This window comes from Ruditapes philippinarum, unplaced genomic scaffold (genome assembly GCF_026571515.1).
Source record: "Ruditapes philippinarum isolate M1 unplaced genomic scaffold, ASM2657151v2 ctg4898_1_1_1_1, whole genome shotgun sequence".
NCBI classification, from domain to species: domain Eukaryota; kingdom Metazoa; phylum Mollusca; class Bivalvia; order Venerida; family Veneridae; genus Ruditapes; species Ruditapes philippinarum.
Window position 1 is genome coordinate 1 of NW_026861846.1, and position 65,173 is coordinate 65,173.

Genomic DNA, 65,173 nt, shown 5'->3' on the forward strand with positions numbered 1-65,173 from the left:
AAAAAACACAGTGCCAAGAATAAAAACTTGCTTGCTTGATAACACTTATCCATAATGCCCCGTTCTCCATCTAAAGCTTTTTCGTAAACGGGCGTATTTTGTGACTATGGCACCCTTGTTATTGTCCTGTTATACCAGTAGTTTCCAAAAGTTACTCATTAGCTAACTACTTGAATCATCTTTTGCTTCTGTTGCCTTTTAGCAATTAATTAAGTTATGTAAATTTTGTAAATATTAATGGAGGTCAAAATAATACTTTGTTTACATTTTGTTACTTTAACGACAAAAATCATTTATATCTGGCACTTCTTTCTTCAGGTGATAATTATGTAACATGCCTTAAAATCATCATTTTAACATTATAATTTTCATATTTGCCCTTTATAAAAAAAATATTTGTTTCAGAGGCATAATGTGCCTTTAACTATCAACCCTTAAAGCTCAGGTGAGCATAGTCAACAAAATTTAGCATTTATAATAAAGGTATGGTGATGATATGATAACAAATACTTGAGATGATTATTTAATTAAAATATGCAATAATAATATGTTCAAAAAGTGTACACACACACAACAGACTTCAAAATAAATATTAAAGGTTTTAAAGTTATATTTAATGTTCATTAAACATACATCAAATATATGAGACCAAATGAAATATTCATTGAACTCGCATCAAAAGTATAAGAAAACCATACAAAATATTCCCTTACAAAATATTTCACAGTCATTTTTAGTTCATTTAACAATGATTCTGCGCATGTGCCATTTGCTTTCTCAGAAATTTACAAACATCAGTCTTCCATTTCAGGTACATGGCAAGATTATTTTTTTTGGATTAAGATACAAACACTCTTATCAATTACATATAGTCAAATTTAAGGGGTGTCACAATCAATAACAAGAGGGCCATGATGGCCCTGGGGTCGCTCACCTGAACATAGGCCCCCAGGGCCGGGCCAGTTTAAACCAAAGGGCTTTTATTTGAACAAACTTGGAAGACACCCATTAGAAGATATTTCATGATGTTAAGTTTTTACTATACACAAATAATGAATAACAATGACTTTTGCCCCCCCCCCCCCCCCCCCCCCCTGGCAGGGCCAATTTTAACCCAAGGGCTTTTATTTTAATAAACTTGGTAGACACCCATTAGAACATGTTTCATGCTAAATATCTTAGCTCTAGCTCTTTGGGTTCTTTAAAAGAAGATTTTTAAGTATTTAATTACTATATGCAATAAAGGGAAAATCAATGACCCCGAGGGAGGGGCCAATTTTGACCCAAGGGCTTTTATTTGAACAAACTTGGTAAACATCCATTAGAACATGTTTCATAATAAATATCTTAGCTCTAGCTCTTTGGGTTCTTTAATAGAAGATTTTGAACTTTTTACTCTATGTATATAGGGAAAATCAATGACCCCCTGGGGCGGGGCCAATTTTGACCCCAGGGCTTTTATTTGAACAAACTTGGTAGACACTGATAAGAAGATGTTTCATGCTTAATATCTTAGCTCTAGCTCTTTGGGTTCTTTAAGAGAAGACTTTTTTAAGTTTTTACTATATGCATATAGGGAAAATCAATGACCCCCTGGGGCTGGGCCAATTTTGACCCCAGGGCTTTTATTTGAATAAACTTGGTATACATCCATTAGAACATGTTTCATGCCAAATATCTAAGCTCTAGCTCTTTGGGTTTTTTAGAAGAAGATTTTTTTCAGTTTTGACTATATGCATATAAGGAAAATCAATGACCCCCTGAGGCGGGGCCAATTTTGACCCCAGGGCTTTTATTTGAACAATCTTGGTACACACTTATTAGAAGATGTTCCATGCTTAATATCTTAGGTCTAGCTCTTTGGGTTCTTTTAAAGAAGATTTTTTAAAGTTTTTACTATATGCATATAGGAAAAATCGATGACCCCCTGGGCGGGGCCAATTTTGACCCCAGGGCTTTTATTTGAACAATCTTGGTAGACACCTATTAGAAGATGTTTCATGCTTAATATCTTAGGTCTAGCTCTTTGGGTTCTTTAAAAGAAGATTTTTTTAAGTTTATACTATATGCATATAGGGAAAATCAATGACCCCCTGGGGCGTGGCCAATTTTGACCCCAGGGCATTTATTTGAACAATCTTGGTAGACACTCACTAGAAGATGTTTCATGCCAAATATCTAAGCTCTAGCTCTTTGGGTTTTCTAGAAGAAGATGTTTAAAGTTTTTTCTTTTGGTTGCCATGGCAACCAGAGTTCTGCATGGAATGGAATTCTTTGAACAACTATGTTAAGGCACCACACAAGGACTATCCCTGTGAAGTTTCAATATGATCTGCCTTATGGTTTCAGAGGAGATGTCGTTTGAAAAGTGTGAACGGACAACGGACGATGTATGACGGACGACGGACGAAGAGTGACCCTAATAGCTCACCCTGAGCATATGCTCAGGTGAGCTAAAAAGCTAACTATTTAAACGGCAACTTAATATCCGTGTTTACACAACCAATTACGAACGAAGAGTGACCCTAATAGCTCACCCTGAGCATATGCTCAGGTGAGCTTAAAAGCTAACTATTTAAACGGCAACTTAATATCCGTGTTTACACAACCAATTACCAAAATTATTCTTAGATTGTAATTGTTTTTTGTTATAAGACAGCACATTTTGTTTGTATTTTGTTATACTAGACAACAATTACAAAACATATCTGATTATGGAGAAACTGTTGTCATTTAGGATTTTTCTGTACAATAAACGATAAGATAGCATGCAATCGGAAAAAATACATTTGAAATTCAACAAAATGTTATATCTTGTCATAAAGAAACAAAAGTAATGTTAAAACCTAATCTAAAGGTGCTTCAGCTATTGGTCATATACTAAAATCTGTTTCCGATTATTTAATTTTCTAATTGGTCTTTGATAAAAAACTGACCAAACCCATTTAAATGGATAAACTTGACACCCCTAAGTTCAATAAAGCCGTATAAGTTATGCATTAAGTAACTCCACATCAAGCTGTGGACTAGTATAATACTGATATCTCCTCCGAATTATGAGATCTTTATATCAATCACTACCAGTTACAAGCATGATTATTTGTATTTGTGAACCAATTACCTTCTGGAACCACAAATGATCAGCCTTTGCCACCAGTATAGAGCCAGGGCAGCCTGTACTTCCGTGCAGCCTGACAAGGCTCTACAATGTTACAAACCCAATTTTTCGTATTTTGATACTGACTTCCCTTAATCTTAAAATGGACTGTTCCAAACTGGAATCTTGGCAAAACTCACTAAAGCAAGAGTCAAATGCTACCAGTATGTGGCAATATTAAAAAGTAACTAAGTACCTAATCTCTTTACCATTGTATTTTTTCTGGTCCTTCAGGATCACTGATTCTAAAATCAGAATTGAAAATTGCGTACTGCATAAAAAGTCATTTCTAAGAGACGTAGGTGATGTTAGAATTTTTATTGTCCGTAACGAACAAGCACAGTCAGACAGAGTCTGTGATTTTCAATTATTATGTAGCTGTCACATATTTTAAGGATGTTTCAAGTAAGATCACAGATTTCTGGACAATCACTCGGAGAGGTGGTCATGCTAGAGGTTTTCATTACTTAACTGACAAACTTCAATAAATCAGACAATACAAAAACAGGAAAAAGGAACAAAAACAATTATTAAGCTTAATAGACAAGTTAATACATAAAAATTAGTCTTATATAAACCCTTAACCTGCCAGAACCAAAATGAAACAAGCAATTATCATAGTATTGCAAGCAATCCGTAAGTCCCCTACTGGTTAGAACCCAAGCAACATTCTGATGGGCCATTGGCCATTCAATTTTACCAGTGAATGAATGGCATGAATGAACATAAATCTTTTGAGTTCTAAGTTTGTCTATATCACAGTAATGTGTTAAGTTTCCCTGCCTAGTAAGGAAATACAACCTTGCCATATTATTACAATGTGGGATTTTTAAGTAAATCCTTTAAGGAATAAAGAAGTTGGAGTGAAAAATACCAATTTCTCGAAAAAAATGTAAGTTCAAGGGGGACATAATCCTGGAAATAGTCTTGCTAGAGTATTTAACCTCCTCAAAAATGTTGAGTGATAATAAGAAACATATATATGAAGTTTGAAGTAGATACATTAGGAAATAAAGAAGTTATTTAAAAATGACAACATTTTTTTTCATAAAAATTCTAAGTTCAAGGGAGGTAATACTGAAAATTTTTGTGCTAGAGTTGTAAACCTTGTCACATATGATGTGGTTGATGACCAGAAACTTATATTTAATGTTTGAAGTAAACACCTTAAGAAACTAGAAATGTGTCATCATGCCACGGATGCCCCCGCATGCAGCCAAAATTTCAGATGTTATAATATTTAGTTCCAAATTTGTTTGCACAAATTATTTTTTTCATTTTAAGTTCAAAGCCCTTAAAACTTTTCAATGTTAACACAAACCATTTTCATACAATGTTCAAGGCACTGAAATTATTCTGTCTAAACCTTTTGAAAATAGCATATTTCATATTTGTAGCCAAAATAATGGCTACATTCATTTCAGTGCTGAAACTGAAAGTTCAAAATTTTTCCAACATTCAAGAAAGATAAGTTTGTCCAAAATCATTGAACCACGACCAAATTCAAACTTAAACTGCTTATTCCTAAGATGTATCTATATTATTTTCAAAGTGAAAGGGACATAACTCTGCCAAAAAGTCATCGAACCATGACCAAATTCAAACTTGACCTGCCCATTCCTTTGACATATCCATATGTCAAATTTGAGTAGTTGTGTAGATAATGAACAGAAACTGTAAATTTCATATTATTTTCAAAGTAAAAGGGGCATTACTCTGCCAAAAATCATTGAACCATGACCAAATTCCAACTTGGCCTGGACATTTCAAAAATATATCCATATATGTCAAATTTGAGTTGAATGTGTTTGTACCGTTGGGGAGATAATAAACAGAAACTGAAAATTTCATATTATTTTCAAAGTGAAAGGGGCATAACTCTGCCAAAAATCATTGAACCATGACCAAATTTGAACTTGACCTGCGCATTCCTGTGACGTATCCATATGTCAAGTTTGAGTTAAAAGTGTTGTACCATTGGGGAGATAATGACCGGAAACTGAAATTTCATATTATTTTTCAAAGTGAAAGGGGCATAACTCTGACAAAAAATCATTGAACCATGACCAAATTCGAACTTGAACCTGTATTTTCTCACGATATATCCATATGTCAAATTTGAGTTGAATGTGTTGTACTGTTGGGAGATAATGAACGGAAACTGAAAATTTCAATATTATTTTCAAAGTAAAAGGGGCATAACTCTGCCAAAAATCATCGAACCATGACCAAATTCGAACTTGACCTGTATTTTCTCATGACATATCCATATGTCAAGTTTGAGTTGAATGTGTTGTACCATTGGCGAGATAATGAACGGAAACTGAAAATTTCATATTATTATAAAGTAAAAGGGGCATAACTCTGCCAAAAATCATCGAACCATGACCAAATTCGAACTTGACCTGTATTTTCTCACGACATATCCATATGTCAAATTTGAGTTGAATGTGTGCAACCGTTACTAAGATAATGAACGGAAATTGATGATGACGGAATGACAGAATGACGGAAGGACGGAAGGACGGAATGACGGAAGGACGGAACAGGGTAACACTATATGCCCCAGCCATTACATGGCGGGGGCATAATAATAAAGAACTTTTAGTGAAAAAGCTGAAAAATTTAAATCAGAAATCTTGAAATTCAGGCTATTTGTTGCCATAGCAACCAGAATTTTTAACATAGGAAGAAAATAAAAGATGTGCATAATCTCCAGACTGCCATCTACCCATATTTCAAGTTTCATAAAAATATTTTTAGTACTTTTTGAGTTATCACTGGATCCAGTTTATGTGTTAAATTTGCCATATTTTCAGACTATTTGTTGCCATAGCAACCAGAATTTTCAACATAGGAAGAAAAGAAAAAGACTTGCATAATCTTCATACTGCCATCTATCCATATATCAAGTTTCATAAAAATATTTTCAGTACTTTTTGCGTTATCGTGGGATCCAGTTTTGTGAACGGACGGACTGACAGACAGACAGATGGACAGACAGACAGACGGAGGGTAAACCTAAAGTCCCCTCCGGTTAAACCGGTAGGGGACTAATAAGCCTTTGCAAGCAGTATAAAGCCAAGTCGGCCAGCACTTCTGTGTAGTCTGACAAGGTTCTTCACTGTTGACTGACCAATCGCATATTATTTATCTTGATATCTTCAAAATTGATTAGCATTCTGACATGGCTCTATATTGTTGACTATTTTCATATTTCAATCCTGACATCACCAAAACTGATAATGGACTATTCCAAATATTGGAAGCTGGATGAGTCCATTTAAGAAATTCGGCAGGTTAAGGGTTAAAACAAAATAAGCACAGCATACAAATGATTATCACATGTTCTTGAACTAAAATCTTACACTAGAATCAGTGATTTTTGTTCTTTTCATTTTTTTGCAACAAACAATACATATTTTTTCATGATAAAAGATACAAGAAAAATTTAACAACTTTTTAAAACACACACTTTTTTTCATATGATGATACACACTTTCATATAAAACCACACATGAGCATACTAGGAAAAATCTTTAGGAATTTTTGGGTAATAATCAGGTTAAAATTGGGAAATTCAAACAATACTGTCAATTAGGAAAAGGCTGAAACTCAACCCTAATTTTATGCAAAAAGAAAGTTCAAAATATCACTGACTAGAATGGCACGGAATAGCAAATAAATATGAGTAATTATTCTATAAGAATGAAGACATGATATGAATGAAAGGCTGAGGTCAGCTAAAATCTTTGGAAACAATCGCGTCAATTACACAAGAAACATACTTCGTACATTGTTCTACACTAAATCTCATTGGCCATAGTTAAATCACAGTTGACAGTATTTTTCACTATAACAGTTGACAAGTTTTTCCGTATGAAATTTGACAAATTTTCACTATAATAATAACACTATCTTGATCTAGCACCTCGGTTTTCCACTGATCTTTGCATAACTTTTATAACCCTATACGGGTCAGTGTTCGCATTGGATGCCTGAAATAAAACAATAAACAGTACATGTACAGTACCCCCTCTGCAAAGCAACAGCATCTGTGAAACAAATATTTTTGTTATTGCTCTAGGGAGGTGAAATTTCATGTGAATTGTCACTTTGGAAGGAAGAAATGATTTTTTGAAAGGTTATGGATCTACAGAATGATGATTGTTCTGCAAAGGTTGCATTGCTCATTGAAATTTCAAAACTGATCAATGGCAGAATATGTTCAGCAACAACCATCAAAATATGCATTAAATTCTACACTAGCCTACTTAGAAAGGATTTTTAAAATATGAAATAATGCTTTAATTCTATATCCAAGCAACAATATTAACTATTATTTCATTTACATTTTTAAAATAATAGGGTATAAAGCAAAAAAAAATACAGGATTGAACCCATGGCTTCCAAAATTTATGTATTTCTGAAACTTTACAGACTGTGCTTTCAGTTGTTAGCACATTTGTTTTTCCACCAATTTATCACTGAAGAGTTCTTTACATGGACAATTATAAAACAGAAAACCTTTGTCACTTTGAATTTCACCCATCATTTTATCTATTTAACAAAGCCAATGAACAAAATATATGATATTGGCACTTAAAATCCAATCGAATTAACACAGAGGTACATGCAAGATACAAAAGAGATAAAAACATGACCCATATTTCATACAACTCATGATTTGTAGTCACAAATTTTAAGTGTATTATATAACATTAAAAAATGTTAAACTTACCGCAAATAATTCTAAGGAGCTGACGTCAGCACGTATATCAGCTACTGGCCCTCGTGTAAGTATACGTACATAAGCAGGAAGTGAATTACTACCAGTCACACCAGTCTACAAATATCATCAAAAAATCATCATTTTAATATATACAAACACCACTTAAAACAATAACGCTTATAACTATATATATCTCTTATAACGATACGGTTACAAGACAATATCTCAGTATTTAATGTAACTTTTTTATGCTTTGTTGTATGCTTTTTCATAAATACATGTAGTACATTGGCGAGTTTAACTGAAAAATGTTGAAAAAATTTTTCTTAAAAAAATCTAGAATTTCAACTTAAATTCATACACATCTTTTGCAACAGTGTGTTTTCTGGTTGTTGTCATAATCATTTGTTTAGTACAGTACTCAATCCTGACATTCCTTTATTTGTACAATAGACTTGCCCAGCATTTAATCTGGAACAGTTCATTGGTAATTTTAAAGGGACACACATGCTGAAACTCAGCTGTGTGACTAGGCTCATTACTGTTGGCTGACTAACCTTGACATCGCCAAAGTTGCTAATGGACACTTCCAAAAATGGAAGATGGACAATTCCATTTATGAAATTTAACATGTTGAGGGCTAATATGCAACCATAAATACTTTAATCATAATTTGAGGGTTGATAGCAAAACTGTTGCAAGTCCTTTATTTCACATAAGTTACTGTAATTTTGCAGTCATGCCTCAATAAAATATTTGTATATCTGTTATAAGGGGAGAGCTGTGTAATATATAAATGTTTCATATTACTATTTACACTGCTTTACAATACTGATGACTATCATAATTACAATCTCTGTTGTCAGGTATTTAACATGTGATAATAATAAAATACTGATAAATGTCAAATATAAATGATTGAATATGGTGATAACGGTACAAAATATGCAGATTAAAAGATTTTGTAAACAGTTTTTTTTAAATGTTATTAAGTTATGATAAAGACTGTTGTTTTTAGAGTATAATTTGCTTAACTTTTCATTTTAAAACGAAATTTTCCCCATAATCAAGATAAATAAAGGGTGTCTGTCAATCGGCTGGTACCCTACAAGAAGCTGAGGTACCTGGTCTGGTACCAGACTGTATAGCAATGGCTATTAAAACCACTCTCAATAGGTTATGGGCGATTTTTCAATTGTGGGGTTAGTTTTTTTTACTTCTGATTTTTAAACCTACTGAAAGTAGTTTTATGCTGGGTTTTCTTGGGTTGCATAGATATTCTGCATTTTGTTATAATGTACTGTAATGTTGAAATGTAGTACACGTATATCAAAAGCTTGAAGTGACTTAGTGACCATATTGATAAAGGTCAAAGGTAAAAAACATAAAACATTTGTGAGCAAGTTATGATTTATGAGTTTATTTATGAATGAACTTATCCATGTTTTAGCAAAACTATACTGTTGGCTAATGTACTTCCAAATTCTCATCTTTATACCCTTAAAATTGATAATGGACTATTTTTTGAAAATGGGCATTGGTCAATATAATTCAGGAAATTTTAAAGGGTTTAATGAAAAGTTTTTATACAAAATTTATCAATAGTAAAATTATTTTGTACCAAAATCTTCTGGTATATACTGAAAAGAGTTGTAACATAGAATGTCCCTGTTTATTTAACACATGAATATTGTACCTAAACAGAATAAAACATTCTAGAACAAAATATTATTCTACTATTTCAAGTACGGTTAACCGCTTTAACCATTTAGCAATGATTTTGCACATGAACCATTCACTTTCAATGTAATTCACTTTCTTATATATTTCATATTTTTTGAAAGTATTTTGTTTTTAAATTGAAACAATAATTTTTGCAGCAGATATAAAGTTTTATTCACTTTAACATTTAACATATTGTACATCCCAAAAATTGAAAGAATGGTATTAAAATAAGTCCATTCAAGAGTTTACCATCAGAACACAAAATTCATTTCATCATACATCCCTAAAATTGATGATAAACTGTTTTAAAAATGGAAATTGGCCAACACCATTCAGAAAACTTCACCTGCATTTTCCGATGATATATATCTTGATTTGAATGTGTGCAACCATTACCAAGATAATGAATGGAAACTGATGATGACGGAATGAGGGAAGGACAGCATGACAGAACAGGGTAACACTATATGCCCAGGCCATTTTATGGCAGAGGCATAATTAAGAGTTAACAATCACAATGAAAATATCAACTTACCATACTTGGAAGAGCTATGCCAGAACTAAAACATAAACTACCTTCACCCATGTCATCCAAGAAACCTGAAATTAAAGGAATACATGTCTGAATATTAAAAGACAACAGTAGGGATAAACATTTGTAATATGGTTAACTTCTGTTCTATTCTTATAATGCACTGCCAGTTTTTAATTTGGAACAGTAAATTCAAAGTTTTAAGGGGTTTAAACATTTTGTTCAGAAAATAGCAAATAATCATTTTAACATCATGTATTAATATTTACCACTCCCCTTTCTTATGGTGAAAAAATGCACACGAGTATTAATTTTTTAAATGAATATAAAAATTTACCTCTCATCACATAATACCAGAGTAGGTAAAAATCTCTGTCGGCCTTCTCACTGACTATAACAATCTCATTATCACGCTTTGGTACCTGGAAAAGAAGGGAGAAAATAAACAAGAGCTGTCACAGGAGACAGCGAAGCTCGACTAATAAAATACTGGACGCAGTAAGGAGGACAAAACTATGAAAGAAAAATCAATTATGTATTAAGTTATAGTAAAAAAACATTTGTTAACATAAATTCCATGATCAAAGGGAATTATTCTAGAAATAGTCACACTAGAGTTATGACCATTGTCACACAACATGTGTGTAATGATAAGAAATTTATATTTGAAGGTTGAAGTAGATACCTTAAAAAGTAAAGAAGTTATAATATTTCTTAGAGAAAATCCTCAGTTCAAATATTGCTTCAAGAGTTGAACATTGTCACATAAAATGTAATTGATGATAAGAAATAAGCATTTGAAGTTTGAGGTAGATACCTTTAAATCTAAAAAGGTTGTAGTAAAAAATAATACTTTTTAAGGAAAATTCTAAGTTCAAGGGAGATAAATCTGAAAATATTGGTGCTAGAGTTATGAACCTTGTCACATAAGATGGGGATAATGATATGGTACATATATTTGAAGTATGAGGTTGATCCCTTAACAAATAAAGAAGAGAACAGTAAGAAATAGTATTTTTTGAGGAAAATTCTAAGTTCAAGGGGAGATAAATCTGAAAATATTAATGCTAGAGTTATGAACCTTGTCACATAAGATGGGGATGATGATAAGGTACATATATTTGAAGTATGAGGTTGATCCCTTATCAAAAAAGAAGTAACAGTAAAAAATAGAATTTTTTGAGGAAAATTCTAAGTTCAAGGGGTGATAAATCTGAAAATATTGGTGCTAGAGTTATGAACCATGTCACATAAGATGGGGATGATGATAAGGTACATATATTTGAAATATGAGGTTGATACCTTAACAAATAAAGAAGTAACAGTAAAAAATAGTTGTTTTTTTGGAAAATTCTAAGTTCAAGGGGAGATAAATCTGAAAATATTGGTGCTAGAGTTATGAACCTTGTCACATAAGATGTGGTTGATGATAAGGAACATATATTTGAAGTTTGAAGTTGATACCTTAAGAAATGACAAAGTTATAGTTACTGCACCAAAACTTTAATCTGAAATCTTGACGCGGACGCCGGGGCGAGTATGACAGCTCTCCATATAATTCGTATAGTCAAGCTAAAAATTGCTGTTTGAAACACTGGACAAAATAAAAAATGTTCAAGTAATTTCAGGTATACTGTATCCATCTTAACACCCACCTGACTTTTTTAACATTTAGCATTTAATGAAAACTGAAAATGTAAAACTTCATCGGCAACTTGAACCCACCACCACAATTACACTGCTCTGTGCGTTATTTCCGGCACAAACAGGCACCTGAGAAAAACTGCTGACATACTGTAAGCTAGCAGGATAGCTTTCTCACATGAAATAATCTCAGCGGTGAGAGGCAAGTGGTTTGAAGACAACGACCATAACCACTTAGCAATGGAAGCCCCAATTAATATATTCCATTGATTTTTGTTTGTTTGTTTTAAATGTCATACTGCTTTGAAGGTATGTTGAGTCTTGCCAGGTGACCAATTCTAGGGTATCCCTAGAATCGTAACCATTTATCATGTAACATTTATCACACAGATATAATTTGATTTTCTGGTTTTTAAGTCGAATTCAACACATTTTAAGTCATATTTCTGCAGTGCATTCCCCTAATTTGCTTACACTGATAACTAACCAGTAATTACCAATTTCTCCGCAACTGACACACTAATAATCCCACAGTTGATAAAATAAACCGTCAAAAACAAATCTATAATGTAAACTACAGTCACTTACCAAGTTAGCGAAGGCAACAGCTTTGCCATAGTTTACAGTAAGACCTAATATAGAATGCATCTCTATGATATCTGTGAAGTAATTATGATCTGGAACTTCAGTATTGTAATCTAATGCAGCCTTCTTCCATAACTCCATTGCACCTTAAATAACAAGAAAATTTTATTTACAAGTACTACATTAAAATCAACAAAATGGTTAACAGAAATCACCAAAAATGTTGCAGTGAAAACATCAAAATTATTTTTAAAGATTACAGTGAAATCACCTAAATGGTACGGTGAAGTTATCAAAATGGTACAGTGAAATCACCTAAATGGTACATTGAAATCATCCAAAAAGTACAGTGAAATCACCTAAATGGTACAGTGTAATCACCTAAATGGAACAGTGAAATCACCTAAATGGTACAGTGAAATTACATATATGGTACAGTGAAATCAACTAAATGGTACATTGAAATCATCCAAAAAGTACAGTGAAATCACCTTAATGGTACAGTAAAATAACATATATGGTACAGTGAAATCACCTAAATGATACATTGAAATCATCCAAAAAGTACAGTGAAATCACCTAAATGGTACAGTAAAATTACATAAATGGTACAGTGAAATCATCTAAATGGTACATTGAAATCATCAAAAAAGTACAGTGAAATCACCTGAATGGTACAGTGATATCACCTAAATGGTACAGTGAAATCACCTAAATGGTACAGTGAAATTTTCTACAATGTTCAGAGAGATAACCTAAATATAGTCCTATTAAATCAAATGATTTACCACTTAAAGCATTCAAAATAAAATTATAAAACCACATTACAATAGAAAATTAACAAATATTTATTTTGTAAGCTCTGTTTAAAAGAGTTAAAGAGGCCTTCAGCTTTTTTAAAGGTTAACTATGTTATTTTTAGACAGATCGTTTCATATAATTGTCAAATCAAAAGAATTAAGGTGTAAAATTAAATTTGTCCTCAATAAATTAAACAAACAGTGCGGAAACTCATACCTCTAATCTACCCTGTGCTCTCTCTATATGTAAAGTAAAGCAGACTATTCGTTTACCAATCTTCTATTTTTAGAAATGAACATCACTGCGTGCTTTAAATAACTCTTGAGGTGTGTTTTGAAGAAGGCTTAACAGTGATATGATGCACTTTTCCTAGGTATTATTACTAAAATACTTAGTTTGAAACAACACAGAACTGATTTTTCAACGAAAAATAAATGCTGAAGGCCGCTTTAAAACTATAAAATAGTCATCATCTTAGAATACTGACCTTGGTATGCATCTTTATCAAGGAAACCATGAATATGAGGATGAACTTGACTAGCCCCTGCATGAGGTAGAAGGTCCCATATCAATGATGGGTATTTATAGGAACTGTCTATTTTATACACTTTGTCAAACCTGAAATTTCCATGCAATTATAGTGTATCTTAGTCATAGAGCTCAATTTATTGTAATAGCGGTATCAGTGATAGATTAAGATGTATAATATAGATAGGAAAAAATCTGTTCCAGCAGTCAGGTAGGTTTTTCTGGCGTTATTTTTTTTCTTTCTTATATGAATCACTTTTATCTTTAGTTTATACATTGTTTGACACAATTTCATATAATAAACCAGTAAATCAGCAACTAAAGGCATGAAAACCCAATTTATCAATTATTCACACTGAACATATTTAAAAGTTGTATTTTTTTGTTAGTTCATGACTAACTGCATCATTAATTAACAATTACAGGCTGTCAACCAGGTCTTATCCAAAATATAGGAGGAATATAGGAATATTTTAGCAGGAAATATAGGAGTTTTTGGACCATTTTAAGGCAAAAAAATAGGAGTTTTCAACTTAAATTGTTTAACTTACCAATGCTTGTATAAATTTAAATTATTCTTACTTTTCCACATGCTGTTTCTACAATAAAATGTCTACCATATAAGTGAAGGAAACCATTAGCAGGCTGTCCAGCACCTTCCAACATAAAATTAGGGCGAATTTTTACAGTAATATTTCAGAAATTTTAGGGCTAAAATTAGGAATTTTAGGGTACATAATAGAAATTTTAGGGCTAAAATTTGCAATTTTATGACTAAATAAACTAAGGTCCCATAAGAACACGATGTGGGCTAACGTTTGCATATTTGACACAAAAGTAACTCACAAATAATGCTCTAGTTTAGTAATAGAGCAAAGGTGCTACCAGTGTGGACTCACTGGTTAACTGCCTCCCCTGCAGAAATGGTCATAGTCAAATCATGCTCAAACCATTTTTTTTAAAATGGCTGAACATGTCAAAAAGAACATGTTCTACCTATGTTTTGGGAATGTTATAACCACAAGTGTCTAAAAGGAATTCTTATACAGTGAAATTCTTGCACAATGCAGCTTTTGAATCATAATTATGGACAAATGAAATTTTTTGTAGAAGTAGGTTAAAAGTAAAAAGGCATTTGCCTTAGTACAGTCATTTGAAATAAAATGGGAAACATCTATATTCAACACAAAGAATTGCACATCAAAAAAGTTCATCACACAGACCATTCAATTGCACTTTATCTAGATCACATAATTGCAAAATGTGTGTACATTGTAATTGGAAATAAGCTTTATATTACTGAACTGCCAAATTATTTTGAGTGTGATTAATTATATGAGTCTGCCTTTCCTAAATTGCACCATATGAATGAAAGAACAAGAACTGAATGAAATTGATAACTTTGTGGCAAAATAAGCAATTTCTCCTACAAAGATACGAAAAGAATAAATAAGTATGAGGGAAAGAATTAATTTTTCAAAGTCTATGTTAAACCATGCAGTACTTTACAATGTTGTTTTGATATTATGCAGATTTAAATAAAAGAGTTGTGAGTAAACAAATTGTGCATTAATTTTTGACAACTATTTATACATGTTTTAATTAAGATTTTGTTACAACAGCTTCATAATGATCATTTTTAAATATGATATGATTCAAATGGACCACTTCAGAAATTTGGATAAAATGAACAAACATAAAATTCAAGATATCTGGCGTTGGCAAAGCAGTGTCAAAATATTCCAGAATAAGTGGACTCTTATGGTTATGATTTAAGTTTCAGGACAATGATATGGTAGTGTTTTTGCTGTTAACTGTCAACATGATTATCAACAACTGCTTTGATTATGAAATAGCAATGTTACTGACATAGTCAAAGTAACTTTTAGTTTAAACGAAACCATTTCAATGTCATCAATTTTGAGTTGGCAAATCATGGCCAAATCATTTTTGACAATGTTCAAAACATGGTCGACTTTGAGTTATGTTTATAGGGTTACAAGTTATAAGTATATTTAGTACAAAAGATAGAAATAATTAGGAATTTCAGTGAAAAAAATAGGGCATTTTTAGGAATTCCCTTCGAATTTTTCACTTTTTTAGGAATTTTAGGGATGCTGGACAGCCTGCATTAGCTTTAAACCACAGCATCAGCAGAAAGTTACAGCAATGCATGACCATCATCTGAATGGTCACCTGAAATAAATGTGACAAACTGATGCACTGCTTTTCATGGTGACCATGCAGATGGCTATGTAGAGCACTGAAGTGAGCAGCCTTGAGCATAGCAATGTGATGCTGATGCAGGCATTCACATTCTCTTACCTGTAAAATACAAAAGGCCAAAAGCAGTACCAAAATTTAAATCTCTTTGAATTCCTCGGCAATATACTTTTAAAAAAATATAGGAAAAATATTCAAAATATAGGAGAATATAGGAAAAATAGGAGGTTTTTTAAAATATAGGATTCAGACCCAAAATATAGGAGTTTTATAGGAATATAGGAATTGGTTGACAGCCTGCAATTAATTATATATATACAACTATTAAAGCCTGCTACAAACTATTAGATAACCATATATTCTATAAATCAGCTACTTAAAGCTAAAAATTAGCTACTTCAATCCTTGCATTTAAGCTAATCTTAAGCATAAAGAACTGTAAAGTACATGTATGTACTTATACCATAAAGAAACATTATTTTAGCTATGTATTGCCAGCAATAATTTAGCATTATTTAGCATTAACACAACAAAAACAAGCATTTTTTTTAATATAGACAATTACAAAATTAGCCATTCATAGCATTATGAACAAAAAAATAAAATAAAACAATAATTACCATTGCTGACTGGTAAGCATTAGATCTAAGAATTGTTCTTGTGTCCAGTTATGTGGATGATGGGATTTTAACATAAACAGTGCATGCCATCGGTCAAGCTTAAACGTGTTCGAGGCACTGTAAGAATATTTATTGTCAATACGGCCAAACACATCCTGGGCAGTGGAGTCTTTATATTTACAGAAATCACAGCTGTCTTGTGTCTCTCTAGCAATCTGGTCAATGCTGGAACACAATTTTTTTTTAAAAAAAAATATAAATTTACAAAGATACATAGATTGAGGGATTTGAATTTAAAAAAAAAACAACAAGAGCTCTCTGAGAGGCGGCAGCCGCTTGTAACAATGTGAACTCATCAAGGTGGAGCCTTCTAAATAGGTTTTCAATGTGATAACGTTTGAAGTACCGAAGGTCATGACTATAAATGAAAACTTATCCAAAAATGTTAACTAAAGAGTAATGATGATATCTCTGCCTTTTCGTAAAAATTTTTTCGAACTAAAAAGTTGAGCTGTCAACGGTTATAGAGCCCAGTTAAAATAGTCAGGCTGGCCTGGCTCTATACTGGTGGCAATGGCTAATTAATCACTTTCAGTTTCAGCAGGTCATTGGATGGTTAATAGCTTTATTTAAGATAACACAGGTTTATCAACTTGGTAAATTTCAAGGAATATCTTGATGCAAAGTATTAATTGGTACCTTAATTGATAAACAATCATAATATTTTATAAGTTTTTCAGAAAAATTACTTTTTATATAAATTATAGTGATTATAAGTTAAATTTTATGAAAATACCAACTTGACAATTTTCAAACAGCAAATAATTTTCATTGCTTAAATTATGATGTCATATCAATGACATCAACAGTGACATCACTTTAAATTCCACATGGACCAAAACCACTAGACGAGGGGTAATTTGTTCAAAGATCCTGTATGTTTTGTGATTGATATTGTTACTGTGTGTATACCACACTTGCAAAAAATTATAAATGTATATAATTATGCAAATAAAACAATTTTCAAACATCAAAGAATATGTAAAATGTGTACTGCAAATACTTTTGCACATTACATTTAATCAATAAATTACATGCATTCATTTCTTATTGGAAAATTTGACTAAGAATTTATAGAAAATAAATTTCTAATTACCTCCCTTTACTTACATGAAATGTTAAATTCAGTAATATTTTTTATAAAAAATGCTTATTGGAACTTACAATATTGACAAATCTTAATTTGAGAATCATATTTATGAAATAAAACCATGAAAAAATTGTGTTACCGGACCTTTAAATAATGAACTTACTATTGTCGTTCAGGTATTTTAGGTATAGACATCGGACGTTTACTTCTGATAGGGTTATACACATTCTGTTCACGTGTATATCTGTTATACACTGATATTATTGTCTGAAAATATAAATACAATCATTCAACTGTTCAAATAATGTCAGTGCTTTTCTCTCATGTTTATTTTGGTAGGTTATCACGGAACTATTCTCTTTTTAGAAGGTTTTTTTTTAATATACTTTTAAAATAGCGTTTTCATTGATAGAAAAGTTTGTATTGATACATTAAAGTGACATTTTAAGCCCATCCAAGTGAAAATTGTCAGTGAACAGGTAAAATAAAAATAGCCTGACGTTTTGTTATATTTGTGTACAATTTTATATTTTACTCTGAAAAATAATCAATTATCTGCGTGGCCAAAAGAAACTCCGATAATCATTGTTCAGAAGGTATCAGTAACGGTCAGAGTGGGGTAGTCATTTAATAGTTTAGGTAGTAATTATATTGTAACAAACATTTTTCATTATCAATTATTGGTCAATCACCATTATCATAGGCAATCTTTTGAATTATATGACTAATTCAACTCCATTTGAAAGCAAAAAAAAAATGAGCATAATTTCACTTTGAAAAGCCAATAAATGACAATATAGGGATATATCAAATTGAATATAATCAGTTAGTACAGTGGAGACCACAGGGAGAAATTGTTTTTAAATTGTATCAATATTGTAATTTGTGAATCGATTTTTGCTCAATTGTTGAAAATTGATGATACATTGTACATTGAAATTTAAGGGCCATAATACTACAGACCTTACATTGCTTAAGCATTTAGGGTTAACAGTATACCTGCTTTTTCGCCTCAGCAAATAATTCTTCTTTATTTCCAAGCCATTTTCTAACTTTTGAAGAGAAAGCATCTGGGATAACTATTTCTGCCTCCTGGAATGTTAGCCTGAATAACTTCAGAAATGTGAAAAACAGCTTCCTGGAATTGTAAAAAAAGGCCAATTTTATTTTTATGGTTGGATCACACCAATACTATATAGGTCATATTGGCGACTTTCCAGCTTTACTGGTGAAAGAAGGTCTCAGATGTGTATCAGTGCATTATTTCAGGCACAAACAAGAAAAAGGGCTGATAAAATTTGCTTCCAACATATTTCAGGTTATGTTATTATAGTAATTTTCAAACTTAACCATAGAAGTAAGATCCCTAATGTCTGACCCAAACTGCAATACCTTGCTTAAAATCAGAATGCCTTCAGATTCATGCTAATTTTCATGAAAATTTGAGCAATGTAATTAAAAGTAAATCATTCTGAAGGGAACAAAGAAAGTGATTAACACATTGTAAACTAGAACTATCACTAAATGTGATTAATACCCCCACAAGTCTGCTTCGGAAATGAGGATGTTACTAGTAACAGAATACCTTGTAAAAGAATTGAAACATAGAGTTATGGTTGTGGGCAATTAAAGATAATTGTGGTTAATGTATGTTGCATTTCCTTTCAATGTGGTTGGCCATTGATGAAATTTAATTGAATTACTCTGTAATAAGTCCAGAAAGACAAAGAAAAAGAACAAAGGGCAATAACTCTATTAATACTGAAGATAGAGTTATAGTTTTTGTGCACTGCACTTCCTCTTATTGTGCTTGACCATTGTATGAAATTGTTTTGAATTCCAACCAGTACGTTTTAAGTTATGCTCGGGACATGGAAAAGTATCAAAGGGCAGTAACTGTATTTTGTCAAAATGGAGTTATGGCTCTTGTGCACTGCACTTCCTCTTAATGTCCTTGACAACTGTATGAAGTTGTACTGAATTCCAAACAGTAGTTTTCAAGTTATGCTCTGGACAAGGAAAAGTAACAAAGTGCAATAACTCTGTAATTAGTCAAGATGGAGTTATGGTCTTGTGCACTGCACTTCCCCTTATTGTGCTTGACCATTGTATGAAGTTGTTTTGAATTCCAACCAGTAGTTTTCAAGTCATGCTCTGGACAAGGAAAAGTATCAAAGGGCAGTAACTCTGTTATTAGTCAAGATGGAGTTATGGATCTTATGAACTGCACTTCCTCTCAATGAGCTTGATGATTGTATGAAATTATAATGAATTCCAACAATCAGTCTTCAAGTTACGGTCCGGACAAAAGAAAGCAATGGAAAAGTAACAAATGGCAATAACTCTGTAATTAGTCAAGATGGAGTTATAATTCTTGTGCACTGCACTTCCCCTTATTGTGCTTGACCATTGTATGAAGTTGTTTTGAATTCCAACCAGTCGTTTTAAAGTCATGCTCTGGACAAGGAAAAGAAACAAAGGGCAGTACCTCTGTAATAAGTCAAGATGGAGTTTTGGTTCTTGTGCACTGCACTTCCTCTCAATGTGCTGGACCATTGTATGAAGTTATAATGAATTCCAACAATTAGTCTTCAATTATGGTCTGGACAAAAGAAAGCAATGGAAAAGTAATAAAGGGCAATAACTCTGTAAATACTTAAGATAGAGTTATGGTTCTTATGCACTGCACTTCCTCTCAATGTGCTTGACCATTGTATGTAGTTATATTGAATTCCAACAATTAGTCTTCAAGTTATGGTCCGGACAAAAAAAAGAAGGCAATGTAAAAGCAACAAAGGGCAATAACTCTGTAATTACTTTAGATAGAGTTATTGTTCTTGTGCACTGCACTTCCCCTTATTGTGTTTGACAATTGTATGAAGTTATAATGAATTCCAACAATTAGTCTTCAATTATGGTCTGGACAAAAGAAAGCAATGGAAAAGTAATAAAGGGCAATAACTCTGTAAATACTTAAGATAGAGTTATGGTTCTTATGCACTGCACTTCCTCTCAATGTGCTTGACCATTGTATGTAGTTATATTGAATTCCAACAATTAGTCTTCAAGTTATGGTCCGGACAAAAAAAAGAAGGCAATGTAAAAGCAACAAAGGGCAATAACTCTGTAATTACTTTAGATAGAGTTATTGTTCTTGTGCACTGCACTTCCCCTTATTGTGTTTGACAATTGTATGAAGTTGTTTTGAATTCCAACTAGAAATTTTTAAGTTATGCCACGGACAAGGAAAAGTAACAAAGGGCAATAACTCTGTAATTAGTCAAGATAGAGTTATATTTCTTACGCACTGCACTTCCTCTCAATGTGCTTGACCATTGTATGTAGTTATATTGAATTCCAACCATTAGTCTTCAAGTTGTGCTCCGGACAAGGAAAATGCAACAGACAAAAAAAAGCAATGGAAAAGCAACAAAGGGCAATAACTCTGTAATTACTTTAGATAGAGTTATGGTTCTTGTGCATTGCACTTCCCCTTATTGTGTTTGACAATTGTATGAAGTTGTTTTGAATTCCAACCAGTAGTTTTCAAGTAATGCCCCAGACAAGGAAAAGTAACAAAGGGCAATAACTCTGTAATTAGTCAAGATAGAGTTATGGTTCTTGTGCACTGCACTTCCTCTCAATGTGCTTGACCATTGTATGTAGTTATATTGAATTCCAACCATTAGTTTTCAAGATATGCTCCGGACAAGGAAAATGCAACGGACGTCTGGACCGACCGACCGCCCGCCCAACCAACCGACCGCCGCCTGACCACCGGGTGACTCCTATATACCCCCCCCCAAACTTCGTTTTTGGGGGTATAATGACACTTAAAATCCACTAAAACTACCAACAAGAGGGCCATGATGGCCCTGAGGTCGCTCACCTGTATATAGCCCCCCCCCCCCCCCCCCCCCCCCCCCCCGGCCCAATTTTTACCCAAGGGCTTTTATTTGTTTATTTGAACAGACTTCAGGTAGACACCCATAAGAAGATGTTTCATGCAAAACATCTAAGTTCTAGCTCATTGGGTTTTTTAAAAGAAGATTTTTTAAGTTTTTACTAACTTTGTAGGTATTTACTTAAAGATGTTTCATGCTTAATATCTAAACTCTAGTTATTTGGGTTTTTTCAAAGAAGATTTTTAAGTTTTTGCTATGTATATAAGGAAAATCAATGACCCCCCGGGGCGGGGCCAGTTTTGACCCCAGGGCTTTTATTTGAACATATTTGGTAGACACCCATTAGAACATGTCTCATGCTAAATATCTTAGCTCTAGCTCTTTGGGTTCTTTAAAAGAAGATTTAATAAGTTTTTTACTATATGCATATAAGGAAAATCAATGACCCCCTGGGGTGGGGCTAATTTTGACGCCAGGGCTTTTTATTTGAACAAACTTGGTAGACATTCACTAGAAGATGTTTCATGCCAAATATCTAAGCTCTAGCTCTTACGATTCTTTAAAAAGAAGAATTTTTTTAAGTTTTTACTATATGCATATAGGGAAAATCAATGACCCCGGGGCAGGGCCAATTTTGACCCCAGGGCTTTTATTTGAACAAACTTGGTAGACATTCACTAGAAAGATATTTCATGCCAAATATCTTAGCTCTAGCTCTTTGGGTTCTTTAAAAGAAGATTTTTTATGTTTTTACTTTATGCATATAGGGAAAATCAATGACCCCCTGGGGCGGGGCCAATTTGGACCCCAGGGCTTTTATTTGAACAAACTTGGTAGACATTCACTAGAAGATGTTTCATGCCAAATATCTAAGCTCTAGCTCTTACAGTTCTTTAAAAGAAGATTTTTTAAGTTTTTACTATATGCATATAGGGAAAATCAATGACCCCCTGGGGCGGGGCCAATTTTGACCCCAGGGCTTTTATTTGAATAAACTTGGTAGACATTTACTAGAAGATGTTTTATGCCAAATATCTAAGCTCTAGCTCTTACGGTTCTTTAAAAGAAGATTTTTTAAGTTTTTACTATATGCATATAGGGAAAATCAATGACCCCCTGGGGCGGGGCCAATTTTGACCCCAGGGCTTTTATTTGAACAAACTTGGTAGACATTCACTAGAAGATGTTTCATGCCAAATATCTAAGCTCTAGCTCTTACAGTTCTTTAAAAGAAGATTTTTTAAGTGTTTACTATATGCATATAGGGAAAATCAATGACCCCCCGGGGCGGGGCCAATTTTGACCCCATGGCTTTTATTTGAACAAACTTGGTAGACACTCACTAGAAGATGTTCCATGCCAAATATCTTAGCTCTAGCTCTTATAGTTCTTTAAAAGAAGATTTTTTAAGTTTTTACTATATGCATATAGGGAAAATCAATGACCCCCTGGGGTGGGGCCAATTTTGACCCCAGGGCTTTTATTTGAACAAACTTGGTAGACACTCATTAGAAGATGTTTCATGCCAAATATCTAAGCTCTAGCTCTTAGGGTTGTTTAAAAGAAGATATTTAAAGATTTTTCTTTCGGTTGCCATGGCAACCAGAGTTCTGCATGGAATTAAATTCTTTGAACAATTTTTAAAGGTGACCACCAAAGGAACATTCCGGTGAAGTTTGGATGAAATTGGCTCAGTGGTTTATGAGGAGATGTCATTTCAAGCAAAATTACGGACGGACGACGGACGGACGGACGGACGCCGGACGAAAAGCGATCACAAAAGCTCACCCTGTCACTTTGTGACAGGTGAGCTAAAAAGAGGATAAAATAAGCCAAAATAGCTCTCACTGCATTAGTCACAAAGTAGAAATATGGTGATACATCCTGCAAAATTAGTCATTAATTGCACAAAACATATAATTTATTACTTTAGTTTTATCTTTTACTTTTCTTAACAATTTAGTACATTTTTGTCAAGTTTAATTTTCTTCAAAATGTTGGCTGATCTGGAGGCATGCAGCTTTAATAGCTTTCTCACACTCAAAAACAAAAATCAAGCAATTTTCATTGCATTCTAAATCAACAACATCCCAAAAATCAACACAGTTTTAATCTATTCACTAGTTATTTAAAAGCTTTTTTTTCACTGGAAATAGTATTTATAAAACAAATACAACTAGACCTATCACTGAAGGTGATTAATACCCCCACCAGCAACTTTGACTTTTTGAAAAAAAAAGTAGTCTGAAGAAAAATTTGAACGCAAACTATCAACTGTGTACAAAGAAATATTTCAATAAATTGTGATCGCAACTGCGGTCTCGAAATAAGCTTGCTATACACCAAGTTTGATTACAATATCTCATTCCTAACTCTAGTTATTGTCCGGAAACAATTTTTCTATTTTCAGTAACACTTTAACGGTGACCTTGACCCTTGACCCTAGGGGGTCGAAATGCAATACCAACCCAGGTCTTCATATAAGCTTCCTATACACCAAATTAGATTACAATATCTCATTCCTAACTCTAGTTATTGTCCAAAAACTATTTTTCTATTTTTAGTAACGATGACCTTGACCTTGACCCCAGGGGGTCCAAATGCAATACCAACCCAGGTCTTCATATAAGCTTGCTATTCACCAAGTTTGATTACAGTATCTCATTCCTAAGTCAAGTTATTGTCCGGTAACCATTTTTCCATTTTTAGTAACGGTGACCTTGACCTTGACCCCAGGGGGCCCAAATGCAATACCAGCTCATGTCTTTATATAAGCTTGCTATAGGCCAAGTTTGATAACAATATCTCATTCCTAAGTCAAGTTATTGTCCGGAAACCATTTTTCTATTTTTAGTAACGGTGACCTTGACCTTGACCCCAGGGGGCCCAAATGCAATACCAACACATGTCTTTATATAAGCTTGCTATAGGCCAAGTTTGATAACAATATCTCATTCCTAACTCTAGTTATTGTCCGGAAACCATTTTTCTATATTTAGTAACAGTGACCTTGACCTTGACCCCAGGGGGTCCAAATGCAATACAAACGGAGTTTCCACATAAGGTTGCTATATACCAAGTTTGATTACAATACCTCATTCCAAACTCTAGTTATCGTCTGGAAACCATGATGTGGACCGACCGACCGACCAACCGACCGACAAGCTGACTCCTATATACCCCCCCTAAACTTTGTTTGTGGGGGTATAATGACAGTTGCATAAACACTGTAGGAAAGTTAGGTTACCTGCATTCTTTATCTTTGGACTTTCTCCACTCAGTCATCATGACCTCTAGATCTTCAAATACATCTGGTGTACCAGTCTTCAAACATGAATGCTCAAACCATAACTGCAAGTACATTATATACACTCAAACCTGTGTTAAAAAGCACCTCTGTATAAAGATAACCCTGCAGATAAAGCAGGCCTTGACATTAGCGGTGGTCCGTTGGTCCGAGACCACTTGATTTTGGCAAGGACCACCTAATTTTAAAACCCACTGGTCCGTTGGACCACTTGAATTTTCTGGTTGATGCAAAGCTCATTTGGAAGAATGGCGATTTGATCAAAAACAGTTTATATGATTTTGTTAAATGTCCGATGTACATGTAAATGGTTCATTAATCTCTGATTAGTTAAAGAAGTTCTTAAGTCATCGATAACTTTCATTTGAAGTAGCTAAAATTTGTTTTGCAAGTTAAAAGAGTTTAGAATTTGTGATATTAATTTAGGTACAAAATTCATTCAAATGGTGCTAGTAATTATGCATCGTCAGATACCGACGGCGGAACCATTAACATTTATGTTATGTTACATGTTAATCAACCGCGAGTATCCGATGATGGTAATTATATGATATCGGATAAACTTAAATTTCAGATACTTGAATAACGGCAGCAAACGAAATGGTCTGGAAAATATACATAAATTATAGTAATTCTTAGCTATTTATCTTTATTTTAACTGTATAACGATAAGAGATCTATTTCTTCTAGAGTTAAAATTAATTTAAAATGTTAAAAATACTCAAAGTAAAAAATGAATATCAACCAACAAGCAATAGGGAGGTAAAACTTCTGTATTATAAATCTGTGAGAAAAATAAGCTAAACTACAATTATACATAACGTTACATTGTTATTATTTTAATAATTTAGATATTTCCTTGGTTTCAAAGACAAGAATAAGATAATTTATTAGTTTCATTAAAAATGTTAATCTATAAAAGATACTATGTTACTGTCATGATTATAAGATGTACCACGTATCAGCAATGAATATTTGAATAACAGTAAGAAAATTTTAGACACAAATGGTTTCACTATTCCCTAACTTGAGTTGAGGGAGAAATAACTTCAATATAAAAGTTAACATTAATAAGAGCTATGTTGTGTATTTTTGAATGTGATAAAAACAAACAAACAAATAACTCTACGATAGAGTACCTACTGACTTGCTCTCCCTTTTCTAATTAGATGAAAAATATATATCTAAAAATATCTGTTTTCTTTAAAGGTTAATAATACATCTTTGCCATCAAGGTTAAACATTTTTTTCTACATTTGCAGTAAAATGATATAATAATGATAACTGACCACCTAACTTCTGGAAGGACCACCTAACTTTCAAATCTAGTGGTCCGGCGTACCACCTGCTAAAAATGTTAGTGTTGAGGCCTGTAAAGGCCACTTTTCGATAACCCTTCACCGATTAAATGAAATAAAGTAACCTCAAAATAAAGACTATTTGTGTATAAAGAGCTTCTTGTCTTCTACGAGCAGCCTTTGTTCACAGGTATGTCAGTATATATAAATTATGACATCTGTTCAATGGGATCTTGAGGAGAATTGAATTCTAACCTTTAACCTTCCTGCCACATTCATGAATGTATTTACGAAGCTTGGACTTTGTAATGACTGAGTTAAGACCCTTGTTGTACAGGTTGGCTAGGCTCTTAATACTACTACCAATGGATATGCAATTTTAGATTAAGATTTGTAAAGGTCAAACATGCAAAATCTGAGCAATTCTAAAATGACTTATGGCAAAATTGTGCAAGCATAAATATGTACCCTGTTGACTGATTGATTGATTGTTTGATTAATTAATTAATTAATTCATTCATTACAAGCAAATAAAACATTAAATATCATTAAACCGTATGTCTGTTACAACAAGAAATTGATATCAGTTTGCTTTAAAGAATTTGCATGCTGGGAAATTGTCCAAGCTGTCTGGTCTGGTATCAAGCTGTCTGGTCTGGTACCAAGCTGTCTGGTCTGGTACCAAGCTGATTGGTCTGGTACCAAGCTGACTGGTCTGGTACCAAGCTGTCTGGTTTGGTACCAAGCTGTCTGGTCTGGTACCAAGCTGACTGGTCTGGTACCAAGCTGTCTGGTCTGGTCTGGTACCAAGCTGTCTGGTCTGGTACCTGAAGCTGACTAGGCATGCACCAAGCTAACTGGTCTGGTACCAAACTAACTGGTTTGGTACCAAGCTGACTGGTATGGTATCAAGCTGACTGGTCTGGTACTAAGGTAATTGCAAAAGCTTTTCAATTGTGATCCTCATCAGCAGGCTTAGGGATGTTGGCCCATAAAGTTTGTTCTGGGGATGAGGTTAAACAAACCAAACACACACAAAGCAGATCTACTGATTTAACTCTTACCTTGTCTTTGACTGGCTGTGCTTTATATGGTAACCATTTGCTTGTGTCTGGGTTGAGGTGTGGTGGAAGACGCATGGTGCCCAACAGGAAGAATGTTACCATACACAGTGAGAATAGAACCGCCACAGCTATCCATCGCCGGGCATTCGTGCAATTTCTTGCAGACTGTTGCATCAGGAATGAAAGACAGGTGTTACACAATCTGAAAAGAAATGATTCATTTTTGTTAATTTCTTAAATTTTGAAAGTTAAAAATAGGAAAAAAAAAATACATGTTATGTAAGAGCTGTCACAGGAACAACATGCTAGACTACTCACAGTATTTGATAGTAAAACAAGAGCTATGTTGAAGTTTTGTACACTCAACAAAGGATAATTTGAAATTTTCAATAACAAGGGTGCAATAAATATGCCTGTCACAAAAGCTTTAGGTGGAGATGTGGGCAAATTAAGTGTGGCAAGCAAGTTGGTGCCTATACATATTTTCATATTTTTCCTCTATGTGTGACCTTGACCTAAGTGGCTGCAGGAACACTACACTCAGTCATACAATGATGAGAATTTGTATTTTGGCAGAAGTTTTGCTCCACACTAGCATTTTTTAATTAGCTCTAAATGTGACCTTGACCTTTGATCTAGGGACCTGGATCATGGGTGGAGCAATATGTTTTCTGGTGGTGAACATTTATATAAAGTATTATAATAATTCTTCCATGCAATTAGAAGATATGCTCAAGACAAAATCTGAATATTTCATCATCTCAAGTGACCTTGACCTTGCACATATTGACCAACATTATGTGTTTCACAGCCATAGTCATGATAATATCCATTTGTGTTACAATCCCTCAATAAATGATGACTAAATGATCGCTATACACATCTTCATATTTTTATCTGAATGCTGACCTCTATTTGTGACCTTGAACTTGGTTGCAAGGACCTGACTTTTGCGTGCAACACTGACTGCCTTACAATGGTGAACAATTGTGCCAAGTCAAATACTGAAATCCCTCTATCCATATAAGAGGTTTTGCTCATTTTTCAATAAGCTCTACGTGTGACCTTGACCTTTGACCTAAAGACCTGGTTCAAGTGCATGACACGGCTTCTCATAGTTATGTTTTACTAGAAATATGCTGCTGAGAAAATTGCACGCTGCCGAATCACCAGGGGCATTCCCATAATACGTCCTGTTTTACAAACGGGTGTATAAACATGATGAATGGTTTATTCCATACTGAAAGATAATGAAGTCCATTTAAGAAACATATCACATCCTCTTGGTTAACATTTCTGCAAAGTAGTTTCAATTTCCTTCCACCACTGTCCAGTTCAAAAGACACGGACAGACATGAAACTGATAACAGCCGGATGGCCAATCAGGTGAACAAGAGCTGTCGGTAGGACAGCAACGCTCGACTATTCTTAGTGCTTGATAGTAAAAAAAATGCTTGACACAGTTACCTCCTCTTGTTTACAGGTTGGGGTCATGATGGTGAACAAGTGTGCAAAGTTTCAAAGCCAAATGTCAATGGACTTTGAAAATATTTGAACTATTACAAAAACTTTAACGTAAATTCTATGTCGAAAAAGGGGCATAATTCTGTCAAAATGCTTGATAGAGTTACCTCCTCCTGTCTACAGGTTGGGGTCATGATGGTGAATAAGTGTGCAAAGTTTCAAAGCCATATGTCAATGGACTTTGAAAATATTTGAACTATTACAAAAACTTTAACGTAAATTCTAAGTCGAAAAAGGGGCACAATTCTGTCAAAATGCTTGATAGAGTTACCTCATCTTGTCTACAGTTTGAGGTCATGATTGTGAACAAGTGTGCAGAGTTTCAAAGCCATATGTCAATGGACTTTGAAAATATTTGAACTATTAAAAAAACTTTAACGTAAATTCTAAGTCGAAAAAAGGGGCATAATTCTGTCAAAATGCTTGATAGAGTAACCTCCTCCTGTCTACAGGTTGGGGTCATGATGGTGAACAAGTGTGCAAAGTTTCAAAGCCATATGTTCATGGACTTTGAAAATATTTGAACTATTACAAAAACTTTAACAAAAGTGGTTACGCCGACGCTAGGGTGACTACAATAGCTCTACTTATTCTTATCGAATAGTCGAGCTAAAAACCATAAAAAAAATACTTGAGAAATAAAAGTGATAGCATTTTTAAGCTATAATGTGCTTTTAAAATAATTTAAAGAGAACTTGAAATCATTTGTTTTGGTTTATTAAAAATGCTTATAATTGTCATTAAGAGTTAATCAAATTTTCATTTTTTTTGTTTAAAAACGCAATATCTTTATAATTACTTATCTATACTATTTAGACATTAAATAATTGCAAACATCAATCTTGATAATTATCTATAATGTTCAATACAAACACAAAGAACACAAACTATAAATATGCACAGAGCAAATGCTCCATTATAAAAAATTATAACTTTTAAAGAACCAAAATGCAACCACAAAACAAAACCTGACTTTTATTATAACTGTATAACAAAACCAAAACTTCAACTGAAAGGTTGATAAAGGGTGTGATAAGATAAATATTTTGGCTACAAAATTAAACGATTTTACAACACTTTACATAACACATAAAAACACACACTATAAACAGGAAGGATATGATAACACTCTAGGATGAAGACAATACACCAAGAACTAATAAAGTTATGATCCACATACAAGATTGCAGACGGCATCCGCAACATGACTGTAACAATGCCTTTATCGGATTTTGAAAAAAAAAAAGTCGAGCTAAAAATATGTTAAAATCAACATAAAAAACAACCAACTAAACAAAAACATACATATTCATCATACAAAAATAAAACATTGAAATATATAGTTTTTTATTATTCTTATATCACCCCCTAGAGAATTGCCTAAAATGCCCTAAACTTTGATGATAGGCAGGATTTTCCGTGGACCTTAATTCAAATGAATTTTTGTTCATATCAAAAAGTACTTAATTGAAAGAAAATAACAACATGTAGTACTTATTATTTTAGAATAAATAAAATTATGGCAAGCTATATTGAGTCTGCCAGTTTATTGTCATATAGTTGTCAATTTGTGTCCAGAAGCTGGAAATACTCTGGAAAAATTAGTCCCCATCTTATTGTCAGTTGTGTTTTTTTCCAGTTTATTTCCAGTTACCTTATTTTGTTGACAGATTATTTCCAGTTACCTTATTTTGTTGACAGATTATTTCCAGTTACCTTATTTTGTTGACAGATTATTTCCAGTTACCTTATTTTGTTGACAGATTATTTCCAGTTACCTTATTTTGTGGACCTATTGTTTCCAGATTAACAACATTTTAATATTGTACAGCTTTATGTCAGCCTGGTTTCCATAAATACCATTTTCGTGAGGGTAATATAATACTTTTATTATATTTAGGGGAGACAAGACACAGACAATTTAAGGGCATGGCCTTACATAAATTTCACCTACTTAAGATAAACCCAGCTTAATTTTGTTTAACTTCCTTCACATAGGAATAAGTGAACCATTTCTTATATTATGTGTACTATATATTTTTTATATAAGTTTAGGTTGAAGTTGTATCAGTAATGATTATCAAATACATGTAGAAATTATCAATGTTTACAATAATAAACTCTTTTATAAAGTTTAAGCATTAAGGGAAAGCTCCGAATGCTAAATTAACAACAGTACAAGATCAGCAGTCAGTAACACCCTTTTTTATGTTTAGAAATGAATGTCACTGATGCATAATAAATACTTGAACATGTCGTTCTGGGCAAGCTGTTTTGGAGAGCTTATAATAATGATATGATGCAATTTTCCAAGATAACATTTAAATACTGAAATACAAATTAGTTTGAAACAACACAGAATTGTTTGTTATTTTTCCAACAATCTGACAATATCTCTGGATTTAAGTAATTGGCCTTTGCCTCCACTTTAAGAGACCGCCCTGTAATATCTGTGCTGTATGACCAAGCTAAATTCTGTTGGGATTTTAATCTATTGATATCTTAATCCATTAAATCTTGAATGAATCATTCAAATTTATAGCTGTCAGAATGCTATTCCATTTCACAAATTTAGCAGGTATGAAGCAGCCTTAAACTTAAGCCTAAATGTATTATATTTCAAATAAAAGGACTAACAAGTCAGTACCTGTAAATGTATTAACTAAAGTGTATAAAGCTATATACATGTATATGCTGCCTGTTTATATTTTGAAAAAGAATACTTCCAAAGACCTGTATGAAAGAAATGTTTTTGGGATAGCTATATAATGGGACGATTCTGTACAAGACCACTTAAAGTTTTCAAAGGAATTTATAAACATCATTCTTTCAATGCATGTATACATTCAATGATTGTATCTATGATATTTTTCTCTTTATCAGCTGTCGATACAGATTTAAAAAAATCAATATTTTTTACGAATTATTAAAATGTCTAAAAATGACAAAAAATCTCCAAAAGCATAAATGAAAGTAGATGTCCTAACTGTATCTGAAAAAGACATGTTAACAACTATAATGCCGTCAATAAATGTACATATTTCATAGAAAAGATAACAAAAAATGGGCGAAAAAAACAACACCAAAAAACATGCAGAATTCATTTAAATGTATAAACAATATAAAACATAAACTAGAACTGCCACTATCATGGCGTGAATACCCCCGCATACCACTTTGTCATAATCAACAGTGGCCATTAAGAGCTCAAGGAAAACCTCCCTGCCAAATCTGAGGCTACTAAGCCAGTGCATTGCTAAGTTATGTATTCTACATGCTTCAAATGTGAAAATGTCAAAATCAATACATTGCCGACAGGACATTCTTTAGCAATTGAGAAGAAAAGCTTTTGTCAAAGTCCCTGTGACCTTGACCTTTGACCCAGTGACCTCAAAATCATAGGGGTCACCTTATAGTCATGATCAACATCAATGCCAAATAAGAAGACTGTGGGTCAAAGGAATCTTAAGTTATTGGGCGGACAAGCTTTTTGAAGTCAAAGTCCCTATGACCTTGACCTTTGACCTGGTGACCTCAAAATCAATAGGGGTCATCTACTAATCATGACTTACCTCCATGCCAAATATGAAGACTGTGGGTCAAAGGAATCTAAAGTTATTGGGCGGACAAGCTTTTTGAAGTGAAGGCCCCTGTGACCTTTGACCTGGTGACCTCAAAATCGATAGGGGTCATCTACTAATCATGACTTACCTCCATGCCAAATATGAAGACTGTGGGTCAAAGGAATCTAAAGTTATTGGGCGGACAAGCTTTTTGAAGTCAAGGCCCCTGTGACCTTGACCTTTGACCTGGTGACCTCAAAATCGATAGGGGTCATCTACTAATCATGACTTACCTCCATGCCAAATATGAAGACTGTGGGTCAAAGGAATCTTAAGTTATTGGGCGGACAAGCTTTTTGAAGTCAAGGCCCCTGTGACCTTGACCTTTGACCTGGTGACCTCAAAGTCAATAGGGGTCATCTACTTATCATGACTAGCCTCCATGCCAAATATGAAGACTGTGGGTCAAAGGAATCTCAAGTTATTGGGCGGACAAGCTTTTTGTAGTCAAGGCCCCTGTGACCTTGACCTTTGACCTGGTGACCTCAAAATCAATAGGGGTCATCTACTAATCATGACTAACCTCCATGCCAAATATGAAGACTATGGGTCAAAGGAATCTTAAGTTATTGGGCGGACAAGCTTTTTGTAGTCAAGGCCCCTGTGACCTTGACCTTTGACCTGGTGACCTCAAAATACAATAGGGGTCATCTACTAATCATGACTTACCTCCATGCCAAATATGAAGACTATGGGTCAAAGGAATCTTAAGTTATTGGGCAGACAACCTTTTTGAAGTCAAGGCCCCTGTGACCTTGACCTTTGACCTAGTGACCTCAAAATCAATAGGAGTCATCTACTAATCATGACTTACCTCCATGCCAAATATGACGACTGTAGGTCAAAGGAATCTTAAGTTATTGGGCGGACAAGCTTTTTGAAGTCAAGGCCCCTGTGACCTTGACCTTTGACCTGGTGACCTCAAAATCAATAGGGGTCATCTACTAATCATGACTAACCTCCATGCCAAATATGACGACTGTAGGTCAAAGGAATCTTAAGTTATTGGGCGGACAAGCTTTTTGAAGTCAAGGCCCCTGTGACCTTGACCTTTGACCTGGTGACCTCAAAATCAATAGGGGTCATCTACTAATCATGACTAACCTCCATGCCAAATATGAAGACTGTAGGTCAAAGGAATCTTAAGTTATTGGGCGGACAAGAAAAAACCGACGGATGGACGGACGGCCGGATGGACGGCCGGACGGACAAGCTGATTCCAGTATACCCCCCTTACAACTTTGTTGTGCGGGGGTATAATAAGCTGAAAATCAATTAAGATACATGATTACTTGATATATCAATGTACTATTATATGTCAACAATATCAATCATCCAATAACAATATATTGATTACATTTGTATATATCGTTTTAACAGAATCAGTCATGTGCTCCCAATTTTTTCAGACTAATTCTTATCATTAGACAACCAATCGTACCTATATATACAAGAACATTGTAGTTTTAAACCTATTAAGGTTGCCTTTGGACAGATTGTATCTAAAAATAAACTGGTTTTCCCCCTATAACTGAATAAAACTCTATCACTCTACAAATTTTATCAGTAAATCACTTCAACCAAAAAATTCGGAACAAAATCAATAGCAAAAAAACAAACAAGAGGTGACGGGATATCTTTAGTAAAGAAGCGTTTTACCTGCTTACAGTTCGTCTAAGTTTTCTGTAGCGATAAATCCACAACATATTCTTAAAATTATGAAATCATTCAGACCATGTGTATAATGTTTCTAAGGTACACAGTCGTATAATATTGACATAATGAAGAAATTGTAATAAAATTTCAGTACACACAAAACGTTTTAATATGTTAAACTACAATAAGTATTATAACTATATCAAATTTATCCGCATGGTATTTTTCTGCTTTAAAAATAGCGCAATCTATTAAATCAATCAATGTTTAACAGGCTTGCAGCAATCATATACATTATAAATATGCTAGCCTAGTTGGCAGTACATAAATAATAGTAAACATCTATTTTTAGACGCTTTTTTTTTAAGTAAAAAGAACAGTCAAGCATGTCCACTTGGGTGTAAATTCCCGATATTGATCATAAAGTAAATACTTTTTCAAGGCTAAAGCAAATCATTGTGTTGATTCTTTGTGTTTCAAATTTCTATCATAGGATTTGCAAGGGCTTTTTTACTTGGTTTAAATATTTGCAGATTAAGATCAGACACAATTAAATAGTTGATGGCAAGCACAGTCATGAATGAGAAATACAGTCAACACTGTAAAAAAGGACTGCCAAAAAGAAAAAAATATGACTTGAAATATATTTGCTGGGGTCGGTGATTTTTGCCCCTATATTTTACAGCTGAATAAAGGCAGTTTCCCCTAGAGCTAGCCCCTGCTGCTTGCCCAAAATAGGTAAAATAGGTAAATTGTCTGACAGTTAAAAATGCTATATTTTTCCCTGAAATGCTCTGTGCATATTCTTCACCAGAACCATGACTTAAGCAGCAGCCGACTTACATGTAGATCAGCCAGTTGTTATATATAATTGACTGAAAGACAGAAAGCTGTCCCTATACACATGTCACATAAAAACCAGAGGTTTTCAGACGGGACTGAAAATAAATTTTCAAGATTAATGTTCCATTTGATCGACAGATGCTTTTCACGTAAATCGGGATAAAACTATCATTAAAATTATGATTTCCAATTCACATCTGAGAATATTTCTTAATTATCTTTTGTACATCTTTCCCAGTGCAGTGTTTTTTTTTCTCTATATAACTACTACCCTAAAGCGGTACTGTTCCAATAGAAAATAGACATTAAAATTCCCAATTTCCAATGTTTAAATTCCCAAAATAACTGTTCAAAATTTCCACAAGGCAAAGTGATTTCTCTGAAATCATTTAAATCCAACATATTCATATAAATCATCACTCAATGGTTCTACCTGGACATTGGAAGCTGTTAGCTATCTTTATTCATGATGACTAATCTTATTAATTTTGTAGCTGAAAAAATGCATAAAAAAATTCCCAATTTAAGTCAAAATAATGCATTTTTTTCCCAATCAGTCTGGTACCGGCACCATTCCCAAAGTAGAGAAAAAAACACTGCAGTGTCCCGACTGGTCTATGTAAAAAATTAAAATTTTATGTTTTTAGGCCTTTTTGACCTCAGTGGAGTTCCTTTAATGTCATGAGTTTCTAGAAAGTGATAATTATACTGATTAAATACAACAATAACTTCAAAGACAGTCATATTAGTACACAACATCTCTAAAAGCAAGAAATTTTCTTATTTCACAAATGAATATAATAAACTTCAGAATTCAGTTACAGGTCTTGTATACTGGCAAAGATGCATGTACATGTTAAATCAACACTTGTGGAGAAAAAACATAATGTTGTGAAAAACTATAACAACAAAAATACAAAAATAACTACAACATTTTGTTAAAAGGCATACTGTATATAGCACTATAGCCAGTGAAAAATAAATTATATATAACATACAAAATGAAAAACATGGAAATGGTACAATGATATACATAAAATGTATATAAAAGAAGACGTTTCCCAGATGGAGATTTAATTTTGCAGAAATATCAACCAATAATGTATACATGTAATTTGATACAAATTCAGCAAGAATTATGATCCTTGGACAGTGACCTACAATTTTGATTCAATTAACATTTAATAAAGAGTATTAATTCCAGTAAATACCTTCTGACACTGGTTGTATGGGCTAAGTTTTGCATCCAAAATTTAACCTTTATCATGCTGCCAGGAACCAAAGGTGATTAGCCTGTGCCATTAGTATGGAGCCAGGAACCAGGCTCTATATGTTTGGGTTAAGCTCAGTTTTTTGGTGTTTTTTTTTTTTTGTATTTTGATAAACTTTGAATGGACTTTTCCAAATTCAAAACTGGGTCAAGGCAATTCCATTGTGACCTTCAGAAGTTGGTAAAGATTCAACTTCCATGCAAAAATTGACCAAGAATTTCATTACTTCAAAAAAGGCTTTAATTATATATATAGTTAATAGAACTCCAATTAATTATTATGATCTAAAAGACATGCATGAATATGAAGAATCAAGCAAAGACAGCAAGTGGTTTATGAGACATGAAGTTTTAAATTAAGTTGCAGGTAAAATTTTTACCAGAGTTATATATTAATGCCTCAGAAATAAATAAATATTTCTTTAGAAAGGTCAAACGTTTTATAATGTTTAAATAATGGTTCTAGAGCATATTAAATGTCTGTTACATGAAGAAAATATGCCTAATATGTGATGAAAGTAGCAAAATGTAAATAAAGTGCTGTTTTGACTTCCCTACAAAATACTATAAATGTGCTTACTGCAAAAAAGCAACAAAACAAGTAAGACTGCATTTCAAGTAATTGGCCAATGAGTAACTTGTTGGAAATTATAAAATACCAAAAATAAAAAGATTTTGAGAAATAAAGACAAGGCAGCCTGAAGGACAGCCAATTATTGCGTTCTACACAGTTTTTGGTTGTACAAAATGTACACTTTTAACCACTTGACCTTTAAGTGTGACCTTGACCTATTAGGTAGCCACCCAATTATTATGCTATGCACATTGTCCAATAATGGTGATCAATTGTGCCAAATATCAATTTAAAAAAATTCAGCAGTTTAAATAAAATGAAGCAGACATGAAAGTGTTACAGACAGAAAGATGGCCTGCAGATTGATAGATAGACGGACTAACTGACAGACAGAGGCCATTCCTATAATTCCCTCCCAGCTTTGCTAAGCGGATTAAATTCTAAAATCTTTGAATTGTTAATAAGTTATAGAGGGAACATGAAAAATAGATGTTTTAACATTGGACCTTTGAGTGTGGGCATGACCATGAGGGTAATTGTCTTGATTGTTGAGCTCTGCAGATGATGACATAATGGTGATCATTTTTGCCAAGTTGAAGCTATCTTAAAAACATTGCAAGAAGCAGTTTAAATGTTATAGAGCGAACATTAAATGTAGACTATTTAACACTTGACCTTTAAATGTGGCCTTGACCTCGAGGATAGCAACCCAATTATTGTGCTCTGCACATCATCTCATGATGGTGATCCCTTGTGACAAGTCATTTCAAAATTTTTACAGCAATTGAAAATTTATGGAGTGGACAAGAAAGTGTTACCGACAGACAACCAAATTGGGATAAAGACCCATTTCTATTGTTATTTTCTTTTGTTTAAAAGAGGGCCATTGACCCCTTCCTCTATTTTTACAGAATGAACTCTTTTGTTCTCTTTTGTTCTGTTTACAGTAAGATGGCCCTCTAACCCTATCTTGTAGAGCGTACTGACAGACAGAGGCCATTCCTGTAATTCCCCCCCCCTGCTTTGTGGAGGGGATTAATGTAGGCATTTTTGGGGAATAATGAGCCTTTAATGCATGATATGGGTACAAATGTAGGTAGGATAGCATGACTACAATGTATGATAGATCTTACAATTCTTGCTACTATAAATACTATACTATACTCTATAGGAAAAGGGTCTAAAAAGAGTAATACACGCACATACATTTAAGTATATCATCATTACAGAAGAGTTATGCACACACCTACACAATATAGGGTTAAATATGTCATAATTAATTTACAACACTCAAGAACACTTTACTTACCTATTAGAACACCTGGTGCTTGACAGAAGCATCACTTGTCATGCATTTATCTAAAAGCCAAGAAACACAATGAAAGACAATGATATTTTCTTAAATTTGGTACAAAACCATTTAAATCTATACAGTCTAAATATTACATTGTACATAATTTTTGATTCTATCAATTATTAATAATATATAAATAACTTTTTGAATCAGGGTCAGCTCAGGCCTATAACGTGATATTGGTTTGTATTATCACTCAATATTGTCGGAGTAATCAAAATATTTTAGTTTTCTAAAATTATTATCATCCGCTTTAATGTTTTTTTAAGAGGGCCGAGTTGACCCGTGCCGAGTTGACCCGTGCCGAGTTGACTCTTTACCTAACTTTAAGTCAAGTTCTAAAGCAAGAGGGAGTTGACCTAAGATTAATCACTCATCTGATGATTATATGGTTAATTTAATGAATGACACATTTAAATCTGAAAATGTGAAGTTAAATATGAACGATATGATTATTTCAACTGACTTCCCCGTTCATTGACTTTGCCTAATTTCATATTACTCAGATCTATCATATAGAGTAAGACAGGGTCTTTCAAATAGGTTTTAAGCACAGGAACTTGAAATTCTATCAATTACCAATATTAATTAAAATATCCAAATATACCCCCTATTACTATATACCATAAAAAAACACAAGGAATGAAACGCCTTTTCCCCACCCCAACATAATTTACGCCGAACAAATCAACAAAACAACGGATCAAAATATTCTATCTGGCCATTTCGATAATCAATACATAAATGCATCAAATACCACCGATAACTTTTTAAAATCGTGTAGCTGTGTAGGAATAATTCAACATTTTCTGATTATTTCCCGCGATCTGAGTTTGTCGCCGACTCCATTCCGTGACGTCACTGGATTTTGAATCGAGGAGAATAATATTTACTAAAATTATTTTTAATAAGTTCCAAAAAATAACAGGTATGTATAAAACTTTTATAGAAATTATTCTATGTAAATAGATTTAAACATCTTCATGTAAAACCTTTTTAACAAATTACTTTTATAAATACATTTGAAAGGGAAACCCCAAACAAGAACGGTAAATCTTTGAAATTGTACTTTCGTTTTAAAAAAAAATTGAGTACTCTATTTGATATGACCCTGAAAATAAATTCAGCCCTGTCGTAAGAAATAAATCAGTCATTTGTTCTAGTTTGACAGTATTTTACTTGCAAACTTGTTATTTTTGGAACTTGTTAAAAATAATTTTGATAAATTTATATTATTCTCCTCGAATCAACATCCAGTGACGTCACAGAATGGAGTCGGCGACAAACTCAGATTGTGGGAAATAATCAGAAAATGTTGAATTATTCCTACATAGCTACAAAATTAAAAAAGTTATCGGTGGTATTTGATGCATTTATGCATTGATTATCGAAATGGCCAGATAGATTTAATATTTTGATCCATTGTTTTGTTGATTTTTTCGGCGTAAATAATGTTGGGGTTGGGAAAAGGCGTTTCATTCCATGTGTTTTTTTATAGTATATAGGGGTAAGGCCCCCACGATTACACGTTTAAACGGATTCGTTTCGATTTTCATTCATAAACGTTTACGATATTGTTTACCGTTTAATCGAAATGACCATAATTATTGTCTTGCAAAATTTCTTAATCATTGCCTGTAATCATGGATTTTATCAATTCTAGTGGTTTATTCCAAATAAACAAACGGAAAATAGGTGTTCACAACCCTCCACACAGCATTACGGTGCAAAGTTGCTCGTGACATAAAACATTTTTGGTAAAAAATGGGGTTACAATGCAAAAATGTGTGCTGACTCAATCGTGATGAGCCCTGCGCATTCTTTATTTGTACATGTGTAAAAATTAGAAAAAAGACATCATTTGGCGACTCAAATACATGATGTGTATAGTACATAAAGGTACCACCGTTTAAACGGTATCGTTTCGGTTCTTAGCAATCGTGTAAACGTTTACAAAAAATTGTAAACGTGGGAGCCTTATATAGGGGGTACATTTTGCATATAATCGTTTATTATTAGTGATAGAATTTCAAGTTCCTGGGCTGTGGTTTGGTTAGCTTAAGGTCTTCAGCGTACCCGTTTATATACTATGACATGACGTGAACGCTGAAGATAATCCCGTAGGGAAAGTCCACCAATAATCGTGCCAGGAATCTGACACGCTCGTATTTATTCATCGAACATGCCATGAAGTAAAGTGAAGCATACCTTGATAAAACTATATTTAATTTATTGATAAGCAAAGGATGGACAAATAAAAATCTTATTAGGAACATAAACTACCTAATAGTTTCCGACAGGTAAAAATTTCGGCACTTGGCCGCCATATTGCCAAAATGTTTGACCACGTGATAACGAGATTGACCTTTATGAACCCATGTGCCTCCAATATTTTTATAGATTACTTTTTTTAAAGATATGGAAAAAGGTGATTTACTGACTTTTATATTCAATAAAATCATATTTAAGTACTAAAAATTTATAAAAATAAATAAGAACATTATCTTGAATAAAAATATCGAAATCATGTCAACAAAATGTTCTAAAAATAGCACACGACTCTATTCAAATCTGTTCCCGCCAATGACGTCATACGAGGTCTCGCGTGGCACCTGAATGTCATGGCCGACTGTAGTCGGCGTAAATTGATGTTTTACAGTTAAATAGGCAATTTTAATGTCAGTAGTAATATTTTGATACTTTCATTGGTATAGAACGATATTAAAATAATTGTTTTATCGTAAAATGCACAATAATTGATTGGGTCAAGTGTATTTGCAAGTGAAAAACAAGAATAAATCAACTTATGTTATTCTGGTTAGGTTTCGTAACGGGTCTAATCCAAAACTTTAATGCCGCATCAAATGAAAAACAAAAATGTTAAAGAGCGGCTTATAAAGTTTTGGAAGCCAGAACTATGGATTGGTAAGTTTGACTAAACAGTGCTAAAAAACATTTCTTTGCCTCCAAATATAAATTGAAAGACTTAAATGAAAGACGAACAGTTGCCACTTTAGATAGCTTCTTCTGTACTTTGCTTGTAAAAACACGGCTTGATTTGTTTAGTTTATAAATGTATGCGCCACAGCGTGTCGTTTGGGCCGAGCTGTCCCGAGTTCGTACAGGGCCGAGATAACTCAGCTGCTCAGGACCCAGAGTTTCGTTTTAATTCATCACAGGTATACATGAATTCATAACATCTACTGAACAATATCTTCTATTACATAACATCTATATGAAAATTACCTGTCAAAATTATTTACACGGATAATTATCCGTTATTTATAAATTATGTTATCTTGCCAATCCTGAATCAGAATGTGCATGTAATTTTATTTATTCGTGAGAATTACACTCCAATGTGTTGGGACTTCTAAAGGTTAGTAAAATTGCTGAAAAAGGTTGAATATATGCATATTGATGTAAAGTCAATAAGTTTTATGTATCTCGATTTTATTTTGAGAAAATTGCATAACACATTGTAGAATTATCCTAGGCTCTGATCAGCTGATGGAAAAAAATGTGATGTGTAATGGTTCAAGGACTCTATATTAGGCCTTTAGGGTCAGTAAATCATAAAATGTGACCAAAAATAGGTCCAGACCAAACAAAACATGTGACAACCCAGTGTATGGAAGGGCTAAGTCCTTTTTTAGAGATTCATTTTCTAGATTTATAGGGATCTATTAAAATATCATTATCTGTATCATGGTGTGACAAGTTGAAGTTGTGCACACCGCCTTGTTGTGAAGGTGTGACATTAAAAAAAGAATTGTGGTACCGTTTTGTGCCATATATGCCTTTTTCAGCCCCTCTTATCATACTTTCTTTACTTAAGTTCATGTTTAGTCAACATAATATGCTGGCGTGCCAAATCTTAAGATACTTGAAGTACTTATTATCAGGGCTGCAGATAACATTTTGTGTATATTGGGTAAATACCCCTTGTTTTGTGATCTATTGGGTTTTTTCTATTTTCTTTGAGTTATTTCTGTATTTTTTACCCTACCCCCTCTAACCAATTTGGGTTATAAAGCACGAGTTCATGTATTTTACCCAAAATTTCTGACCTTCATTGTATAGACTGTTGTAGGTTTTGTATGGTTATAAAAAAGCTACTTACTACTTTGCTTTATGGTTCATTGGCCTAGGAGATTTCCAAGCTGCCTGATATAATATAAAGGTTAAATCAGTCTGAAACAGTATGATCTGCCTGATGTACGCGTTAAGTATAATTTACGTCATAACACACCAGTTCAAATGTACATTGTAGTTTGCATAAATAAGAATTTATTTACTTTTTATTACCCTTAGATATTATTTCTATTGGGTTTTTAGACATTTTAATTGGGCAATAACGCAAATACGCATGTTATCTGCAGCCCTGTATTATCAAATGAGATATTTGTTTTGTATTGGCAACATCTCACCTCTTGAAGCAAGATTCTGACCATGAACCAAAATCTAGCTTTGCCATGTCAATATATTTTAACTACAGGTGGTTGTATTGTTTATATACTGTAAAATCATTATTATTCGTGGGGCACAAACTTTCGTGGTTTTCGTGGGTAGGTCAATCCACGAATTTAAGATCCGACGAAATTTTATCCCAACAATTACTTCTAACCATGTCTCTAGTCTATACATGCGTCGCCGCTTTTCCGTCGATTATTGTGTTATGATGGTATACAGATAATCAGATTAGTGGCAGATTAAATCTATAAATAGTTAAGGTTTGCAATATTTAAAAAACTTGAAAGCAAAGTCGACTATATGTCCTGAATTTCGGTCGTATATACACATCACTGAGACTGCTTAATTGTTTTAGGCTACTTGATTGTGTAATCCAGAATACTTGACATAATCGAGTAAAAATGGGAAACCAGTGCAATAATTAGCGCTAATGTAAATTGTCAGTTTGCTCTCATTAATTGTTAATAGAATTAAAGAAATCTTTGATATTAATGACGTAAGGAAAGTACACAAAAAATAATAAACAATCACTAAAACGGATGTATTGTACATCGTTTTGTCGTTTTAAATGATCCAGTTTAAATCTTAATCTGTAATTGTGCGACTGCTATTCCGTAAACATCAAAGACGCTGCCGACTTCTTAATATATCCACACAATCTCGTATTATTCACTCATATTAATTTATATGCATGTAAATTTACACAGTCGATGTTATGTTGCGTGTAGTTACTGTCAAATATAGTAAGACCGATTCAGGGTGTAAACTTGCTGGTTTAAACGTGTCAGGGGTCGTATAAATTATGCAATGTTACATCGGCGAATCACAGGGGCAGTGTGTAGAATGGAGCTGCATATCATGTCATCTAGATGTGTTAATTGCAGTCAATTATCGGCAGTAACTGCTATCTTTATGTTATGCCTAGAGGCAAGGATTAGATTATTGACAAGCGTTGTGTGAAACGTAAAGATATGTTCACGCGGTAAGTAAAAATGCGCGACGGTTATTATTTTTTTTTTACTAGAAAATGAAAATCCACGAATTTAAGAACCCACGAAAAGGCCCGTTTTGATAAAACCACGAAATTTCATGCCCACGAATATAAGTGAATTCGCAGTATATGATATTTCTTCTTAATCAGGCCTTTTTTCCCCTATCCCACGGGTCCAAATATTGGCCCCATCCTTCATCCAAATTATGTTTTTTTCCCAATCCAATAAAAAAATTCCCAATCTAAAAGTCAGCAATTTGAAAGACGTGGTACTTTATTTTCAATTTTGGTGTCACGAAATAGCGTAACGGAATATATTAATGTTTTGTGAATAAAACAGGATTTTTAATTGATATCAGTTTTACATTTGTATATATTTTCTGTCCTTGTATTTTTGATATGACAGAAAAACCTGAACAGTTTAAGTAAGATTTGTTAAGATTTATTATGCCACCGCAGCATCTGCGATGCGGTGGCATATAGCGATTCACCTGTGTGTGTGTGTGTTTGTTTGTGTGTGTGTGTGTGTGTGTGTTATATAGATTATATAGTGAACTTAAAAAATCTTCTTGTGAAAAACCAGTAGTCCAATTTCAACCAAACTTGGCAGGATTGATCCTTGGGTGAAGGGCTTCCAAAGTTGTTCAAAGAACTTCATTCCATGCAGAAATCTGGTTGCCATGGCAACAAAAAGGAATTATAAGAACAAATTTAAAAAATCTTCTTGTAAAGACCCAAAAGGCCTAGAGCTTAGATATTTTGCATAAGGCATTGTCTGGTAGACCTCTACCAAGGTTGTTCAAATTATAGCCCTGGGGTCAAAATCGGCCCCGCCCGGGGTCATTGATTTTCACTATATGTACATATAGTAAAAACTTAAAATACCTTATTGTAAAGACCCAAATAGCCTAGAGCTTAAATATTTTGCATAAGGCATTGTCTGGTAGACCTCTACCAACATTGTTCAAATTATAGCCCTGGGGTCAAAATAGGCCCCGCCCCGGGTCATTGTTATATAGATTATATAGTGAACGTAAAAAATCTTCTTGTGAAAAACCAATAGTCCAATTTCAACCAAACTTGGCAGGATTGATCCTTGGGTGAAGGGCTTCCAAAGTTGTTCAAAGAATTTCATTCCATGCAGAAATCTGGTTGCCATGGCAACCAAAAGGAATTATAAGAATAAATTTAAAAAATCTTCTTGTAAAGACCCAAAAGGCCTAGAGCTTAGATATTTTGCATAAGGCATTGTCTGGTAGACCTCTACCAAGATTGTTCAAATTATAGCCCTGGGGTCAAAATCGGCCCCGCCCCGGGGTCATTGATTTTCACTATATGTACATATAGTAAAAACTTAAAATACCTTATTGTAAAGACCCAAATAGCCTAGAGCTTAGATATTTTGCATAAGGCATTGTCTGGTAGACCTCTACCAACATTGTTCAAATTATAGCCCTGGGGTCAAAATCGGCCCTGCCCCGGGGGTCATTGGTTTTCGTTATATGTATATAGTAAAAACTTTAAAAAAATTTCTTCTAGCAATTGACAAATGCTAGAGGTTAGATATTTTGCATGAAACATTGTGTAGTGAACCTCTAGCAAGATTGTTCAAATTATAGCCCTGGGGTCAAAATTGCCCCCGCCCCGGGGGTCATTGATTTTCAATATATACATATAGTAAAAAATAAAAAAATCTTATTGTCTGTAGGTACAAGGTACAAGGCTTCAAAAACTTAAAATACCTTCTTGTAAATGCCCAAAAGGCCTAGAGCTTAGGTATTAATGCGGTGGCATAGCATTTTTCTCAAATGCAATCTTGTTTTAACAATTGTAACACCTTGAATGCTAGCATATTTTCCCAAATTGGCAAATTTCACGATAAGTTTTTTCCTAAATTGGAAAATTTTATGACACATATTTCCCAAATTCGCCATGAGGCGTTCTCCCAAAATGGAAGAAAAAAGGCCTGTTAATACCAATTTATTTTAACTCACACCTACAGTACCAAATTTTAGCTTAACCTTTAACAGCATGAGCATATTGTGTAAAATGGCCATTTTCATTGAAAAGCCTCCTGTTACAAGTTCGAACTGCTACATGTATGAAACAATGAAAAATGCTTTAATACAGGACCATAAACTTTATAACAGCGTGCTTAGTCGTAAAATTCCTGTTACTATGGCAACGTGGGACGTCTCAAAATTGCCAAAAGTCACTCTTTTGCATTGTCCATCAAAACTGATTTAAAGTGCTGCAACTTCTAAATGGAATGAAATAGAGTAAAAGGTTTTTCAGCGTTGGATATATGTTACCTTAAGGTCGACCTTAGGCTAGTTTTTGCTTTCGAATGCCCAAAATTTTCTTGGCAATGAGGGGTGCACCCCCCTTCAAACCCCCAATCAGAAGGGGACACATCATCCCCCTTGACATACCTTTTTGATGGGGGCGGTAAAATTGATCACTTTTTTCAATAGCATTTCTCAAACAAAAAGCAGTGTTTGAGGGATTTTCTCACTATTTAAGGCCTCAAAAAGGGGAGGGGGTGAAAAGCTGAAGAGGCATCTATATGAGGTAAAAGGTTAAAAAAAAAAACCTGTTACAAGTTTATAAGTAAGAAAAAATATTTTTAAAATTAGTGAGTAAAAATAGGTCTAAATGCAAAAATCTACATTTTTAAGTCAAATCAAAACTTTAAAAAATAATAAAATTAAGGTGAGTCTGGTGTTGTGAACTATTTTTCGAAAACAAATATCTGGAGCTCTGAAAAGATTGACCTAGAAAGTAAAGTATTTCAAAATTAAATTATTTTCAGCATGGGAAATCTATTATATAAAAACAACTTGGAAGTAGTGTTAAAATTTATTGATGCAAAAATTGTTTCATTTAACAAGGATGATTTCTCAAAGAATAAATTTGTGACCCTCTAAAATAAATTTTCCTGTTTAGTGCATGTACATACAGGTAGGCTGAGGTAGCATTTACATATGCATATAGTTCTTTAGCTTTGAAAAGAACGTACCTATTTTACCAATATCCTTTTTTTACAGGTAGGACAAGTCAAAGATGAACATTTTGTGTAGAAGGCTGTGTTTACAATGCAACAAGTCTGTGAGGAGACTGGAGGGATTCAAAGGTAATTAAGCATAAAAATCCCATTGCCACTGGCCAGTCTGCACACCTGAGCCAATCTGTGCAGTCTGACCAGGTCCTTTTGTTGAATATTGCTGATATATCAATATCGGGCTTTTTCAATGACAGCCATTAGCCCCACCTAAATATCCCCTTAAAAAGAAACTGCAGCAAAGTTTATACCTTTTGGGTTAAAAATTGTCTCAGTACAGGTCACTCCAGGCACATTTACTTGTATAAGGAAACTAGCAGACTTTAAAATAATTCTTCAGAAACTTCCATGCCAAGTGCTTTAAAATATGATATGTATCTTTACCTCCCAGTCAGTTCAAAGCATTGAATGGATTTCAGGCTTCGGTCTTTTAAATGTTTGTTGGTATTTCTTAATATTTAAAGGAGTAATTAAATTACCCAGTTTTGTTTTAGCCTTTGTTTTTGTTTGTTTCTTTTTTGGTTGGGTTTAACATCACACCAACAGAGTTAAAGTCATATGATGACTTTACTGATTGAGGAAGACCTCTGGTTCCCTTCTGTGCATTACTTCAGGCACAAATCGGCATCTGAGTTGAACCATCCATGTTCCGTAAGCTAGCTTGTGAGATTCGAACCAACAGTGGTGAGTGGCAAGTGGTTTGAAGTCAACAATCATAACCACTCGGCCACAGACGCCCCACAGTTTTGGCCTTGAAATCAACCAAAATAAAAATCACTGTTAATTCTGTAATGTTCCAGTTTTTTTTTTAAGTGAGAAGTGAACATATGTTGTATACAGTTCTGTTTTATAATAACTTTTATTTTACAGTACAGTTCATTCAGCAGAAATCAAAAAGCGGCAAATATATTGAGGATCCTTATGTAGAAAAATATATGATCAATTATTTACAAGCTATATCTAAGGAAAATGGAAAGAAATTTCTTGACGGCCTAGACAGTCATCTGTTGGAAAGAAAAAGACAACTAGAAGTTCTGTATGCTATTAGAGTGGCTGAGGGTATTGAAAATGTATGTATATTATCTAGATTTACAATCTGATTTGCAGTAAATCATAGAGTTAAATAGCATAATGAAAACTACATTACAGAATTAATTAAACTGTGCATGATCTTAAAATAAATGTATGATAACAGAGAAATTTAGATGAAAAGAATATAAGAAAATGGGGGTGTGGGGGGATATCATCCTTGTTTTGGAGTTATCTGCTCTTGATCAACTTGAACATTGCTTATTTCAAGGGCAAATAATCAAGATTAGCACGGCTTTATTTTGTTCTAATTTTCATGTAGCTTACTTCCTCTCAAGTGATTGTGTAAAATTTCATGATTTGTTATTAATAGTTTGTTTATTTTTTTTCTTTATTTAAAGCTATGCAAATTAAAGAAAAAAAATGACCTATTTTAAAACAATTTTCATTCTCAAAATTAGATTTTTATCGAAATTCCATGAAATTTTGTACTGCAACCAAGGATAAATGAAAAACTTGAATAAGTGGTTAAATTAATGTTTGTCTGACATTTATGTGCAAGTTATCTGCCCTTGCAATTACCTGAAATAAAAAAAATAAGGTTACTTGGAGGGAAAACAATGTTGATGACCCGCAATATTTTTGAGTTTTTGTTTGTTTCAAATGTTTTATCACCATATATTTAGATCATGAAAAGTAAAAGTAAATAGAGGATATTCAAGTTTTTTTCTATAAATACATGATTTATTTTCATCGAGTGGTATGAAAATAAATATTTCATGAGTGGCGGTAGCCATGAGTGAAATATGGTAATTTTCATGCCACAAGATGAAAATAAATCATGTATTTATAGAAAAAACTTGAATTTTCTGTTTATTATATACATTTTTCTGTTTTTTTTGCGATAAAATTTGAAATACTTTTCCTTAAATTTTGTGTACTGACAGAATTTAAAAGAAAGTAGTCCGGCAAGACACCAGTGAAAATACGGAAAATATGTTTCACTGCAGTGAAAAATAAATTTTTACAGTGAAAATACGGAAAATGAAAATATGCATTTTATTTCATCAATATTTCTCAATATTTCATTTATAAGTATATAATAAATGCTGTTTTTTATTTATTTTCATATGTAACTGAAACATGTGCCTTTTTTTATGTTGCACAATTTACACATTTTCTTTCTCAATTTTCTTTTTCTACTGGTATCCTAATTGAACAATCAATAGCTCAGATGTTCATGTTAACTTAGAGGGGCTGACCCTTTGTTGATGTTAGCAAAGAGGGGCAACTCAGATGAGCATCTGACAAAAATCATGGTATTAATTACCTCCCTTGACATAGTGAATGTATTGAATATGACTGTGTTTTGAAGTTCGGTGAATTCCAGTACTTTATTTTGGCATCACTTGGATAAATAAAAGCAACTATTTTCACTTGGATAAATAAAAGCAACTATTTTTATATAAATTGTATGAATTTACAAGAAGATGGTGTCATAAAGGGGACTCCACTGAGGTTTTTTTTTATGCTGAGGGGACTGAAAACATTTTTTTTAATGTTCAACAGTGATATAAACTTGAACAGTTGATATACATTTTGCTATGCGTCATAAGACCTTGACCTTATATTCAATATTGGCCATTAAAGTCAAGGGTGAAGGATAGACTTTTCAAGTTTTCATAATTTCATAAACAATGACATTTCTATATTTTAACAATATTTTTGTATATTTGTCCCGAAGCCTCAGTGTAGACAAGTGGAAATTTTCAAGAATTTTCTATATAAATATCATACAGACAAGTTAAGAAATGCTATAGATAAAAAAGGGGCATTGTTCAGTTTTTGTGTGCAAGTTGGTATCTCCACAACTCCAGTGAATTGGTTGGTAATTCACACACATATTTAAGAGCATAATACATGTGTGAGGTTATTGTTCAATCACTACAATTCTAACATGGATTTTGACAAAATAACGGCCCTTTTTTGAACTAAGAAAATTCTATATTATCCAGGCTCTTGTTGTGACGCCTTGAGAAGGCGACATAAAGGAGTTACTTTTGTCAACCGCATCTGTGCTGGCGATGCCAACGGCATCCCCTAAGGCTTGACCAGACCATAAGTCAATCACTTTAAGTGGGATTGACTCCAAACTTTTTTATACATGCTTCTTTCAATGACTAGAACTGCAGTGCGCAAAGACTGTTACTCTGCGCTTCTAAATTTTTGAGTTATATTTCCCTTTGTTAATTTTCATACTTTATTTTTGTCCAGGCCATTTCTCCTAAACTTTTGTAAGATAAGGACTTGAAACTTCATAGGATGATAGATGTCATTTATAAAAAGTGCAGTGCACAAGAACCAACACTCTGCACTTCTTATTTTTTTGAGTTATTGCCCTTTGTTAATGTTCATTCTTTATTCTTGTATGTGCTATTTCTCCTAAACTATAAAAGCTTTGGACTTGAAACTTAATGGGTTGATACATCTCATTGAGAAGAAGTGCAGTGCATAAAAACCAGCATTCTGTACTTCATGATTTTAGAGTTATTGCCCTTTGTTGAGTATAATACTTTATTTTTGTCCCAGCCATTTCACCTAATCTACAAAAGCTATGGACTTGAAACTCCATAGGATGATGGATCTTATTGAAAAGAAGAGCAGTACACAAGAACCGGTACTCTGTTCTTCATGATTTATGAGTTATTGCCCTTTGTAAATTATTATACTTTATTTTTGTCAGGGCCAATTCTCATACACAATAAAAGTATTCAAGCTACATCAATCCTGATGTAACATTGTTACAATCAATTCAAATGCCACTAAAGTTCAAGGTACATTTACAATATAAGGGTTGTGTTTATGGATAACCTACATTTAAGAAGAATATGCCTAAGTTACAGCTATACTATTCACAAGGCGACACATCCAACTCGCAGAGTTCTTGTTTTACTATCAAGCACTGAGAATAGTTGAGCACGCTGTCCTACTGACAGCTCTTGTTTACTGTTTTTATTATGTCATCAAAAAGGTGAGGTACTTTACTTCTTAACTCTGTTATTAATTTGCTATTTTACTTTCCAGACTCCTTCAGAGCTAAGTGCACATGATTGGAGAGTGATTCTAACATCTGTAAAGACTAAGGAGGAATTTGATCGTTATTTGACAAAGGTGTTTATACGTCAGAAGAAAAGGCGATTGACTGTGGAAGCTAGAAATGAAGTATACAACAAATTACGTCGCCCATGTGATGAAGAAGATCTACAGATCATTCAGCGTATTTATTTTATGAAAAATCATTTATCCCATTGGAAGGGAATGCACTCTTTACTTCACGGGAGACCTGTTGTTCTAGATATGGACTATCAATCCGTTGATGAAGACGAAACCTTTGAAACAGCACGGCAAATTGAAAACATGTATAATTGTAACCTGGAGCATCGTCAGCCTTGTCATTTACATTTCACTAGTTTTCACAGGAATGAGATACTGGTTAGAATGCTAGAAATGAAAAGAAACATGTTTGTTGACTTTCACCAAGAAAGTTTTCACAAAGTTTTTCCGCGGGATCGTCTGTTCTATTTAGTTGCTGAAGGACCAGATATTTTACCTGAAGAGATAGACGATGATACAATTTTTGTACTTGGAGGCATAGGGGGTACCCATGTGCGGAAAAGGTCACTAAAAAGAGCAGTCTCGCTAGGTATCCCTTACGGATGTCTTCCGGCAGATCAATTTGTAAGGTAGGTGTCTTAAAACACTCCTCAGCTTATATTCATATAATCTCTACTTTGTCTGTCCGTCCATCAGTCGTAAAATATAAGACTGTTTCTTAGCAGCCAGTGGCTTCATACCAAGAGATGGGTCCACTACTACTGGTAGAAGACCATCAACAAGACACTTTTTGAACATTTTTCCATACAGATTTCATAAATTTTAAGTAAGAGATCTGAAACTTTGTTCAGTACAGCCAGGGTATTCTCCTAACTAAAAATCTAGTTTGTTTATTTCTGAATATGTTGACACTTATATCTAAGGCTTATCAAGGAGGGTATCAAAAATGCTTATATTGTCCACACATGGCATTGATTTAATTATGCCCCCCTTTGAAGAAGAGGGGGTATATTGTTTTGCTAATGTCGGTCTGTTTGTCGGTCTGTCGGTCTGTCCGTCGGTAGACCACATGGTTTCCGCTGATTATCTTGAAAAGTATTAATCACAAAGACTTCATATTTCACATAGTGATTGGTCATCACTAGTAGATGACCCCTATTGATTTTGGGGTCACTAGGTGAAAGGTCAAGGTCACAGGGGCCTTAAATGTCAAAATGGTTTTCGCTGATTATCTTGAAAAGTATGTATCACAAAGTCTGCATATTTCACATAGTGATTGGTCATAACTAGTAAATGACCCCTATCGATTTTGGGGTCACTAGGTCAAAGGTCAAGGTCACAGGGACCTTAAAATTTCAAAATGGTTTCCGCTGATTATCTTGAAAAGTATTTATCACAAAGTCTTCATATTTCACATAGTAATTGGTCATAACTACTAGATGACCCCTATTAATTTTGGGGTCACTAGGTCAAAGGTCAAGGTCACATGGACCTTAAATGTCAAAATGTTTTCCGCTGAATATCTTGAAAAGTATGTATCACAAAGTCTTCATATTTCACACAGTGATTGGTCTTAACTAGTAGATGACCCCTATTGATTTTGGGGTCACTAGGTCAAAGGTCAAGGTCTAAGGGGCTTTAAATGTCAAAATGGTTTCCGCTGATTATCTTGAAAAGTATGTATCACAAAGTCTTCATATTTCACATAGTGATTGGTCATCACTAGTAGATGACCCCTTTTGATTTTCGGGTCACGACGTCAAAGGTCAAGGTCACAGGGACCTTAAATATCAAAATGGTTTCCGCTGATTATCTTGAAAAGTATGTATCAAAAAGTCTTCATGTTTCACACAGTGATTGGTCATAACTATTAGATGACCCCTATTGATTTTCGGGTCACTAGGTCAAAGGTCAAGGTCACAGGGGCTTTAAATGTCAAAATGGTTTCCGCTGATTATCTTGAAAAGTATGTATCACAAAGTCTTCATATTTCACATAGTGATTGGTCATCACTAGTAGATGACCCCTATTGATTTTGGGGTCACTAGGTCAAAGGTCAAGGTCACAAGGGCCTTAAATGTCAAAATGGTTTCCGCTGATTATCTTGAAAAATATGTATCACAAAGTCTTCATATTTCACATAGTGATTGGTCATCACTAGTAGATGACCCCTATTGATTTTGGGGTCACTACGTCAAAGGTCAAGGTCACAGGGACCTTAAAATGTCAAAATGGTATCCGCATGTACCCATTTTTGGCAAGTTTATGTAGTAAAATTATCAATTATGTGAGTCAATGGCTAGAAAGGGGGGTATATTTGTTGTTCGACATTCTTGTTCTATAAAAGCTTGTGTGTTTCAATTTTTATTGTTAACACAATATACAATATTTCAGCAGCAAATGCTGAAGTTTAGGGTATTTTACTCTTTACTCTGCAAATAATTATAGCTAATATAAGAGGTCAGATATTGACTCTTGACGGTCAAATTTTCAAAGACAACATTCTTGAAATAGACATTAAGATATTACCATTTATGCAGGTTGAAATAAATCTAATTAGAAGAAACATGCATTTACTATTGATAAAAAAGCAACTGATAGATCGACAACCACTGAACAAAGAAAAAAAGACTAAATCAGGCATTTTCAGGGCTGTTGTCTGGTTTTGATGGTCCCCAACCAGAATAGGTTTTTTTCCTGTCCCCTTGGCGCATATATTGCATCCAATTTTCCTCAGTAATGTGGATGGTCTTCTAACTTTGAGTAAAGTTTAAGGTCACTGGTGCTAAATATAGATTTTTTTTCACTTTTGGTCATACAGCTTTTATTGTGTCGCCTTGAAAAGGCGACATATAAAGGGTTACATTTGTGGCGTTATCAGCGGTGGCAGCCCCTAAGGCTTGTCTGGGGCATAACTCAGTCACTATGAGTCATATTGACTCCAAATTTAGTATGCATGCTTCTGTCAGTGAACCGAAGTCCAGTGCACAAAATTCGTTACTCTGCGCTTCTTAATTTTTTAGTTATTGCCCTTTGTTTATTTTCATACTTTATTTTTGTCTGGGTCATTTCCCTTAAACAATATAATTTATGGACTTGAAACTTCATAGGATGATAGGTCTTATTGAGAAGAAGTGCAGTGCACAAAAGAGTGGTGCTTATAAATAACCTATATTTAAGAAGAAAATGCCTAAGTGACAGCTATACTGTTCACAAGAGGACACATCCGACTCATGGAGCTCTAGTTTAATTTTTAGAATATGATGCATTGGCAATGATCCTCAAAATGGTTGCCAGGGGAAGTAATAATTGCTTTGAGAAAAGCATTATATTTTTAAATGTTATCTCTGTGACTTATCATAATGGTTACATGTTCTGAACTCACTATATGTCAAATTATTGCGGCATATGTAACATTATAATATCATTCTATTTTCCTTTTTATTTTAGGCGGAAAGCAAGAAGTTCTAGGGTATTTTACTTACAGACTGTTCTAAATATCATGCTAGACAAATTCGCTGGCGATCCATGGAAGTTAGCTTTTGAAAGACATCTACCGGATGACAAGTATCAAAAATTTCCGGATTTAGAAAAACCTTTAGAAGATGCAAAAGCCATAGAATCTTATGTACAGTTTCAACAATTATACAAAATTCTTGACAAATGATGTCTATGCTGATACTGGTATTATTACAGAGTAGTAAGAAGGTTAATTGCTGGGAATTAAACATGTACCATTGGTAAACAAGCGGTTTTTCCCGATTTCTCAAGAACAGCACAAGTCAAAGTGAATATATACAGTGTACGTTTATAAATTCACAGGAAAGAAGGTGACATGTGCCTGTAACCGCAAAACATCATACAGCGATTTTTTTTATCCACTGTGTATTGTCCATACATAATTATGTATGTTCGTCATTCAACTCTGTGTTTAGGATGTCAAATCTGCTGTGTTTACAAGGTACATTCGTATATCGCTTGCAAAAAGATCACATTGCGTCAAAAATTAGCAAACAAACAATGGGTTACACCGTCTTCTCTAATTAAGCTGGAAAGCCTGTCATTTAGTTTACTGTTAACTCCTTGCTAATAAAAGTTATTAATTTGTAATTAACAGCTTTAATGTTGGTATTAGATAATTAACAGCGTTAATGCTGTTGTTATAATGTTTTTTACGATACTGACTTCTGACTTATTCTTTTTAGCTCACCTGTCACAAAGTGACAGGGTGAGCTTTTGTGATCGCTTTTCATCCGGCGTCCGTCCGTCCGGTATCTGTAAACTTTTACTTTAAATGACATCTCCTCATAAACCACTAAGCCAATTTCATCCAAACTTCACAGGAATGTTCCTTTGGTGGTCACCTTTGAAAATTGTTCAAAGAATTTAATTCCATGCAGAACTCTGGTTGCCATTGCAACCAAATGAAAAAACTTTAAATATCTTCTTCTAAAAACCCAAAGAGCTAGAGCTTAGATTTTTGGCATGAAACATCTTCTAGTGAGTGTCTACCAAGTTTGTTTAAATAAAAGCCCATCGGTCAAAATTGGCCCCGCCCCAGGGGGTCATTGATTTTCCCTATATTGCATATAGTAAAAACTTAAAAAATCTTCTTTTAAAGAACCCAAAGAGCTAGAGCTAAGATATTTAGCATGAAACATCTTCTAATGGGTGTCGTCTACCAAGTTTGTTCAAATAAGAGCCCTGGTGTCAAAATTGGCCCCGTTCCTAGGGTCATTGATTTTTATATGCCCGAAAGGGCATATTATGTTATACCCCCTGGCGTCCGTCCGGCCGAGCTCACTGAAATGACGATGTGGGGTGAATATCCATGTTCAATCGGGATAGAGGAAAAAGGTTGCTTATGGGGTGCAAATACGTTGCTTATGTGGTTTTAGAGATCAAAGGAGATCAAAGAAAAAACCCCATAATGTCAACTCAGTAGGAACGTCCGTCCGTACGTCCGTCCGTTAGCAATTTGGTTTCCGGAGCATAACTTAAGTTCCATTTGGCCCACAATGTTCAAACTTCATAGGATGATTGCCCATATTGGGTAGAAGACTCCTATTGATTTTGGGGTCAAAAGGTCAAAGGTCAAGGTCACTATGACCTTAAAACTGAAAACAGTTTCCGGAGCATAACTTAACTTCCAGTTGACACACAATATTCAAACTTCATAGGATGATTGTCCATATTTGGTAGAAGACCCCTATCGATTTTGGGGTCACAAGGTCAAAGGTCAAGGTGACTATGACCTTAAAACTGAAAACAGTTTCCGGAGCATAACTTAAGTTCCAATTGACCCACAATGTTCAAACTTCATAGGATGATTGTCCATATTGGATAGAAGACCCCTATTGATTTTGGGGTCACAAGGTCAAAGGTCAAGGTCACTATTACCTTGAAACTGGAAACAGTTTCCAGAGCATAACTTAAGTTCCATTTGGCCCACAGTGTTCAAACTTCATAGGATGATTGTCCATATTGGGTAGAAGACTCCTATTGATTTTGGGGTCAAAAGGTCAAGGGTCAAAGTTACTATATCCTTAAAACTGAAATAGTATTTGGAGCATAACTTAAGTTCCATTTGGCCCACAATATTCAAACTTCATAGGATGATTGTCCATATTGGGTAAAAGACCCCTATTGATTTTGGGGTCAAAAGGTCAAAGGTCAAGGTCACAATTACCTTAAAACCAAAAACAGTTTCCGGAGCATAACGTAAGTTCCATTTGGCCCACAATATTCAAACTTCATAGGATGATTATCCATATTCAATAGAAGACCCCTATTGATTTTGGGGTCACAAGGTCAAAGTCACTTTTACCTTAATACTGAAAACAGTTTCTAGAGCATAATGCGAAAGGTCAAAGGTAAGGGTCATTATTAATAACTTAAGTATTAATCAACCTACAGCTGTAAAATTTTATAGCATGAACAGCGAATTCCATGTCTTACAAATGCTTCATCCTTACTAAAAAAAAAAAACACTTTCGGGCATATAATGCTCCGCCTAGAGGTGCTCTTGTTCTTATGTGTATAGCAAAAACTTAAAAAATCTTCTGTGGGAAAACCAAATAGCTAGAGTTTAGATACTAAACATGAAACATCTTCTAGTGACTGTCTACAAAGTTTGTTCAAATAAAAGCCCTGGGGTCAAAATTGGCCCGCCCCGGGGGTCATTCATTTTCCTTATGTGTATAGCAAAAACTTAAAAAATCTTCTTTGAAAAACTCAAATAGCTAGAGTTTAGATATTAAGCACGAAGCATCTTCTAGTGAGTGTCTACAAAGTTTGTTCAAATAAAGCCCTGGGGTCAAAATTGGCCCCGCCCTGGGGGACATTGATTTTCCTTATAATATTTATGTGTATAGCAAAAACTTAAAAATCTTCTTTGAAAAAACCCGAAAAGCTAGAGTTTAGATATTAAGCATGAAACATTTTCTAGTAAGTGTCTACAAAGATTGTTCAAATAAAAGCCCAGGGGCCAAAACTGGCTCTGCCCCAGGTGTGTCATTGTTTTTAACTATATTTGTAAAGAAAAAACTTTTAAAAAGCCCAACGAGCTAGACGTTAGATGTTTAGCATGAAACATCTTCTAAGAGGTGTCTACCAAGTTTGTTCAAATAAAAGCCCCGGGGTTTAAACTGGCCACGCTCCGGGGGCCTATATACAGGTGAGCGACTTAAGGGCCATCATGGCCCTCTTGTTCATTTTTGTAAGGTCTTATTAAAATTTATTGATCTATTTCAAGCTATAAAATCTGTGAAATATTTTATTTCATAAAGTTGAAAAATTTGTTTTAATGTTAAAAAAAATTATCAACAGGTTTATCACTGTTATAGATCAAGCAGTGTCATGCAGAGTCTTTGGAATCTTTAATGTTAGTGAATGTCGGTGGTTCCTCTCGGGCCTGAAATAACACACCAGTCAAACAGGAAAGTCGCCATATGACCTATGCTGTGTTTGTGTGACGTAAAACACAATAAAATAATAAATAGAAATAACTGTCTAAACACAAGTGTTAATCAATGCTCAAGTACAGTTGAAACTTATCATAATTTAAGGTCAAGACCCATAATTTTGGAATGGACTTTGCTCTAAAAGGTGACCTACAACTCTAGCATGAATTCAAAAATTACAACACTGTCCTGTACTTTTGAATAAGGTCTAAATTTTAAAATTTTGTAATGTCACAAGTTAAATGCTGGACAATCCTTAGTTAATGACAGAATATGTTTAAATACTTTCAAGTTTTAATTTATTGGCAATGGGCAATACATTTGCCTTCAGCCATTAACAGACACAAAAACAACTTATGACATAGACATGACATGACATAGGCATTTGTGATCGCTTTTCATCCGGCGTCCGTCCGTAAACTTTTACTTTAAAGGACATCTCCTTATAAACCGCTAAGCCAATTTCATCCAAACTTCACAGGAATGTTCCTTAGATAGTCAAGTTTAAAAATTGTTCAAATAATTTAATTCCAAGCAGAAGTCTGGTTCCCATGGCAACTTAAAATATCTTCTTTTAGCAAACCGAAAGAGCTAGAGCTTGAATATTTGGCATGAAACATCATCTAGTCAGTGTCTACCAAGTTTGTTAAAATAAATGCCCTTTGACAAACTTGGCCCCGCCCCCAGGGGGGGGGGGTCATTGAATTTTCTTTTTTGTATATAGTAAAAACTTAAAAATCTTCTTTTAAAAAAAAAAAGCTAGAGCTTAGATATTAAGTGTGAAACATCTTCTAGTGGTTGTCTTCCAAGTTTGTTTAAATAAAAATCCTGGGGTCAAAATTGGCCCCGCTCCAGGGACTCATTTTTTTCCCCTCTATGTATATAGTAAAAACTTAAAAAATCTTCTTTTAAAAACCCCAAAGAGCTTAAGAGCTAAGATATTTAACATGAAACATCAACTTATGGGTGTCTACCAAGTTTGTTCAAATAAAGGCCCTTGGGTTAAAATTGGCCCAGCCCCAGGGGACAATTGATAAACTTTTGTGTATAGTAAAAACTTAAAAAATCTTCTTATAAAAAACCCAAAACACAAGTTTCTTATAAAAAACCCAAAACACAAGTTTAGATACTAAGCATGAAATATCTTCTAGTGAGTGTCTACCAAATTTGTTCAACTAAAATCCCTGGGGTCAAAATTGGCCCCTCCCAGGGGGGGGGTCATTGTTTTTCCCTATATGCATATAAGTAAAAACTTAAAGAATCTTCTGATAAAAACCCCAAAGAGCTAGAGCTTAGATATTTATCATGAAACATCTTCTAATGGGTGTCTACGAAGTTTGTTAAAATAAAAGCTCCTGGTTTTAAATTGGCCTTGGCCTAGGGGCTTATATACAGGTGAGCGATTTCAGGGCCATCATTGCCCTCTTGTTTTTTGTTCTTGTTTTTTGCTCTTTAAATCGTATTTTGCAGTCGGCTACAGATGCAGACCAAGGTCAGCTGGCACATCAGTGCAGTCTAATCGTGGTCTGCACCGCACGCTATTCAGTCAGTACATAATTTGAAATTTTCACTCAAAATGGTATACGGTTTTTGCTAAGATTTAATGATGGACAAGGCCATTTAAGATATTAACCATGGTGAAAAAGAAGTTGGTAATCTGCAGCGGAATGTAAAATCTGATCCGAATGCGATGAAACTTCAAGTATGCAGTTTTGATTAAATGAAAAATAAACCACAATTCTGATGTGTTGCAATTTAAAAGATCTTTGCAAGAACTCCCTATATTCCTGCTAATGGAATATACACGATGCAATAGTATTTTTTTTTCGCGAATATATATATATATATATATATATATATATATATATATATATATATATATATATATATATATATATATATATATATATACACATAGAGGTGCATAAGGGATGCGTTCATTTTGTATTTCTTTAATGTCATATATTTATAAATGCCTATCCATTCCCGTGATCGTAGTGTTTACGTTGGTATGGAAACATTTCTAACAATTATCATGCCCGTCTTTGTGGAGTAGGACTAGGCCTTTGTTATCTTATGGCGAATAAGAACCCTTCCTCAGGGAACGTTGTTCCTCGGTCAAAAGCAGGTGGTTAAAGGTGTTACTGTTGGAACTGTTAATGTAGCGGACTGGCGGGCGGTATGCACAAAAATTTGTGCAGCAGCATTTGTAAGTAGCTCTGAAAATCTGGTGGGTACCTCATTGATAACGAGTTTTTTAAAGAGACACTGCCCCTAAAATATGATTATCCCCCTTGATGAACTTTGTCTGCAAGCTATGGAAATTAGTGAGAGATCATTCCCAGTTTACACTTAAACAAATATACCACAAACGGCTGTTGTCCAGTTTATCAGAAGACCACCCCGATATATATGTTAAAATATTTCTTTCCAAACCGTTTCACCTTGCGGATCCAAAAGCAGCTAATATTGAAATTAAACTGCGAAGAATCATCAGTATTGGTTTAAACATATTTTATTCTTTCTCACATAAGCATATTTACATACATGATATTTACAATCAAAACAAGAAAAGGATTGGACTGGAAGCAACCTAATGCTTATTGAAGTCTTTTCCCAATGTACAATAAATATATGTGCGAAATAAGGCGAAATAAATTGTCGTTTGTTGACTTAGAAGGCTGATGTGTTACAACTTGCATCGAAAATGAATAAATAAATATAAGATATATCAATTATTTAAAGAAAAGCAAAATAAGACTAATAATGATAATAGTTTGATAAGTTCAGATAGAAAGAAGAATGAGATAGAAAAAGAAGGAGAAAAAAAAATCATCAGTATTGTGACATGTCACAAAAATTTAAGACCCAATTTTGCCTCCGTAATTCTATAAATTTTTTTCTTAAAGAAATATAATTTTGGTAGCATATAATAGTTCCCAAAGAATTAGTTTTGTGGCCAATTACCTGAATCAACGTTTGGTTCTGTTGCGTTTCGGCATTTAGTACAGTAATAGTGATTTAATAAATTTAGTATTTGTATGGAGGTCAAATTACTACTTTGGTAACATTTTGCTTTTTTATGAAAAAATCTCCACATTTAGTGCTACTTTCTTTAGGTGATAAGCATTTAACATGATCTTAAACCATTATTTACACGTTATAAAACTGGTGTTCCCTTTATCTAAAGAATGACAAACTTATTCTTTTTAGGCACAATGTGCCTTTAACCATTATAAACCCTGTAAACTAATTAATTAAGAAACGAGTGTTCATGTACTTTGTCCAAGCTTCTAATAAACGTTGCTCTTAAACATAGTTTCCTGGAACCTCCGTAAAAAGACAGGGTTCGGGGCTCTAACTATATTGTTTCGGTGTAGTCACCAGAGACCGCGCATATGTCGAGGGCTCGACTTGAGTAAATTCATAACGTCACTATGGTCGAAGAGTTGTCTGGTCGAACAACTGTTACTATATAGTTAGAGCCTAGCAAAATCCTTTACAACTACATACATTAAATTTCAACTTGAAAGTGCATTGAATATGTATATTTTTTACTGTTCTGACAACAACGTTTTATGTAAACTGTTGTTCAAAGTCATGATTGAGACATGTTGCAGACATTCTGCGTCATGTAGAAGTTGTCTTAGGCTCCTGAAAGAGAGGAAAAAAGCAAACTTGTAATTACTATTAGTAATAAAGCACGTTTTTCACGTGTGATAAAATCACTAATGCTCTCATCCCTATTAAACTGTCAGAATGATAAAGGTGGTTCGTATTGTATAGCGTTTTAATTAATTGACTCCAATTACTATCTTAGTTTACTTTTCCTACGATAAAACCTATCTGGCGGAAATTTGAGGCTCAATAAACGGCAAATGTTGCGACATTTTATGCATGGAATCACAGATAAAAGTGTAATAAAAGCCAGTTGTCCTGGAAGATTGCATTATAAAACGCTCTTCATCATCAGAGGTACGATTTCATGAAAATTAGAAATTGATTATTCACCATTTTTAAGTGGACAGTGAACTTGCTATAGCTAGAAAGCCGATTATTGAAGTAGTAAGAGTGATCTTTGATACTGATCTTTTAATAGGAAAGCTTCATATTCTGATTTTTTTTCTATAATAAAGTTTGCCCGGAATTACTTAGAGCTTGAATTATGGACTATTTGCCATAGCATTTATCAATCGAAGCGAGGAACCAATCGACGTTTGCATAAAATTGAAATCTTTGATTTGTCTCGCGTGTCAAATGTCAACGAAATATTGTTTCAACATTTTTATCTCGACTCCATGAAAAGTAACGAGAACTGCTTTGCGACATTAAGGTTTTCTTTGAAAGTTTTGCATGCATGTATACCATTCAAGGCAATGGACTGAATAAAAAATAGGCATTTCCAATTATCAAACTTATTGACAAGATTTATAGTCCCATAACTTTGGCCAGCATAGGGACAAGAATTATGGCTCTTCAAAAACTTTGACATTTCAAATAGTTCAAAAAGGTTTAAGTTCTGACTCCACAACCACTGAAGATATCCTTTTTGCAATGTCTTCCATGGTTACGATCAAGACCCATAACTCTTTCATTGATCATTTTACCTAATGATTAAATTGTGAACTTCGCAAAGGACTGAAAAAGTGAGCTGTCCTGGTCTAGGATAAAAACCTGAGATATTTAATCCTTTCCCCCATGAGCATATTGTGGAAAATGGCCGTTTTCACTGAAAAGCCTCCTGTTACAAGTTCAAACTGCTGTGAAACTATGAAAAATGCTTCAATACTAATCAAACTTGGCACAAATGTTGACTGGACCATTGCCTTTGTAACGACATGCTCAGTCTTAAATTTCCTGTTACCATGGCAACGAGGGGGCATCTCAAAATTGCCCAAAAGCACTATTTTGCCTCGATATTTTCCATCAAAATTTATTTCAAAGTGCTGCAACTTCTCAAGGGATTGAGATAGAGTCAAAGGCTTTTCAGCGTTGGTAACACGTTACATTATGATCGACCTGGGGTCATTTTTAGCCTCTCACAAGTCCAAAATTTTCTTGGCGATGAGGGGGACTCCGCCCCCCTTAAAACCCCCCTAACAGAAGGGGGCACATCCCCCTTCTGGCAACCCCCTGATGTATGTTTTGGATGGGAGGCGGCGCCGAAAAAGTGCATAATTTTTTTAGCAACATTTCTCAAACGAAAACATGTGTTTGGGGCCCAAAATAGGACATTTTTTCACTCTTTGAGGCCTAAAAATAAGGGGGGGGACGAAAGTGCGTTGTTTCGCGTATATATGGGGTAAAGGGTTAAGAATGAAAATTAGAGCATTCAAACCTGTTTTAAAGACCACCTCTGACTTGATATCACCCTGTAAATAAAATCCTAATTTTCCAACTACCGTTCGTTGAGTTAATGCGACAAGCTAACCTTCAAGTAAAGAACACTTGTCTATATACTGTCCATGTTTGGTATCTCCTTTAGATATCCTTCACAGGTTTGACTGTATATTTATATACATGAATTGTGCAGTTGTAAAGAATGCATTGTCCTGAAGAGGAAGCGGGTTTCTAAAATATTTGTTTATCAATTGTAAATTCTAAGACATGGTTCTAATAGTTCATTGGTTAAGCTAACCAATAGTTAAATGTTGTCCCGTGAAAATTGACGTGACTTAGCTGATGAAATATATTTTCCTCAGTACCCTTTTTATTAATTAAAGTAACTGAAGGCGACACAATTTTGGTTATGACAATGTATATGTCAAGAACATTGAAAACCAATGAAATGGATTCCTCCATATTCATGCTAATAATTATGAAAATTTTAAAATGTATTTAAAAGTAAAACATTATGAAGTGTACAAAGAAATGTACATTGCAAATCAAAATACGCAAAAATATGTGACACAGTCTAAATATATGGTGATAAATATTGTACTGCAAAATCAGTCATCAATCGCACAAAAAAATTGATATATACTATTACTTGAATCTATCTACTTTTCTTAAAACATTGGAACATTTTCGCAAGTTTATTTTTTTAAATATTTTGGCTCATCTGGGGGCATTCAGCTATAAACTTGTACAGTGTAAGGAATATCATACGTTTATCAAATACATGTATATTAGTGTCCTTAGAAAATACATGCACAGTTTCAGATTGCTTTTTCGTTTCTTTTTTTTTTCTTGAGGAATAAGACAAAAAATTAAGACATAATAATCAGTATTTTTTATATTCCAAGTAAGGTCAAACATGTGTTTAGCGATGTCTTTAACTGTGGCATTAAAGGGACTCCACTGAGGTTAAAAATTCTAAAAACATAGCATTTCAATTTCTTACACCAATGAGCTGGGGCACTCTAAACAGATAATAAATGCAAAGATAGTTAATAAATATACTTTGAAATAAATTAAAAATCGTATGTTTATGCTTTTCTTAGCCCGATTTGAATGAAAACCGTGTAAACGCTTTTTTTTTAGGTCATTTTTTTTACAATTTGAATAATTTTCTGGAAAGACGAAGTGCGCGAATGATCTGAACTTTTGCACATAGATTAATGTTTTAAACCTAAATCAAATGGTACATTTATCTGAAAAAAAAAAATTTTCAGTCCAATTATGTGGAGTCCCTTTTTAAGCAGAGCTGAACATCAAATATGTCCTTAAGGTAGCAAAATGTAAACAAAAAAGATATTTTGACTTCCATACAAAATACTTAATCACTGTAATCAAACCACATTGCCAATTTAAAATGTAAAAGAAGCAAAAGATAGTTCATTTATATGGCCAGTGAGTAACTTTTTCGAAACAATAACAACATACCAGAAACTAAAAGAAGTTTTTGAGTAGCATTTAGAGGTTTAATGCCCTCACATCCACCCCATCCCTTAAAAGAAAAGTTTTTTTTAAAATCAGTGCGCCTCTTTAAAGCATAGACATTTAATTTAGGAAAGTGACATCGTATATCAGTTCATGTTTAAAGGCTGTCAATTTTTATGCCATAAACTTGGAAGACACCTGTTTGCAAGATGCAACAATTATATATGGTATTTAAGTTTATAATTGTCTGATTTAAATAAAAATGATAACGTTTAACCATATAACGAACTTTTTTTTATTTTCAATTTTTGTTTAATAGTCGAACATTTCCCTTCCCCCATTGTCATCATCACTCAATCATAAAGTATTTATTCCCATCTCGCTAAACCCGTGCCACGGAACAACAAAACAATCCGGAATGATGGCCTGTAATTTGACGTTCATCGCCAAATAAAACTGACAGTAACAAATACAACATTTCTTGTTCCTTGTAAATAAAATTTGACGGTTAAATGAACATGTCCACAGCGATTTCCATCAAAAAGTTAAACGGTTTCAGCGATACGGGCAATAAACAGGTATAAAATGCGCATGATTAAACCAAAA

At 33.9% G+C, this 65,173-nt stretch overlaps 2 protein-coding genes across 3 annotated transcripts; one reads left to right on the forward strand and one right to left on the reverse strand.

Annotated features, from left to right (window-relative positions):
- Positions 1-6,218: 6,218 nt before the first annotated feature.
- Positions 6,219-41,436, reverse strand: LOC132717092 (uncharacterized). 2 transcript variants are annotated; one of them, XM_060700488.1, is made up of 14 exons: positions 41,362-41,409; positions 38,071-38,120; positions 34,078-34,101; positions 27,272-27,473; positions 24,850-24,953; positions 18,697-18,835; positions 17,861-17,964; positions 16,548-16,772; positions 13,664-13,794; positions 12,379-12,521; positions 10,484-10,568; positions 10,150-10,214; positions 7,899-8,003; positions 6,219-7,155 (listed from the first exon to the last, which is right to left on the reverse strand). In XM_060700488.1, the coding sequence occupies exons 2-14, from the start codon at positions 38,100-38,102 to the stop codon at positions 7,072-7,074; spliced, it is 1,443 nt and encodes a 480-aa protein (XP_060556471.1). In that variant the 5' UTR covers positions 38,103-38,120; positions 41,362-41,409; the 3' UTR covers positions 6,219-7,071. The 2 variants fall into 2 exon arrangements, with proteins under 2 accessions (XP_060556471.1, XP_060556472.1); XM_060700489.1 differs by lacking the exon at positions 34,078-34,101 and having other exon boundaries at positions 41,362-41,436.
- Positions 41,437-41,472: 36 nt separating this feature from the next.
- On the forward strand, positions 41,473-55,324 carry LOC132717091 (tRNA methyltransferase 10 homolog C-like). The gene is made up of 5 exons (XM_060700487.1): positions 41,473-41,494; positions 46,627-46,712; positions 47,511-47,710; positions 50,754-51,412; positions 54,234-55,324. The coding sequence occupies exons 2-5, from the start codon at positions 46,643-46,645 to the stop codon at positions 54,448-54,450; spliced, it is 1,146 nt and encodes a 381-aa protein (XP_060556470.1). The 5' UTR covers positions 41,473-41,494; positions 46,627-46,642; the 3' UTR covers positions 54,451-55,324.
- The last annotated feature ends 9,849 nt before the right edge of the window (positions 55,325-65,173 follow it).

What these genes read in the sequence shown, in the direction of transcription:
- LOC132717091 (XM_060700487.1), top strand. Translation starts at nt 46,643, where the DNA reads ATGAACATTTTGTGTAGAAGGCTGTGTTTACAATGCAACAAGTCTGTG. An exon ending in TGGCTGAGGGTATTGAAAAT is followed by an intron (nt 47,711 to 50,753) that starts GTATGTATATTA and finishes TTTACTTTCCAG; the next exon opens with ACTCCTTCAGAGCTAAGTGC. An exon ending in CCGGCAGATCAATTTGTAAG is followed by an intron (nt 51,413 to 54,233) that starts GTAGGTGTCTTA and finishes TTTTTATTTTAG; the next exon opens with GCGGAAAGCAAGAAGTTCTA.
- LOC132717092 (XM_060700488.1), bottom strand. Translation starts at nt 38,102, where the DNA reads ATGCTTCTGTCAAGCACCAGGTGTTCTAATAG. An exon ending in CACAGCCAGTCAAAGACAAG is followed by an intron (nt 24,954 to 27,271) that starts GTAAGAGTTAAA and finishes ATGTACTTGCAG; the next exon opens with TTATGGTTTGAGCATTCATG. An exon ending in TCCAAAGATAAAGAATGCAG is followed by an intron (nt 18,836 to 24,849) that starts GTAACCTAACTT and finishes TTACAATTCCAG; the next exon opens with GAAGCTGTTTTTCACATTTC.